Source organism: Salvelinus sp. IW2-2015, linkage group LG23, assembly GCF_002910315.2.
Source record: "Salvelinus sp. IW2-2015 linkage group LG23, ASM291031v2, whole genome shotgun sequence".
Lineage (NCBI taxonomy): Eukaryota > Metazoa > Chordata > Actinopteri > Salmoniformes > Salmonidae > Salvelinus > Salvelinus sp. IW2-2015.
This window is the reverse complement of record NC_036863.1, coordinates 7,562,847-7,629,263: the sequence shown is the minus strand read 5'-3', so window position 1 is coordinate 7,629,263 and position 66,417 is coordinate 7,562,847. Positions and strand designations below refer to the sequence as shown.

At 42.2% G+C, this 66,417-nt stretch overlaps 2 protein-coding genes across 3 annotated transcripts; both read left to right on the top strand.

Annotated features, from left to right (window-relative positions):
- The first annotated feature begins 5,957 nt into the window (after nt 1–5,957).
- On the top strand, nt 5,958–8,241 carry LOC111950802 (small nuclear ribonucleoprotein Sm D2). Its single transcript, XM_023968703.2, has 3 exons — nt 5,958–6,058; nt 6,511–6,690; nt 7,582–8,241. Coding segments are annotated over exons 1-3 (366 nt in total). The 5' UTR covers nt 5,958–6,056; the 3' UTR covers nt 7,766–8,241.
- A 7,206-nt stretch (nt 8,242–15,447) lies between these two features.
- On the top strand, nt 15,448–65,158 carry LOC111950390 (vasodilator-stimulated phosphoprotein). 2 transcript variants are annotated; one of them, XM_023967933.2, is made up of 13 exons: nt 15,448–15,738; nt 29,295–29,466; nt 35,008–35,188; nt 35,693–35,759; nt 47,794–48,112; nt 48,537–48,646; nt 48,820–48,868; nt 50,673–50,703; nt 54,837–54,879; nt 55,146–55,250; nt 60,128–60,197; nt 60,622–60,679; nt 62,705–65,158. In XM_023967933.2, the coding sequence occupies exons 1-13, from the start codon at nt 15,734–15,736 to the stop codon at nt 62,740–62,742; spliced, it is 1,248 nt and encodes a 415-aa protein (XP_023823701.1). In that variant the 5' UTR covers nt 15,448–15,733; the 3' UTR covers nt 62,743–65,158. The 2 variants fall into 2 exon arrangements, with proteins under 2 accessions (XP_023823701.1, XP_023823702.1); XM_023967934.2 differs by lacking the exon at nt 55,146–55,250 and having other exon boundaries at nt 15,451–15,738.
- Nucleotides 65,159–66,417: the final 1,259 nt, after the last annotated feature.

Below are 66,417 nucleotides of genomic sequence, written 5' to 3'. Positions count from 1 at the left end.
AATCTATGAAGACGGAATCTAAAACAAAAATCCAGAAAATCACATTGTATGATTTTTAAAGTAATTAATTTTCATTTTATTGCATGACATAAGTATTTGAAACATCAGAAAAGCAGAACTTAATATTTGGTACAGAAACCTTTGTTTGCAATTACAGAGATCATACGTTTCCTGTAGTTCTTGATAGGTTTGCACACACTGCAGCAGGGATTTTGGCCCACTCCTCCCTACAGATCTTCTCCAGATCCTTCAGGTTTCGGGGCTGTCGCTGGGCAATACGGAGTTTTCAGCTCCCTCCAAAGATTTTCTATTGGGTTCAGGTCGGAGACTGGCTAGGCCACTCCAGGACTTGAGATGCTTCTTACGGAGCCACTCCTTAGTTGCCATGGCTGTGTGCTTCGTGTCGTTGTCATGCTGGAAGACCCAGCCACGACCCATCTTCAATGCTCTTACTGAGGAAGGAGGTTTGTGGCCAAGATCTCGCGATACATGGCCCCATCCATCCTCCCCTCAATACGGTGCAGTCGTCCTGTCCCCTTTGCAGAAAAGCATCCCCAAAGAATGATGTTTCCACCTCCATGCTTCACGGTTGGGATGGTGTTCTTGGGGTTGTACTCATACTTCTTCTTCCTCCAAACACGGCGAGTGGAGTTAGACCAAAAAGCTCTATTTTTGTCTCATCAGACCACATGACCTTCTCCCATTCCTCCTCTGGATCATCCAGATGGTCATTGGCAAACTTCAGACAGGCCTGGACATCCACTGGCTTAAGCAGGGGACCTTGCGTGCGCTGCAGGATTTTAATCCATGACGGCGTAGTGTGTTACTAATGGTTTTTCTTGAGACTGTGGTCCCAGCTCTCTTCAGGTCATTGACAGGTCCTGCCGTGTAGTTCTGGGCTGATCCCTCACTCCTCATGATCATTGATGCCCCACGAGGTGAAATCTTGCATGGAGCCCCAGACCGAGGGTGATTGACCGTCATCTTGAACTTCTTCCATTTTCTAATAATTGCGCCAACAGTTGTTTCCTTCTCACCAAGCTGCTTGCCTATTGTCCTGTAGCCCATCCCAGCCTTGTGCAGGTCTACAATTTTATCCCTGATGTCCTTACACAGCTCTCTGGTCTTGCCATTGTGGAGAGGTTGGAATCTGTTTGATTGAGTGTGTGGACAGGTGCTTTTTATACAGGTAACGAGTTAAAACAGGTGCAGTTAATACAGGTAATGAGTGGGAGAACAGGAGGGTTCTTAAAGAAAAACTAACAGGTCTGTGAGAGCCGGAATTCTTACTGGTTGGTAGGTGATCAAATACTTATGTCATGCAATAAAATGAAAATTAATTATTTAAAAATCATACAATGTGATTTTCTGGATTTTTGTTTTAGATTCCGTCTCTCACAGTTGAAGTGTACCTATGATAAAAATTACAGACCTCTACATGCTTTGTAAGTAGAAAACTGCAAATATCGGTCTCTCATAGTTGAAGTGTACCTATGATAAAAAATTACAGACCTCTACATGCTTTGTAAGTAGGAAAACCTGCAAAATCGGCAGTGTATCAAATACTTGTTCTCCCCACTGTATATATCAACGAATTGGCGAGGGCACTAGAACACTCTGCAGCACCCGGCCTCATCCTACTAGAATCTGAAGTCAAATGTCTACTGTTTGCTGATGATCTGGTGCTTCTGTCACCAACAAAGGAGGGCCTACAGAAGCACCTAGATATTCTGCCCAGATTCTGTCAGACCTGGGCCCTGACAGTAAATCTCAATAAGACCAAAATAATGGTGTTCCAAAAAAGGTCCAGTCGCCAGGACCACAAATACAAATTCTATCTAAACACCGTTGCCCTAGAGCACACAAAAAACTCCACATACCTTGGCCTAAACATCAGCGCCACAGCTAACCATCTGAGAGACAAGGCAAGAAGGGCATTCTATGCCATCAAAAGGAACATAAAATTCGACATACCAATTAGGATCTGGCTAAAAATACTTGAATCAGTTACAGAACCCATTGCCCTTTATGGTTGTGAGGTGGTCCGCTCACAAACCAAGAACACACAAAATGGGACAAACACCAAATTGAGACTCTGCATGCAGAATTCTGCAAAAATATCCTCTGTGTACAACGTAAAACACCTAATAATGCATGCAGAGCAGAATTAGGCCAGTACCCGCTAATTATCAAATCCAGAAAAGAGACGTTAAATTCTACAACCACCTAAAAGGAAGCGGTTCCCAAACCTTCCATAACAAAGCCATCACCTACAGAGACATGAACCTGGAGAAGAGTCCCCTAAGCAAGCTGGTCCCGGGGCTCTGTTCACAAACACAAACAGACCCCACAGAGCCCCAGGGCAGCAACACAATTAGACCCAACCAAATCATGAGAAAACAAAAAGATAATTACTTGACACATTGGAAAGAGTTAACAAAAAAACGGAGCAAACTAGAACACTATTTGGCCCTAAACAGAGAGTACACAGTGGCAGAATAGCTGACCACGGTGAGTGACCCAAACTTAAGGAACGCTCTGTCTATGTACAGACAGTGAGCATAGTCTTGCTATTGAGAAAGGCCGCCATAGGCAGACCTGGCTCGCAAGAGAAGACAGGCCATGTGCACACTGCCCACCAAATGAGGTGGAAACTGAGCTGCACTTCCTAACGTCCTGCCAAATGTATGACCATATTAGAGACACAGATCCACAAAGAATTAGAAAACAAACCCGATTTTGATAAACTCCCATATCTACTGGGTGAAATACCACAGCGTGCCATCACAGCAGCAATATTTGTGGCCTGTTGCCACAAGAAAAAGGGCAACCAGTGAAGAACAAACACCATTGTAAATACAACCCATATTTATGTTTATTTATTTTCCCTTTTGTACTTTAACCATTTGCACATCATTACAACACTGTATATATACATAATATGACATTTATAATGTCTTTATTCTTTTGGAACTTCTGTGAGTGTAATATTTACTGTTCATTTTATTGTTCATTTCACTTTTGTATATTATCTATTTCACTTGTTTCCCATGCCAATAAAGCCCCTTGAATTGAATTGAGAGAGAGAGAGAAAAAAAAGTTAGTGAGAGAGAGAGAAACAGAACTCTGTTTGGCTCATTTCACTGGACTCTGAATGGCAAATACAGCTGCAGCAGCCAGACACGAAACCCCAACATGCAAATGCCATAGAGGTCAACAGAAAAACATCCCAATACCAGAGCAAGAGAATCCTTCACCTTAGAAAGGTTTTCAATTGTCTTCATAAACTGTCAGTAGCACGAATGGGGCTAAAGAAAAAGTGTAAGCCTCAGAGGTTGCTACAGTAAGGCAGGGGTGTCAAACTCATTCCATAGACAGCCGACTGTCTGCTGTTTTTTGTTTTTTCCTTTCAATTAAGCCTTAGACAACCAGATAAGGGGAGTTCCTTACTAATTAGTGACATTAATTAATCAATCAAGTACAAGGGAGGAGCGAAAACCCGCAGACACTCGTCCCTCCGTGTGATAAGTTCGACACGTGCTGTAAGCAGTGGTGGAAAAAGTACCTAAATTGTCATATTTGAGTAAAAGTAAAGATACCTTAATAGAAAATTACTCAAATAAAAGTGAAAGTCACCCAGTATAATTCTACTTGAGGAAAAGTCAAAAGTATTTGGTTTTAAATATACTTGAGTATCAAAAGTAAATGGAAGTGCTAAAATATACAGTAGTTACGTATCAAAAGTAAAAGTATAAATCATTTCAAATTCCTTATATTAAGCAAACCAGACGGCACGATTTTCTTGTTTTTTATTTACGGATAGCCAGGGGCACGCTCCAACACTCAGACATCATTTACAAACAAAGCATTTGTGTTTAGTGAGTCCACCAGAACATAGGCAGTAGGGATGACCAGGAATGTTTTCATGAAAAGTGTTTGAATTGGACAATTTTCATGCCAAAATGTAACGAGTACTTTGGGTGTCAAGGAAAATGTCAAAAGTACATTGTTTTCTTTAGGAATGTAGTGAAGTAAAAGTAAAAGTCGGCAAAAATATAAATCCTAATGTAAAGTACAAATACCAACAAAAACTACGTAAGTAGTACTTTGAAGTATTTTTTACTTAAGTACTTTACACCACTGACTGTAAGGTAAAGCTAAAAAGGGTTGGGGAGGTCCTGAGGGAGGTGGTGGGATGGTATTGTTGATATTGTTCTTTCCTTTGTCTTAAATCTCTGTTTGTGAGCATACAATTTATGAATATTCACAAAATAATCACACACAAAAAATATAACAAAGTGATTTCAAGAGCTGAGTCTCCCTCCCTATTCTTCAGACTTACTAAAGGGGAGAATCTATTGAAAGTATGTTGTTAGCTAATATACTGTATCTGCGATTAAGACCTGCATTTAAACTCGAGCATTCACAGATACAGAGGTTTGAAACATTCACATAATGGTCGTACAACAGTCATCATGCCTGACTTTATGTATATATGAGAAAATGCTCTATGTAGTTGAATATGTCATTCCTACAGGCTCCTGTAGACAGGTTTGACAGACATTCCACAGTGCACAGACGTAAATTCAACGTCAAATTTCTTTGACGTCAAATGTTTGATTGGACATTTCCGAAACTTCTTTACGTTGATGACTTCTTTCAAATCAAATCACTTTTCCACTTTGATTCAACATCATCAGAAGGAAAAATCTAGATTTGTTTTGTTAAAATGAAGGTGAAACAAAGTTGATTGAAAAAGTTTGCGGGGATGGCTGCCTCTTTCAGACAACCAGAAGACTGTTGACTGTACTGTGTCCTGATGTCCTCCAGAGCTGCGCTGTAACTGTATGCAAATGTATGATGCAGCATGCAAATCAGTAGGAGATCCACACCAAAGAGAGAGAGAGAGAGAGAGAGAGAGAGAAAGAGAGATATAAATCCACTGAAACTGATTGCTCTAAAATGCATTCTCTGATTTCAGAAAAATTTGAAAATGTTGCCATATTTCCTATTTCAATTCCATTATTAATCAATTAAATGATTAAACTTGTATGACACTTGTTTGACACTTTTGTGTGAGAACAAGCCTACTACTGCTACATAGCCTAAATCAGGCAGAGATCATGTGGAGTCACACAAAGCACTGCATTTGCACATGTCAGTAGATCGTCTTTTGTGTGTAAGATGTGTGGACCAAGTCGGTTTAAACTTATTGATGACGATGAAAGACATAAAAGACTCAAAGAACCAGCACAGATACGCAGATACTACACTAGGTCTTATTTGCATAGTTAAATTTGAGCTGACCAGTCTGAACACGAAGGAAAGAGAGGGCATGTTTGACTGTTAAATATCTGTGTCTGCGGTGTGAGCCACGCCCTTAGCTAATTATTTTAGTGAAAGGGATGAGAAAGAGAACTACATAGGTGACACCAGAGAGAGAGTGTGTGTGTGTGTGTGTGTGTGTGTGTGTGTGTGTGTGTGTGTGTGTGTGTGTGTGTGTGTGTGTGTGTGTGTGTGTGTGTTTGATAACACCGTTTCAAAAGACATGCCAAAGAATGATGGTGCCTATGTTGTCAACTTTGTATCTGTAAAGGTGTCTGTTAAGGTGTTTATTTTAAATAAGAGTTCACAATACTTCTTATATCTTGTTCAGTTAATCATGATTGGTCATAGGAATGGATTATCACAAGATGAGTAGTCACAATGACATGCAATTTTCAGTACAATGCTAACCATAGGGCAAGGAAGGGTGACTGCAAAAACGGTTATGCATTGTTGCTATTTTGAGATCAATACGATACAAAACCTGAATTGACATGTATATCTCAATCAATACCTGAAATATATTTGGGGAGAAATTAATTAATGAGCTGTAGTGTAGTAGCATTTATACTCCTTGCCAGTAGATGGCGCCACATTATGTCCATTGTTAGGACTGCAGAGCAGCCTTTAATTTACCCGGAAGTATTTGGTATTTTTCGCGCAACGTTTTCAGTCCGAAAGACAATTTTCTCCTCATTCATTCAGAACATAAATAACAACAATTCACAAACATGTAAGTTCAAAAGTGCAGTTGAGTATTAATTTAATGTATCAACTAAATGTGTTTGTTTTGCAGTGTGTGCTGGAATTTGGTTGTAATGAGCTTGCTCAAAGATTACTCTGAATCGTTCTGATACAGGCTAGCTAGCTAACGTTAGCGTGCTTGCATCTGAATTGCTCACGTTAGCTGCAAGTTATAGAGAGCTAGCTCGCTAACTATTGTTGATAGCTAAACAAAATAATGAATTAAGGTTTAACTTTATGTTACTCTTTCCCTTTGACCCCATCATTATGCAGGTTTTTGTTTAGTCTGTTTTTTCTACAATTGTTTATCGACTTTGGGTCCTTGAAAAGAGCTATATAAATCCCATGTTATTAATATTTTGCACATTTGAGTTACCTAACTAATACCTATAGCTAGGTTTTAGATTATGCGTTTTGATGCATGTTATTTGGTCTTTCTAGGAGTTTGCTGAATAAACCCAAGTCTGAGATGACTCCTGAAGAGTTGCAGAAACGAGAGGAGGAAGAATTCAACACTGGACCACTGTCTGTGCTCACCCAGTCCGTGAAAAGCAACACACAAGTCCTCGTCAACTGCCGCAACAACAAGAAGCTACTTGGACGAGTCAAAGCCTTCGACAGGTAATGAATTGAATGAATAACTGAAAATGGCAGAAAATAAACTACTTTTCCATCACCTTCCAAATCATGACCTCATGTCTTGTTTGGATTATTCTATTACTTGGTTCCCAAAACCCATTTCAATTAGCGTGTACACTGAACAAAAATATAAATGCAACATGTAAAGTGTTGGTGCCATGTTTCTTGGGCTAAAATTTAAAAAATCCCAGAAATGTTCAATCGCAACAAAAAGCGTATTTCTCTCAGATTTTGTGGACACGTTTGTTCAAGATAATCCATCCACCTGACAGGTGTGGCATATCAAGAAGCGGATTTAACATGCTCATTACATAGGTGCACCTTGTGCTGGGGACAAGGCCACTTTAGAATGTGCAGTTGTCATAACACAATGCCACAAATGTTTAAAGTTTTGGGGGAGCATGCAATTGGCATGCTGACTGCAGGAATTTCCACCAGAGCTGTTGCCAGATAATTGAATGTCAATTTCTCTACCATAAGCTGCCTCTAACGTCGTTTTAGAGAATTTGGCAGTATGTCCAACCAGCCTCACAACAGCAGACCACGTGTAACCATGCCAGCCCAGGACCTCCACATCTGGCTTCTTCAACTGTGGGATCGTTTGATGGGGGGTGCTGGGGAGTTTTTCTGTCTAATAAAGCCAATTTGTGTGGGAAAATTCATTCTGATTGGCTGGGTCTGGCTACCAAGTGGGTGGGCCTATGCCCTCAAAGGTCCACCCATGGCTGCACCCCTGCCCAGTCATGTGAAATCCTTAGATTAGGGCTTAATGAAGGAGCCCTAAAATAAAGGGCCTTTATATAAACTGTAACTAAATTGTTGCCTTTTATATTTTTGTTCAGTATAGGTTTACATTGTCTTCTCTCTATGTAGGCACTGCAACATGGTGTTGGAGAATGTGAAGGAGATGTGGACAGAGGTCCCGAAGAGTGGCAAGGGGAAAAAGAAGTCCAAGCCAGTGAACAAGGACCGGTACATCTCTAAGATGTTTCTGAGAGGGGACTCTGTCATTGTTGTGTTGAGGAACCCTCTTATCACTGGGACTGGGGGGAAGTAGACTGACATCTCACCCAAAGTCTGTACCACACTGGGTCGTATTAATTAGTACACACCCTCCCTCCCTGTTTTGGTCAGTTTTCTTCTGTTTGGTTTCTAGTGAATACTACCCTGCTTTTGCTGAGAAACTGCAAGAGCAGGGCCATGTTCATCAGGACACAATGTTGTGGAATGTTCAAGCCCCTTTTTAGAATGAGCAATCACATCAATCTAAAATGTTCCACAGCATTTGTCAAGTACATGAGATGGTTTTAGTCACTCGGTCATTTCAATCTGTTTGCTCTCCACAACAGGGCACAATGTTGTGGAACATTTAGATATAAATATACAATGTGGAACAAACATGCGTCTCTGACATCTAGAATAAGGATTCGCGTCAGCTCTATTCATTACATTTCTATATTAAACGTTCCACCGTGTTTGACTACTAAACGTGGCCCTGGGTCAGGTTCTGTAGGCATGACATGGATAAACTTTTTTAGTAGTACTGGTGGTATTTCTCGAACACTTTGTTTTCCATTTGAAGATATTTTATATTTCTGCTTACTGAATGCGGCTCAGAACTCGATTAATCATGGCAATTGGATCTCTGTCAGTAAGGCCCAAGTTTTCAAAAAGTGCTCTGCAACAGGACATCAACTAAATCAGAATTAGTTTCTTCCAACCTGTTCGAGCTGAGAGATTAGTTTGACCATATATGACCTTAAGTTGCACTTTTGAACATGACCCCTCTGTTTATGTTATGATTTAATATTGTTTGTTATGATGCCCACATCCAACACACATAATGGAGACAAATTAATATTCTTGGCAGATCTTGTCATAGTTTTTCAAACTGCTGAATTTTGTACTCAAAGCTCCAATCTGATATAGGCCTGTTTTATTATTGAGGCGGTGATAAAATTTCTACAAGGAACATATTGTTTTTTTCTCTTTGTTTAATATTTTAATAAACAAATGTTTTTGTTCTATATCTCTGAAAGCCATGCATTTAATGTAAATTAAGAAAACCTGCAAAACTGTAGCCCTCTTGTGTGGAAGTCGCTTGATGGCCATGCTAGAAAGGACAAAATGGTTAAGTACACAGTGTACAAAACATTAGGAACACCTGCTCTTTCCATTAGACTGACCAGGTGAAGGCTATGATCCCTTATTGAAGTAACCTGTTAAGTTCACTTCAATCAGTGTAAATGAAGGGGAGGATACGGGTTAAAGGATTTGTAAGCCTTGAGACATGGATTGTGTATGTGTGCCTTTGACCGGGTATGGTAGTAAGTTCCAGGTGCAATGGTTTGATTGAGTCAAGAACTGCAACACTCCTGTGTGTTTCACATTCAACAGTTTCCTGTGTGTATGACGGAGATATTGACAACTGTGGGAAGTACTGGAGTCAACATGGCCAGCATCCCTGTGGAACGCTTTCGACACCTTGTAGTCCATGCCCCAACGAATTGAGGCTGTTCTGAGGGCGAAGGGGGCTGCAACTCAATATTAGGAAGGTGTTCCTAATGTTTTGTACACTGTATAGAGTCTAAACTGTTAAAGTGGGGAATGTTTAAGGTTATTGGTTAACATCACATTTGTGGTAAAAGTAACACTTGGGTCCTTGCATAGCCAAGAAATGGATGAGCCTCAGCCTTGAGCTACAGTACAGCATGCAGGATGTGATATTTCAATGCCCTCTAGTGGTGGGCTAGTCTGCATGATTTCACTGAGGATTTGGGATTTCCTACTAATGTTAGGTTTGGTATACAGTACAGAAAAATAGACTAACAACACCACCACTCTTGTCAAGAGGGCGCAACAGCGTCTACTATCTAATGCGGCTGAATACATTCTGCAGGCCTCCCCGGTTCCTCCAAATGCACTACTACCGAGTTACCATCGAGAGTGTCCTGACAGGTTACATCACGGCCTGGTACGGGTTTGAATCCATCCAAGACAGCAAGGCCCTCCAGCGGGAGGCTAAGATGGCCCAGTACATCACTGGAACCGTGCTCCCACCCATCCAGGACATCTACTCAAAACGGTGACTGAGGAATGCTCGCAGCATCATCAAGGACCCCACACGCGAGCTGCTCTCTCCTTTACTGTCGGGCAGATGGTATCGGAGCATGAGGTCTGATACAAACAGGCTCAGAGTTTCTATCTACAGCCATCAGACTGCTGAACAATTGAAATGGACTGACTGCACCTTAGCACACATGCACTCATGAACACACACGTATACAGTTGAAGTCGGAAGTTTACATACACCTTAGCCAAATACATTTAAAGTCAGTTTTTCACAATTCCTGACATTTACTCCTAATTAAAATTCCCTGTCTTAGGTCAGTTAGGATCACCACTTTATTTTAAAAATGAAATCATTTATTTAATCATTTATTTAAGCTTTTATTTATTTTACCACATTCCCTGTGGGTCAGAAGTTTACATACATTCAATTAGTATTTGGTAGCATTGCCTTTAAATTGTTTAACTTGGGTCAAACGTTTTGGTTAGCCTTCCACAAGCTTCCCACAATAAGTTTTGTGAATTTTGGCCCATTCCCCCTGACAAAGCTGGTGTAACTGAGTCGGGTTGCCCACACATTTTCTATAGGATTGAGGTCAGGGCTTTGTGATGGCCACTCCAATACCTTGACTTTGTTGTCCTTAAGCCATTTTGCCACAACTTTGGAAGTATGCTTGGGGTCATTGTCCATTTGGAAGACCCATTTGCGACCAAGCTTTAACGTCCCAACTGATGTCGCTTCAATATATCTACATAATTTTCCTTCCTGGTGATGCCATCTATTTTGTGAAGTGCACCAGTCCCTCCTGCAGCAAAGCACCCCCACAACATGCTGCCACCCTCGTGCTTCACGGTTGGGATGGTGTTCTTCGGCTTGCAAGCTTCCCCCTTTTTCCTCCAAACATAACAATGTTCATTATGGCCAAACAGTTCTATTTTTGTTTCATCAGACCAGAGGACATTTCTCCAAAAAGTACGATCTTTGTCCCCATGTGCAGTTGCAAACCGTAGTCTGGCTTTTTTATGGCGGTTTTGGAGCAGTGGCTTCTTCCTTGCTGAGCGGCCTTTCAGGTTATGTCGATATAGGACTCGTTTTACTGTGGATATAGATACTTTTGTGCCTGTTTCCTCCAGCATCTTCACAAGGTCCTTTGCTGTTGTTCTGGGATTGATTTGCACTTTTCACACCAAAGTACRTWCATCTCCAGGACACAGAACACATCTCATATGACGGCTGCGTGGTACCATGGTGTTTATTCTTGCGTGGTCCCGTGGTGTTTATTCTTGCGTACTATTGTTTGTAGAGATGAATGTGGTACCTTCAGGCATTTGGAAATTGCTCGCAAGGATGAACCAGACTTGTGGAGATCTACAATTTTTTTTCTGAGGTCTTGGCTGATTTCTTTTGATTTTCTCATGATGTCAAACAAAGAGGCACTGAGTTTGAAGGGTGGCCTTAAAATACATCCACAGGTACACTACAATTGACTCAAATGATGTCAATTAGCCTATCAGAAGCTTCTAAAGCCATGACATCCTTTTATGGAATTTTCTAAGCTGTTTAAAGGCACAGTCAACTTAGTGTATGTAAACTTCTGACCCACTGGAATTGTGATACAGTGAGTTATAAGTGAAATAATCTGTCTGTAAACAATTGTTGGAAAAATGACTTGTGTCATGCACAAAGTAGATGTCCTTACCGACTTGCCAAGACTATAGTTTGTTAACAAGAAATTTGTGGAGTGGTTGAAAAGCGAGTTTTAATGACTCCAACCTAAGTGTATGTAAACTTCCGAATTCAACTGTATAGACATTCATTCTATACACACATCACAACTTCTGCTACAAGACTTATTATACTGCTCAATTTATACACTTGCCCCCAACCTTCCCCAATACAGGTGTAAATATTGGACCATAAATTGTGCATTCCTGTATTATAATAAATGCTAACATGTTTATTCTAATGTAATTTACTTTGTTTGTATTCTCATCTTTTATTGTTGCATTGTCGAGAAGGAACCTGCAAGTAGCATTTATTTGGACGATGTATACCATGTGTATCCTGTACATACAACTATGGAACCCTAACCTGTTCATCGGACGTGCTACCTATATGCCTTATAGAAATAGGACATGTTAATCACAAAACATAGCGTGACTGCAGAAAAGCTGTTGTTAATCTAGGGTGTCGACTGTGCTAACCAGAAGGTTGAGACAAGATGGAAAAATGCTGAATAACAAGAAAACAGGAACTGAGCAGTGTAGCCACCGACAACTTAGCTCACACTTCACAACAAACACTTCCGGATATCTGGATCCTGTGTGCTGTGAGGCTGGGACCAGCCTGGGCACCACCGATAGGCTAGCAAGTTTAAACCACGCTAAGCCTCTACTGTGACAGGCCAACTCTAAAGTTGGAACTACATCTGTCACAGTATAAAAGAAGATGTCTGTACTATTTCAGTCAGTTCTCTGCTTTACCCTGCGTGGTGATACAGTGAACCCGTATATACGAAAATTGCATTTACCATTTATCGCTTATGTTAAATAAAAATACTTAAAGTATATTCGGTGACTCTGAATCACATTTTATCCTGATACCAGATTCGATTGACGCAACCTTTAACACGGACCTGCTGTTTTCGACTCTCTACCGCTCCAGCTGTCTCTAACTCTGAATGCTTGGCTATGAAAAGCCAACTGACATTTACTCCTGAGGTGCTGACCTGTTGCACCCTCTACAACCACTGTGATTATTATTATTATTTGACCCTGCTGGTCATCTATGAACGTTCAAACGTTTTGGCCATATACTATTATAATCTCAACCCGACACAGCCAGAAGAGGACTGGCCACCCCTCAGAGCCTGGTTCCTCTTTAGGTTTCTTCCTAGGTTCTAGCCTTTCTAGGGAGTTTTTCCTAGCCACCGTGCTTCTACATCTGCATTGCTTGCTGTTTGGGGTTTTAGGCTGGGTTTCTGTATAGCACTTAGTGACATCGGCTGATGTTAAAAGGGCTTTATAAATACATTTGATTGATTGATTGGTTGAATACAATTTGAACTTCATTTTCCCATTTTTACCACGTCACTTTTTAGAATGTCAATATATAGCCTAATCATTGGACAAATGTAATTTCAGTAAGTATTTCCCGTTTTTGAAGTACCCATGCATAAATTACCCAATTTGTCAGTAAACAGGAAGTATTTTTTGTGTGAAGATGTCCGGGAAAGGATATGAAAGCCTCAAATTTCAAAACTCTGAAAACACTGTTGGTGCAATAGATTTGACATTTGCTGCAGAGCATAGCCATAGACATTTGTTGTTCTCGTTCGTGGCTACACAGTCTCCCATCTCTTTTCCCCATATGTGACTTCATTTCTGGCTTGTAAATTGTACTTTGATCTCATTCTCATTTAGGGCCAGTAAGTGCGCAATAGTGACAACTAAAATGCAAACTTCCCAATGGGAAATTGATCTCCATAGTATATTATGCAAACATAAGCATCCTTCTATTTTTATATTTTCATGTTGAGTAGTAATAGGCCTATCACTAACCCTGATCCTAGAGTGTGCATGCACGTATTGTTCCACCTCTAACCTGATTCAACAAGACCCTGACTATTTGAATCAGGTGTGTTTTAGTGCTGTGCTCTCCTAAAATTCTACAATGAAGAATGCATTCTCTACCTTAACAATTGTTTTAATTCCAAAAAACATGGCAAGCCATGGGTGAAAAGGCTTATTTAGGCCAGGGAAAGTCTATTTGAACCCAGTCTGTAATACCTACATGTTTCAACTAGACAACCATAGTCCCTGTGCCCAAGAATGCCAAGGTAACTTTCTAAATRATTATCACCCCGTAGCATGCACATTTGTAGTCATGAAATGCTTTGAAAGGCTGGTCATAGCTCACATCAACACCATCATTCCAGAAACCCTGGACCCACTCCAATTCACATACCGCCCCAACAGATCCACAGATGATGCAATCTCTATTGCACTCCACACCGCCCTTTCACACCTGGACTAAAGGAACACCTACAGTATGTGAGAATGCTGTTCACTGACTACAGCTTGGGATTTAACACCRTAGTGCCTTCTAAGCTCAGGACCCTGGGACTAAACACCTCCCTCTGCAACTGGTCCCTGGACTCTCTGACGAGCCACCCTAAGGTGGTGAAGGTAGGCAACAACACATCCACCACGCTGACCCTTAACATGGGGGCCCCTCAGGGGTGCGTGCTTAGTCCCCTCCTGTACTCCCTGTTCACCCACGATTGTGTGGCAGAGCACAACTCCAACATCATCATTAAGTTTGCCGACGACAAGACGGTGGTAGGCCGCTTGGTATGGCAACTGCTTGGCATCCGACCGTAAGGTGCTACAGATGGTAGTGCATATGGCACAGTACATACCTGGGGCCGAGCTCCCTGCCATCCAGGACCTCTAAACCAGGCGGTGTCAGAGGAAAGCCCTAAAAATTGTCAGACTCCAGCCACCGAAGTCATAGACTGTTCTCTCTGCGTTCTCTCTGCTACCGCACAGCAAGTGGTACCGGAACACCTAGTCTGGGACCAAAAGGCTCCTGAACAGCTTCTACCCCCAAGCCATAAGACTGCTGAACTGTAAATCAAATGTCTACCCTGATTATTTGCAGGACCCCCTTTTTATTTGCACTGACYTTCTTGCACTGGCTCTATGCACACTCACTGGACTCGACCCACACACTCACACATACTACACTGACACTCCAATACACACACACTATATATGCTCACACACCTTTAACACACATGCACATTTGCGCCACACACACACTCTTTCACATACGCTGCTGCTACTCTCTTTATTATCTATCCTGATTGCCTAGTCACTTTTACCACTACCTACATGCACATATTACCTTGAATACCTCAACTATCTTGTACCCTTGCACATTGACTCAGTACTAGGACTCCTGTATATCATCTCCTTATTGTTATTTTATTGTGTTAGAATTTTTGGCTGACTTTTCTTACTTTATAACTCTGCATTGTTGGGAAAGGAAGGCTCATAAGTAAACACGTCACGGTAAAGTCCACCTGTTGTATTCAGCGCATGTGACAAATACAACTTGATTTGAATAGGCTCAAATGAACAGCAGCAATGGGCTACGTGGATGGGCGTTCAGATCAACGCGAAATCTGGCGCCACGTGAAAGAAAATAGTTCCCCATTCAAATCGTAGCCCCTTTAGCATGATCCAAAAYTATCTCTGCCTCTGTTTCAGGAGTAAACTTCAGTAGTCGAATAGAAGCGGTGTGGCCTGAGGAGGGATGGTGATAGGATTTGACAAGCTTGCCCCACTACCCCATTCAGTCATCCATTGAAAGTAGTCCCCTTTGAATGAGGGGTGTACTCCGATTCTGTTGCAAAAGTTTCGTCTGTTGCAAAACGTTTTGCTACAGAAATCGTTTACTCCAAACTAAAAACCTTTTGCAACGAAAACGAGAGTTTCTATTGGATAAATTCAGGTAGGCCCGTCCCCGTTTAGGTCCATTTGCTCTGTTTGCTTCCGTTTGGTTGTTAAACGGTAAATGGTTTCCGTTGCGAGACGTAGGCCTAATGAATACACCCGGTGGTGCAATCATTATTCCAAAACGTTTTGCCACGGAAACTTTTTACTCCAAACGGAAATACCACGAGAGTTTCCATTGGACAAATGCATGTAAATCCCTCCCCGTTTCGTTCTGTTTGGTTCCTAGTGAATACACCCCTGGAAATTGTCCTGGTGTGTGCTGCTGTCTATTTCGCCCATTCGTGCACAGCCCGATTAGGGTGGCTAGATTGATACATGTGTGTATCACATTTTTACCATCGTTATATCTTATGTCTTCTATTTTTCATCACCGGCTTCTCATCGGAAACCAAACATCTAGCTTGGGAGAGAAGATTTGCAGTCTCGCCAAACAATGAGGTAAGGGCGTGGAAAATCTGATCTGTGCACTTGCCTGTTTTGTTTCGATATTCTATAATGTTACAATTTCGCGTTTGCAACCTTGATGTTAATTGTCATGATTMTTTTTTTTATATAAAGGAACACATTGTAGCCTAACAATGGTAGAATTTCGCGTGTCATTTATTTTTTCTTCTCAATGACAATTCTCAACAAAAGAGGCTACGAACATGATTTATGGTTAGGCTATGCACATGTGGGGCATAGCATTAGCAAATAGTGTGAATGTAGACTACCGGTGTTTTATACCTATCTGATAAAACATGACCATACTCAGGCTGCTGCAGATGTAGGCCAATTTATCATATTTAGACGACTGGTTATAGCCCGCCCCATACAGTGTAGCCTATCTCAAGGGAAAAATATTTGCAATGTCACATTTTCTCCAGTAGCCTAGATTATCTCTCTTTCAGCCTAGTTATGGTCCAAACGTAAGCTTCTTATTATACAAAATTCTGATTAAAAACAACTCGCTGTGGCACTTTGCTAACTCAACTTCTTGAAGATGTTGACACTGAGAAGACACTATGGCCTTGATAATAGGATGTAGGCCAGAGATCATCAACTAGCTCTTGATCATTCATGACTCTCCGTTCCATTACATTACACATATGAGTCATTGGACGAARGCATTTTCTTTAGGGGGGAGTTTTAAGAGTCGCGACGCTCGGTCTGAACATTAACACACATCGCTTGAGGTATAGTTTTGGAAGCATAAGGACCGTATCTTTCAATAAATCATTTTCGAAAACAAAAGGTTACCTTGATACACACCTTTTTATAGAGTCAGGTTTCCCACACTGCAATATTTTCATGTTTAAAGCGCTTGTTTACGGAAAACAGACGACTACCTGTGCAATTAGCTACCTGCATCCCTGAACTCCTGTGTGTAAACTGTGTAAATAGAATTGACTCCACAAACGTGTTGTCACTGAGAAATACTGTCGGCTGAAACTGTGTTAAAATCGGTWAAAACCGTGTACAGTAAGTGTGTCTTTTGCATTTGTGAAATTATTTTGATGTTATTTGAAAGTAGATGGATTTGTTTATATATCCGTACCACAATTGAGAATCGGTTCACGTTTAGATGGTGTATTTTGGCTGTTTTGGCTTCCTGAGAGCCAATTCGCCGCTTTAACAGAACATGTAATGTCCTTGAACTAAGAAGTATCGTTAGGCACATTTAGTCCAATATTGGGTTAATCATCAACTAGATTCAGCCGCAGGTAGATTTTTTTTCTTTTCTTGAGTGGATGGTCAGGGGCCAGAACATAATTACAAATAACTTGTACACTGCAAGAAGCCCAAACAAATATAATATTTGACTAAAACATAATCCTTTMAAACCTTGCTTACATTTGTATACAATCACCTTTGTCTCTCTGTTCTGCATGGGAATACTTTGGAACAGATTTCCTAAATTAAATTCACTTTGAACCAGGGAGGTCACTAGGGCCTGGCTTTCGAGGCTTTAGCCCAAAATAATTTTGGGTCAGCCCTGAATCTTTGGCGCTGCTGCTATGGTGTACATTTTTTTGATTGCGCCGCTTAGTTCATTGAGCTATGGTTCTGTGAAACTCCCAAATTCATCCAACCTTTATAATCTGCCACTTTTCAGAATGGTGCCATGTATAGCAAGATCACTTAATGATTCATTAGTATTCTACATAACAAACCGATTATAATAGCATGATAAGGTTCGGCTACTCTTATACTAAAAACACCATGTAATTTCTTGTTCTGAAATGTTGAATATGCTTTGATTGAAACAGAATACAGGTGGCTGTGTTAAACTCCATCTTCTCTAATATTCAATAAAACCGTAGTTAGGCTGATTAGCCTACATCATTCAAGAGGATCGAAATGCATATTTCCATGAAATTGATTGGGATCAAATGGTTGGCATACATGCAGCATGGATGTTTCACCTGTACAACTTGAAGAATAATCATTCAAGATTGACAGTGATCATTTATAATAAGGTGGGCCTAATTTTGTGTTTTAGGATTTAAAAAATATAACATTTTCATTGTGCCACGTGTGGACTTAGGCAATCATGCAATTTGGATGATGCATTGTATGTATATTCAAAAATGATTTTATTCAATGGGCTACATGTCGGGACCAACATTCATTCAGAAATGATGACGTAATAATAATAAATAATTGTGCTCTGGTAGGCTATCTAAACAAACAGCACTTCACCACTGGTTATAATAAATGTCAATAATAATAAATGTAAAACAATTGCCATGTGTGGTCAACTGATAATTCCAGCACTGTTTTGATTGGGACAGTATCATTGCACTACTTTGGGACAAGCATGGGAACTCTACTTGATAAATAAATCAATGTCAGATTTGTTTTCACTTCATTGCCGTTTGGATATTTGGTTAGAATTAGGCTGGGAAATCTTAGCTAAGTTGAGGTGAGTGATCATTAGTCAAACAATTATAAGCAATGCAGATCTTCTCTACACACACATTACGCCTATAGCTACTTAATGAGCTTCCCTGATTTCCTTTTCTGATGCATTTCAGTCACTTAGCCTACTTATGCAAATACACATTTTGACACTTTTCCCATACACTATTCAAGTCATTTGACATCTTTGTAGGCTAGGCTACTTGCTCATAGATAATTTAAAATATTATTGTAACAAGACAACCGACTAAATAACCTCCACATGGGGTTACTGACCACAATCCATTGAATTAATAATAATAAGTGTTGATTATTTGGCCTTGTGGAAAATTGCTGTAGATTGTGTTTTGTCACATTGCGAGCGCATAGCCCTACAGTCGGGAATCCCGCAATTGGGCAGCCCGCGTAGCAAATATCAAACATGCTGATTGTTGAGATGTGGCTGTCAGTGAACAGCAGGCAGCCGCTAAAAGGTCTTTTGCAATATTTCAAAATACAATTGCGGGAAAAAACTGTTTGGATATGTGAGTGCCAATGGAAAGTTGGTGGACTAATTTCCTCCTCATATTGTGTCCACTCTTTTTATAGGCCTATGCTATTGGTTGCACTTAAGAAATKGGTCATTCATTTTATTGATCTTAGTATGTCAGAGTAGCTTGTAATTTTGGTCATTTGTGTGGTATAAAAGATAATATTGTAATGTAAAATGATGTCAAATTGCAGGAAATTATTTTAGAAAAGGCTATTTTTTTCTGGGACCTGCAAACCAACCCCTCAGCCCCCGGTCTTCAGGACTGATCCACAAATGTTATGAAACTCTGGTGACGGCCCTGCTCGGAGCTGATTTGCTTTTATAAAAACATTTTTTAATTTTTTAGCTCTGAAAACTTGGGGTGACAAATAAAATCGACCGCAGGCCGCCCGTTGGGGTACCCTGATGTAGGCTATGATAACATCATAATGCAAGTGTGTAGGATTACTGCAGGGTATGTGCAATTGCTTTTCTTACACTTAAAGTATTTCTTCACAACGGGAGAGACAAAATGCATTTGCGTTGTTATACAGAAAGGAAATGGACGTGTCACTGTGCAGTGTGCACCTATCCAAGCCAGAGTGAGTGAGGTGAGTGTGTGTCTCCCCCATAAGGTTGGACCTCAGAGGTCAGGTCATCCTTTAGAGTTCATTACTATCCCAGCAGCTGTGGTGTAATGGTGTGAGCAGAGACCCTCTCTCAGCCAGCTATAGAGGATGAATGCAGAAGCCTAATCCCTGAGGTATCAGCGGAGAAGGCCCCAAAGCTCCCCACCAGAGTGGGAATCAGGTTCCATTAACACTCATCCTTGATTACATGACATCATGTGCAGACTAATGTCATAACCCCCAGGAAATGCTGCCAGTAAATGAAATTCAACCTGATGGACATGTCAATAGATAAAGTAGTGGATGGATGATAACTCTGTCTGAGAAGCAGGTATCTTGTGATAGGGACAGTTTCCTGGATACAGATGAAGCCTAGTCCAGGACTAAGCTTAAACAGCGTCCAGGAAACAGTCCCAAATGTCAGATTTAGTCAACCATCTATCTACTGATGTAAAGTTCGCATCTTCTGTTTTCAAGAGAGGGGAAGAAACCTAAAAGGAAGTACAAAGGGTGAAACAGAGGCTGAGAGAAGAACTCATGCTAATGTGTAAATGTTAAAGTTACGTTACTTACAATATAGTAAACTATCCCATATGACTCAAAGATCACTTTGCCATTTAATAAAGGCTTCATCAACTTGACTTAAGGGGATGTATGGAGAACAGACAGATGGGAAAAGATGAGGAACACAAGGCTGATTGTGAGAGATGTCAACACATTAACTTCACTTATAGCTGCAGAGTCTTTCAGTGTGTGGCTGTCAATGAGGTGACCGTGGTTAGTCACACACATTAAAAATAGCTGTCACTCATGCCTCTCCTCGGGACTGATGGCTCTCTCTCACCCGCACAGACACCTCTGCAGTACAACAGACACAGTCTCTCATGCCACTATACACTATTATGGACACACAAGCACACAAAGGGTGGGGGACATTTCTGTCAGAGTTGATACCACGTTTCCAGTTATTTCTGAAGTCACTAGCCAGGGCTTGAAGGTGTGAGGCGCTTGAATTCAGTCTTTCTATTTTTAAATACATCTTGGTTCTCTATTTCTGCCTATGTGTATGAGTGTCTCGGTGCCTTCGGTTTTTATGTTATTATAGTGATAGCCTTTATATTGGTAGCTTGCTAGGTGAAAAGACACTAGTCTATTACTCGCTATCCGTTATAGGTATATACAGAAAGCCTGTCTTTCTTGAATTGTAAAATAAAGTTGAAGGTGGAGCTGTGAGTGTTTGTATAATGTTCTATAGGTTGGAATATTCTGTGTCTGTCTGACTTCACTCTGAAAACAAATAAATACATACAGTCTGTGGCTGAAACACTGTCACACCCAGGCCACATTCATTGTTGTCCATAGGAGTTGGCTATACAGCACCAACAGACCAGTGACTTGGCTAGAGTGAGTCAGGGTGTGAGTTGGCTCATTCAATGCTAGCTATGGTTCCTTTTTTTGGGGTGAGCCTCAATACTCAGAAGTGGCTTAATCTCCTTGTCTCCTCTCCTTATTCTGCACCGATCTGAAAGTATTGAAGAGGAGTAAATGCAATATGATGGATGCTCTGCCAGGGTTGTGTTCAGTACGCCACGCAGCAGGAGACATTTAAAAAATGTTTTGCAATAGAAAACTCAAATGAGAACTTCTTATTGGATATATCCAGGTAGTCTATCTCTGTTTCAGTCTACTTTCTTCTGTTTAGTGCTTAAAAAACACAAACCAGGTATTTCTAATCCAGCTTTCTGAAATGCAGATGAAAGGAAGGAGCTACTGAAAGGAAACCTCTTTAAACTATTAGAAACGATCTTGGAAACCTCTACAAATGTATTATATCATGAGATCTTTGACTCACCCTTTTAGAGGAACGATGGTGGCCAGCTGGTTTCTGTTACCTCAGTGCTACAACTAATGACAACCATACACATCAATCATACTATTTTATGACACCTTTATATAACCCACCTTCTATATCCCCACTTGTAATATAAATATATATTTATTTGAAAGCAATTTTGGTGCATTGTATTAACTTTGGTTTATTACAAACTATAGTCTAGGGGAACCACTGTAGTTGTCAGTATCAAGGTTATTAGGTTACAATGGCTTTGTTCATTTCTATGGTCTATTGATGACGTTTATGACTAAAGTGCATGGAGATGGAATTTCCTTAGTCTAGAGGCAGGCATATGACTATCCGGTGTATGACATTGAACAAAACAACAACTCAATATTAGGAAGGTGTTCTTAATGTTTGGTTTACTCAGTGTGTTTGTTTTATATATTTAAGAGCTGATTATAAGAGCTGATGCTAATCCAGTGTGTTTGAAAGCATTCCCCAGTGAACAAGGCACTGGAGTGAAATGTCCCCTAGTAGGTACAGATCTAGGATCAGATCTGGACCTAACCTTAACCATCAGTGGGGAAAATGCAAAACTGACTCAAGATCAGCATCTAGGGCAACTTCACCCGAATGCTCACCCAGTGTGTTTGATAGCATTCATTCCCCTAGTGAGCAGGAAGTTGCAGTGGCACCAACACTGAATTTGTGTCTACACTCCACTCATCGCATGTCTCATTCTGTAGCCGCTCCATCAATTATTTTCACACCTCTACCACCATCTGGCAATGTCTGTCTGTCTCTGTCAACTAGTGTCTGACTGTGCGCACGTGAATGTGTACTTCCTGTCTAAGCTTAGACACGAAGACGAGAGCGTGTGAAAATGATGATAATATTATGACCTCTCAGTAGCATACAGCACATTTGGCCTTGGATATGTACTGAGCAGAATGCTAAATCTGTCAGTACTCGTAGATCAAGTCAACACTAGTTGAGTCAGGCTCTCTGATTTAGGGTCTTTGTATTTTAGGGTACATTGAGAGAACTGAAAGTAAGCCCTAAACACACTTGTCGCTATTCTTAGACACGTTCAATAACTTTAGTGGCTCTGCTATTGTATGTGGGTGTTTCAATTACCTGTGTGTCTTTGTTTGTGTGTCTCTGTCAGACTTTCTATGCAGCACTGGTGTGTGTGTGTAGTGTGTTTGTGTGTGACCTGTGTTTGCTGTCACTGCTGCAGGGCTGGACACACACACACAGTGTCCACAAGCACCATGGGTTCTGTAAACAAACTCAACCCCAGATACAGAACAACTCCTATAAACCGAGAGAGGTGGAGGGAGGGAGGGAGGGAGATGTGGGTGAAGACAGGGAAAATGGGTTGAGTTGAAAGGCACACACACACGTGAGGAACAGGAATTTGCACTGCCTTTAGGTAGACCTGAGCATCAAATACTGTTTTTAGTCTTCAACCCTTTCATATCTGACTGCATATTACAGTTGCATACTCTTGTCACCTTGTTCTTTTTCAGATAGCCTTTTAGGTTAAAGGGTGTCTCCGAAACAGTTATGCAGTCATGTCATGATTTTTCATTAAAGAACCTGCAGAATTTAGGTTGTCATAACTTTTTTTGTTTATCACTTTATTCAATCAAATGCGTGTCAGATAATGTAGCATAATAGATGGCAGAAAGTCTCTGCCTAATTGAGGTAGATTGAAATAAGATTAAATCCCACCACCTCGGAACATAATGCCTTGTGTGTGTGCCTGTGTGCATGCTTTTTGGGTGTTTTTTTGGGGGGGTGCATATCCTGGTGTGCATTTGACGTTTGCACCTTTGTGCCTGTGTGTTTACAGTGTGTATGCCTGTGTGTTTGCAGTGTGTATGTTTGCAGTGTGTGTGTTTACAGTGTGTATGCCTGTGTGTTTGCAGTGTGTGTGTTTACAGTGTGTATGCCTGTGTGTTTGCAGTATGTGTGTTTGCAGTGTGTATGCCTGTGTGCTTGCAGTGTGTTTGTTGTGTGTTTGCAGTGTGTTTGCAGTGTGTATGCCTGTGTGTATGCCTGTGTGTATGCCTGTGTGTTTCCAGTGTGTATGCCTGTGTGTTTACAGTGTGTATGTTTACAGTGTGTATGTTTACAGTGTGTATGTTTACAGTGTGTATGTTTACAGTGTGTATGTTTACAGTGTGTCGATGCTAGGCAAGCCAAGGGCACTGAGCCAGACCATATTAGGCAGCAGTTTGTGAGAGCAGGAAGTGTTCAGGGGTCGGATTCCCCGGGTCAGGAAGTCAGGGATTGTTTCACGTCTCACACTGCCGAGGAGGAGGAAGTAGCTGAGACTTTCTCACACGCGTTACTGTGGCGACGCCGCGTGTGACCTTGCATGGTAGCAGAGTCTGAGAAAGAGAATCCACAAAGGCACACTCTGAAAGAGATTATCCAATACATTTGTATACTTGTTATCCAGTAGTTGTTAGTAGAGGTCTTCGTGGACTATACCCGAAGATCCGATCTGGGACCCGAGCGGGTCCGGATCAAGAGTTCTAAATAATGTCACGGGTCGGACCTGATATGATTGTCACGGTTCTCGGGTATGTGTAATTTTAACTGACTTGTCCTGAAGGACCTGTACAGATACGTACGTGACTGATACAGTTGTGAGGGAGAGAGAGAAGTTGTATAATTGATGCTGCTGCTCTTGCTTTTCACGAGAGTGGCACGTGTAGCTTGTTGATGTTGGCCAATCATAAGTCATCAAAGCAGCAATAGGCTACAGTAATAGAGCATCAAGTTAGGAGATGCCTAATCAATGGAAAATTTAATTAAAAGTTAAAGTAGAACGATAGGCTACAATGAACAAGAGCCAACAGGTAGGCTGCTACTTAATATTCTGAATGGAGTTGTTGTTTGTAACTGTAGGACGAGAAACCGCATGCTGCTTCAATTAGTCTAGCTAGCTAGCATAACTAGCTTCTCCCGATTTTGATGCAGTCAAGACCGGTACTATGTAATCATATCGGATGACAAATAACCTAGCTACTGTATGGCAGCTATTAGTCTACTAAAGCGTGAGTCGGCTTGGTTGGTTGCTGTATCATCTCTCCTGCCGTCCTCCCTGCTCACCGTGTCACTCGCTCACACTCACAGTAGCCTACACACATAGCATGGCCCCTCACCTCTCTCTACCTCCTCTCCCTCAAGCTTTATCAGCTCCGGTTAATTAAGTTGCCTAAAAATTCAGCTGCTTCCCTCACTCAGATAGACCAGGTCTATACGGAATGGATTTAGTTGTTCTCGGGTCCGTTAGGAACGGGTTTCCTATATTTAATTTATGCATATTGGGTCCGGGTGGGAAAGCCCCAGGTACATTTGGGAACATGTCAACATTTTTGGACTAGAGGTCAAGGCCTCTAGTTCTTAGGGCTGGGACGATACCAGTATTGCGATATTCGTTTGTATCGTGGCAAGGAAACAAAACACAGAGGATTGAACTTATTTAGGAAAACCATTATGTTGTCATCCAGAGTCACGTATTTATTTCCCAAGCTATAGCACACCATATTTTACATACAGCAGGTTTTTAAAGGTCCATTGTATAAATATCGCGATACTGGTATTGTCCCGGGCATAGTAGTTCTCAAAGTAGTGCTCATGAGCCAAAAGTGGTCCCTGGAAATTGCCTACTCTCTCACATACACTACACACATATATATATCACACACACAGAAGTATCTGGACACCCCTTCAAAATAATAAATWAATAAAAATGTATTTCACCTTCATTTAACCAGGTAGGCCAGTTGAGAACAAGTTCTCATTTACAACTGCAACCTGTCCAAGATAAAGCAAAGCAGTGCGACTAAAACAACAACACAGACTTACACATGGGATAAACAAACGTACAGTCAATAACACAACAGAAATATCTATATACAGTGTGTGCAGATGTAGTAAGATTAGGGAGGTAAGGCAATAAATTGGCCATAGTGGTGAAATAATTACAATTTAGCATTAACACTGGAGTGATAGATGTGCAGATGATGATGTGCAAGTAGAGATACTGGGGAGCAAAAATAAATAACAATATGGGGATGAGGTAGTTGGGTGGGCTATTTACAGATGGGCTGTGTACAGGTGCAGTGAGCTGCTCTGACAGCTGATGCTTAAAGTTAGTGAGGGAGATATGAGTCTCCAGCTTCAGTGATTTTTGCAATTCTTTCCAGTCATTGGCAGCAGAGATGAGTGGATTCAGYTATTTCAGCCACACCAGTTGCTGACACGTGTATAAAATCGAGCGCACAGCCATGCAATCTTCATAGACAAACATTGGCAGTAGAATGGCTCGTACTGAAGAGCTCAGTGACTTTCAACGTGGCACCATCATAGAATAGCACCTTTTTGGGTTTGGGTTTGGCGGATGCCAGGAAAACGCTACCTGCCCCAATGCATAGTGCCAACTGTAAAGTTTGGTGGAGGAGGACTAATGGTCTGGGGCTGTTTTTCATGGTTCGGGCTAGATCCCTAAATTCCAGTGAAGGGAAATCTTAATGCTACAGCATACAATGACATTCTAGGTGATTCTTTGCTTCCAACTTTGTGTCAACAGTTTGGGGAAGGCACTTTCCTGTTTCAGCATGACAATGCCCCTGTGCACAAAGCTAGGTCCTTACAGAAATGGTTTGTCGAGATCCGTGTGGAAGAACTTGACCGGTCTGCACAGAGCCCTGACCTCAACTGAAGAGATGGCGCAGAAGAACATGGATGATGTTTTACATTCTCCCAACCAATTATGCTATTTTTTTAACTTATTGTGTGCATAATGTTGCTGCTACTGTCTCTTATGACTGAAAATAACTTCTGGACATCAGAAAAGCGATTTATGCACTGCGGACAGGAATACACTTTTTCCTTTTAATGAGTCCGACAAGAAGGATATCCTGCTTTCACTGGAACAGGCCCAGATGCACACCTTTTGCTTGAAGAAAAGACGCTGGAAAAGGGGACTCAGATCGAGGATCTTTCTTAGAATCCGGAGGCGAGCAAGTACTCCCAATGCCTTCCATTCTTCTTGCTAACATGCAATCATTGGAAAATAAAATTGATAACCTACTATTAAGATTATCCTACCAACGGGACATTAAAAACTGTAACATCTTATGTTTCACCGAGACGTGGCTAACGAAGAGACGGACAACATAGAGCTAGCAGGATTTTCCATGCACCGGCAGAACAGAGACGCTATCTCTGGTAAGACGAGGGGTGGGGGTCTGTCTTTTTGTCAATAACAGCTGGTGCTCGATGACTAATATTAAGGAAGTCTCAAGGTATTGCTTGCCTGAGGTAGAGTACCTTATGATAAGCTGAAGACCACATTATCTACCAAGAAAGTTCTCATCTGTATTATTCGTAGCCGTCTATTTACCACCACAAAACGAAGCTGGCACTAAGACCGCTCTCAAAAAACTCTATAAGACCATAAGCAAAGAATAAAATGCTCGCTCCTAGTGGCCAGGGACTTTAATGCAGGAAAACTTAAATCAGTTTTACCAATTTTCTATCAGCATGTTAAATGTGCAACCAAAGGGAAAACAACTCTGGACCACCTTTACTCCACACACAGATACATACAAAGTTCTCCCCCGCCTTCCATTTTTGACAAATCTGACCATAATTCTGTCCTCCTGAATCCTGCTTAAAAGCAAAAACTAAAGCAGGAAGTACCAGTGACTCGCTCAGTACGGAAGTGGTCAGATGACGCGGATGCTACAATACAGGACTGGTTTGCTAGCACAGACTGGAATATGTTCCGGGATTCTGGACTTCCTGACGGGCCGCCCCCAGGTAAGAGTAGGCAACTCCCACGCTGATCCTTAACACTGGGGCCCCTCAGGGGTGTGTACTTAGTCCCCTCCTGTATTCCCTGCTCACCCACGACTGCGTGGCCAAACACGACTCCAACACCATCATTAAGTTTGCTGATGACACAACAGTGGTAGGCCTAATCACAGACAACGATGAGACGGCCTATAGGGAGGGGTTCAGAGAACTGGCAGTGTGGTGCCAGGACAACAACCTCCCCTTCAGTGTGAGCAAGACAAAGGAGCTGATCGTGGACTACAGGCAAAGGCGGGCCGAACAGGCCCCTGTTAACATTGACGGGGCTGTAGTGGGTCGGGAGTTTAAGTTTCTTGGTGTCCACATCACCAACAAACTATCATGGTCCAAACATACCAAGACAGTCGTGAAGAGGGCACGACAAAACCTTTTCCACCTCAGCAGACTGAAAAGATTTGGCATGGGTCCCCAGATCCTCAAAAAGATATACAGCTGCGCCATCGAGAACATCCTGACCGGTTGCATCACCGCCTGGTATGGCAACTGCTCGGCATCTGACCGTAAGGCACTACAGAGGGTAGTGTGAATGGTCCAGTACATCACTGGGGCCAAGCTTCCTGCCATCCAGGACCTATATAATAGGTGGTGTCAGAGGAAAGCCCATAAAATTGTGAGACTCCAGTCACCCAAGTTATAGACTGTTTTCTCTGCTACCGCACGGCAAGCGGTACCGGAGTGCCAAGTCTAGGACCAAAAGGCTCCTCAACAGCTTCTACCCCCAAGCCATTAGACCGCTGAACAAATCATAAAAATCGTCACTGCTACTCGCTGTTTGTTTGTTACCTATGCATAGTCACTTCGCCCTCACCTACATGTACAGATTACCTCAACTAGCCGGTACCGGTGCCCCCTGTATATAGCCTCGTTATTCTTATCGTGTTACTTTTTATTATTACTTTTTATTTTAGCCTACTTGGTAAATATCTTCTTCTTGAACTGCACTGTTGGTTAAGGGCTTGCAAGTAAGTATTTCATGGTAAAGTCTACACTTCTTGTATTCGGCGCATGTGGCAAATAAAGTTTGATTTGATTGGAACTCCATCAAACACCTTTGGGATTAACGCCAACTGCGAGCCAGGCCTAATCGCCCAACATCAGTGCCTGACCTCACTAATGCTCTTGTGGCTGAATGGAAGCAATGTTGCAACATCTAGTGGAAAGCCTTCCCAGAAGAGTGGAGGCTGTTACAGCAGCAGGACCTCAAACTGGGGTGAAGGTTCACCTTCCAACAGGACAACGACCCTAAGGACACAGTCAAGACAACGCAGGAGTGGTTTCGGGACAAGTCTCTATTTCCTTGTGTCCCAGCCAGAGCCTGGACTTGAACCCGATCTAACATCTCTGGAGAGACCTGAAAATAGCTGTGCAGAATGGGAGTAACTCCCCAAATACAGGTGTGCAAAGCTTGTAGCGTCATACCCAAGAAGACTCGAGGCGGTATTCGCTGCCAAAGGTGCTTCAACAAGGTACTGAGTAAATAGCCTGAATACTTATGCATGTGTAATATTTCAGTTCTTTTTTTTTTATAAATTTGCACTCATTTCTAAAAAACAGTTTTTGCTTTGTCATTATGGGGTATTATGTGTAGATTGATAAGGAGTGTTTTTTGTTTTTAATCAATTTTAGAATAAGGCTGTAACGTAACAAAATGTGGAAAAAGTCAAGGGTTCTGCATACTTTCCAAATGCGATGTATGTGTAACATGTCATTGTTCTCTTCTCTCGCTGTGTTGCGTGTGCATCTTTCTAGCGGTCACTCAAATTGATAGGGGCCTGGCCCACGTGGGGGAAAATGTCGCAGCACAGCTTCCAGAAAAACAGTGCTAAAAAGTCGCTCGTGACCGTATCTGTTTACTGTAAAACATTGCTTCGTAAGCTCTTTTAGGCATCCTGAAGTTCCTCATCTTGCTCTTACTGCCATAAAGCAACATCGACAACAAAGCAATGTCCACAACAGTGAAGAAATGGGCTCTCTCATTATTTCCTTGTTGGAGATGACTGAATTAACTCCTTCCCTCTCTCTCCTCCATCTCTTTCTTCCCCTCCACACACTCCCTGTTTCTATCCCTCTTCATCTCTCCTCTTCCTTCATCTCTTTCTCTCTGCCACCATTTCCCTGTTTATCTCTCTCTCTCTGTCCCTCTTCTCTACCTGTCTATTCCTTTCCCTCTCTCCTCCATCTTTCTCTCTGCCCCCCCCCCCCCCTTTTTCTCTCTCAGTGAGTCCAGTATCTGCCAGGCGCGGGCCACGGTCATGCTGTACGATGATGCTAACAAGCGCTGGGTGCCAGCAGGCACAGGGGGCCAGGCCTTCAGCAGGGTCCAGATCTACCACAACCCCGTGGCCAACACATTCCGAGTGGTGGGACGCAAGATTCAGGCCGACCAGCAGGTAACTAGTGTACACACACACACACACCATGAACAGAGAAATTCCTAGGAGGCACTGTCAGATATTCGATTGAGCAAAAAAGCTGTTTTGTTTTACATTTTTTTAAGCTTTCACGTCTTTCATCAAGTATTTCTGTCTGACTTCTCACTAATCAAACTACTGCGCACAGATGTCAATTCAACATCTTTTCCACGTTGGTTCAACATCATTTCATTGAAATTATGTGGAAACAACGTTGATTCAACCAGTGGATGCCCAAGATCAAACACATTTTACTGTATATACTGTATATACACAGTGCCTTCAGAAAGTATTAACACCCCTTGACTTTTTCCACATTTTGTTGTGTTACAGCCTGAATTTATAATGGATTATATTGAGATTTTTTTTGTCACTACGCGTAATACCCCATAATGTCAAAGTGGAATTATGTTTTTCAAKTTTTTTACAAATTAATTTAAAATGAAAATCTGTGATGTCTTGAATCAATAAGTATTCAACCCCTTTGTTATGGCAAGTCAAAATAAGTTCAGGAGTAAAAATTTGCTTAACAAATCACATAAGTTACATGGACTCTGTCTGCAATAATTTGTTTTTAACATAATTTGGAAATGACTACCTCATCTCTGTACCACACATACAATCATCTGTAAGGTCCCTCAGTCAAGCAGAGAATTACAAGCATTAATTCAACCACAAAGATCAGGGAGGTCTTCCAATGCCTAACAAATAAGGGCACTGAATATCCCTTTGAGCATTGAGTTATTAATTGCACTTTGGGTGGTGGTATCAATACACCCAGTCACTACAAAGATACAGGCTTCCTTCCTAACTCACTTGCCGGAGAGGAAGGAAACGGCTCAGGGATTTCACCATGAGGCCAATGGTGACTTTAAAACAGTTACAGAGTTTAATGGCTGTGATAGGAGGAAACTGAAGGTGGACCAACAAAATTGTAGTTATGCCACAATAGTTGCCTAATTGACAGAGTGAAAAGAAGGAAGCCTGTACAAAATAAAAATATTCCAAAACATGCATCCTGTTTGCAACTAAAGCAAAGCACTTTTTGTCCTGAATGCGAAGTGTTATATTTGGGGCAAATTCAATACAACACTTTATTCAGTACCACTCTCCATATTTTCAAGCATAGTGGTGGCTGCATCATGTTTTGGGTGTGCTTGTAATCGTTAAGGACTGGGGAGTTTTTCAGGTTAAAAAAGTAACAGAATGGAGCTGAGCACAGGCAAAATCCTAGTCGGCAAGCCTAGTTCAGTCTGCTTTCCACCAGAGACTGGGAGATGATTTCACCATTCAGCAGGACAATAACCTAAAACACAAGGCCAAGTCTACACTGGAGTTGCTTACCAAGAAGACAGTGAATGTTCCTGAGTGACCTGGTTACAGTTTTGACTTAAATCTGCTTGAAAATCTATGGCAATACCTGAAAATGGTTGTCTAGCAATTTTCAACAACAAATCTGACAGAGCTTGAATAATTTGGAAAAGAATAATGGGCAAATGTTGCACAATCCAGGTGTGAAAAGCTGTTAGACTTACCCAGAAAGACACAGCTGTAATCGCTGCAAAAGTTGATAATAACATGTATTGACTCAGGGTGTTGAATATATTCATGTTTTTTTWATGAATGTTTTACAAATGTTTGAATTTTTCTTGCACTTTGACATTAGAGTATTTTGTGTAGATCATTGACAAAGAATGACAATTAAATCAATTTTAATCCCACTTTGTAACACAACAAAATTTAGAAAAAGTCCAGGGGTCAGAATACTTTCTGAAAGCACAAAGCACTGTGTGTGTATATATATATATACACATTTACAGTACCAGTCAAAGTTTGGACCCCTACTAATTCAAGAGTTTTTCTTTATTTTTACTATTTTCTACATTGTAGAATAATAGTGAAGACAAAAACTATGAAATAACACATACGGAATCATGTAGTAACCAAAAAAGTGTTAAACAAATACTTTAGATTCTTCAAAATAGCCACACTTTGCCTTGATGACAGCTTTGCACACTCTTGGCATTCTCTCAACTAGCTTCACCTAGAATGCTTTTCCAACTGTCTTGAAGGYGTTCCCACATATGCTGAGCACTTGCCGGCTGCTTTTCCTTCACTCTGCGGCACACAATTGCCCCAGCGTTGTCCGGGTTTGGCCGATGTAGGCCGTCATTGTAAATAAGATTTTTCTTCTTAAAAAAAAATTAAGATCATCTCAAACCATCTCAATTGGGTTGAGGTCAGGTGATTGTGGAGGCCAGGTGATCTAATGCAGCATTCCATCGCTCTCCTTCTTGGTCAAATAGCCCTTACACAGCCTGGAGGTGTGATTTGGGTCATTGTCCTGTTGAAAAACTAATGATAGTCCCACTAAGCACAAACCAGATGGGATGGCGTATCGCTGCAGAATGCTGTGGTAGCCATTTTGGTTAAGTGTGCCTTTAATTCTAAATCAATCACAGACAGTGTCACCAGCAAAGCACCCCCACACCATAACAACAACACCTCCATGCTTCACGGTSGGAACCACAAATGCGGAGATCACTACTCTGCGTCACAAAGACAAGGTGGTTGGACAGATTTCCACCGGTCTAATATCCATTGCTCTTGTTTCTTGACCCAAGCAAGTCTTTTCTTCTTATTGGTGTCCTTTAGTAGTGGTTTATTTGCAGCAATTCGACCATGAAGGCCTGGTTCACGCAGTCTCCTCTGAACAGTTGATGTTGAGATGTGTCTGTTACTTGAACTCTGAAGCATTTATTTGGGTTGCAATTACTGACGCTGGTAACTCTAATGAACTTATCCTCTGCAACAGAGGTAACTCTGGGTCTTTCCTGTGGCAGTCCTCATGAGAGCCAGTTTCATCATAGCGCTTGATGGTTTTTGCGACTGCACTTGAATTGACTGACCTTTATGTCTATAAAGTAATGATGGACTGTCATTTCTCTTTGCTTATTTGAGCTGTTCTTGCCATAATATGGACTTGGTCTTTTACCAAATATGGCTATCTTCTGTATACCGCCGATATCTTGTCACAACACCACTGATTGGCTCATTTTAAGAAGGAAAGAAATTCCACAAATTAACTTAACAGCTGTTAATTGAAATGCATTCCAGGTCATGAAGCTGGTTGAGAGAATGCCAAGAGTGCGCAAAGCTTTCGTCAAGGCAAAGTGTGGCTGCTTTGACGAACCTCAAATATAAAATATTTTGATTGGTGACTACATGATTCCATATGTGTTATTTCATAGTTTTGATGTCTTCTCTATTATTCTACAATGTAGAAGAGTGAAAGTAAAGAAACACGCTTGAATGAGTAGGTGTGTCCAAACTTTTGACTGGTACTGTACATAAATATGAACACATACACGAGACAACAATGCGGTGCTTGGAGGGTAACATTTTCCCTACTGGTCTGGAACCTCTTTGGACAGTCTAACTGACTGACTTGAACATTATTAGACAGACTGATCTGTAAATCTTGTGAGTGTTGCTATAACACCATATGGGAACCAGTCCCCTTGGCACTTCCTTGCCCTGTCACACTCAGAGATTTGTAGTTAGGCTTTGTCATTTGTCTGTCTGCTGCAGACCGTGAACATGCAGCCATCAGCCTCTCTGCTCCTTGAGGTTAGGGTCATTAGTATAGTTTGGGTTGTATATGTCAGCTGTCTTCCTCTTTCTCTCTGGCTTCCCTATCTCACTTCTGTTTACTGTGTGTCACTACATCTGCTCTCGCGCTAACACCTTCCTCTCACACTAGGGTAGTGGAGAACCCACACTAAGACGAAAGAGACCTAGTGTAGCCTAGCCTAACTAGAACCAACTTTTAGTTTAGCTTATCCTAGCCTAGCATCTTAGCACAGTCTACAAAAGCTCTATTGCWTTGGAAAGGGCAATGGAAGGGTCCACACTACTAGTATCACAAGTGACTAGAGAGACTTAGCCTAGCATATTAGCACAGTTTAACATATTAACACAGTTTCACTAAAAGCTCTGTTTTCAAATGCACCTCCGCTTCACTGATTCCACAGATGGGGCCATGCAGGTCACCCGTGATACAAGTCAGTATTCAACGTCCATCCATGTCTGAGGACGTTGGGAGATGATGTGGAAACTGGACACTAGGGGAAACAGTGAGCACTGTTACCTTCAATTAGTGTTGTGTATGGGTATAAGCATCTGCCTCTGGTTCAAAAGGTTGCATGTTCAAATCCAGTGATAGAAAGTTATTTTTCAAATATTTATTCTAAGCATACTCTAAACCTTTCAGAGTTAATGGCTAACCTTAAGAATTTTGCAGCAATTACAGCTGCAAGTCTCTAAGCTTGGCACATCCTACCACTGGGATTTTTGCCCATTCTTTAAGGTAAAACTTCTCCAGCTCCTTCAAGTTGGAAGGGTTCCGTTGGTGTACAGCAATCTTTAAGTCATACCACAGATTATCAATTGGATTGAGGTCTGGGCTTTGACTAGGTCATTCCAAGACATTTAAATGTTTCCCCTTAAACCACTTGAGTGTTGCTTTAGCAGTATGCTTAGGGTCATTGTCCTGCTGGAAGTTGAACCTCCATCCCAGCTTAAATCTCTGGAAGAATGAAACAGGTTTCCCTCAAGAATTTCCCTGTATTTAGCGCCATCCATCATTCCTTCAGTTCTTACCAGTTTCCCAGTCCCTGCCGATGGAAAAACATCCCCACAGCATGATGCTGCCACCACCATGCTTCACTGTRTGGATGGTGTTCTCGGAGTGATGAGAGGCGTTTGGTTTGCGCCAGACATAGTGTTTTCCTTGATGGCCAAAAAGCAAAATTTTAGTCTCATCTAACCAGAGAACCTTYTTCCATATGTTTGGGGAATCTCCCACATAATTATCCACAACTTTGTCCCTGACCTGTTTGGAGAGCTCCTTGTGCTTCATGGTGCTGCTTGCTTAGTGGTGTTGCAGACTCTGGGGCCTTTCAGAACAGGTGTGTGTGTATATATACTGAGATCATGTGACACTTAGATTGCACACAGGTGGACTTTATTTAACTAATTACRTGACTTCTGAAGGTAATTGGTTGCACCAGATCTTATTTAGGGGCTTCATAGCAAAGGGAGTGAATACATACGCATGCACCACTTTCTGTTTAGAATTTTTTCGAATTTTTTGAAACAAGTTTTATTTATTTTTTATTTATTTTTACTCCACAAATTTTGACTATTTTGTGGATGTCCATTACAAGAAATCCAAATAAAAATCAATTTAAATTACAGGTTGTAATGCAACAAAATAGGAAAAATGCCAAGGGGGATGAATAATTTTGCAAGGCACTGACTGAAGCACTAGTTGAGCATGAAGGGATACAAGGATTAAACAATTTTGAAATACAAGGTACAAATACAATCTAGGTTCTCTCTCCAGTGTTTACTTACCTACACATGATATATTCCATACACACATTCTCTCAGTGAACGCATACTCTTATTCCACTCATAGTTTCTCATTGTCTTTTACTTCCTGCCTGACACTCCCAGGTGGTGATCAACTGTCCAATCGTCAAGGGGCTGAAGTACAATCAGGCCACAACCAACTTCCACCAGTGGCGGGACGCCCGGCAAGTGTGGGGGCTGAACTTCGGCAGCAAGGAGGACGCCACCCTCTTTGCCAATGGCATGATGCACGCCCTGGAGGTGCTGAGTGCTCTCGGCGACTCGGGTATGAACCATAATATAGGACAAAAATATAATGCATACCAAAAATATATATCGAAAAATAAATGAACGTGAAACGCATTTTGTTTATTCACTGTGAATTTTAAATAAATTGAATGGAAGGTCGCTCGCCTGTTATTTTTTTCTTGCTGCAATCAGTGATCTGGAATCCGCAGTAGGGGAAACGGCACCACTGTCCACCTCACCACCATTGTTATTTTTTGGGGGGTTTTTGTCGAAGCGGAGGTGAGGAGCGTCGCGCAACGTGATATATATATTTTTTACAGTGATGTCAGAGGGGTAAAGCAGTATTTGTTGTCTGCGGCCACTTCTTCTAATATCGCAAACGAACGTGGCTGTTTCACCATTAAGGATTCCAGCCTTTACCTAACACCATTGGATAGATTTTGTCAGAAAGGGAGAAGGGAAAGATGCATTTTTTAAGTATTTTAACAGGACCGCTAAAATACACATTACTCACTCACTCGTTGTCTGTTTCTATCCTCAGGATACTCCTCTCTCCCTCGCCCTGTCCAGAATGGACCCTCCCCAGAGGAGCTGGAGCAGCAGAGGAGGTACCGTTCACATGATTTTAGGGTTTCTTCAGGTGCTGAGTAGTACAGCACCAAAGATAAGTTCTCTTTAGCTCCTGGTTAATAATGTTCCTGTTGCATACCAACTTACCCACATCTTCATATTGGTTGTGCACAATTATTAGTAAAACACACTCTCTACCTTACAATTTCAAACATTTTGTATGTCTAAAACACCCTGGGCCTCCCGAGTGGAGCAGCGGTCTAAGGCACTGCATTGCAGACCCATGAGGCGGCACACAATGGGCCCAGCGTCGTCCGGGTTAGGGGAGGGTTTGGCTGGCTGAGATGTCCTTGTCCCATCGCGTTTTAGCGACTCCTTGTGTTTGCCAGGTGCATGCATGCTAACTTCGGTCACCAGCTGTACGGTGTTTCCTCCGACACATTGGTGGAGATGGCTTCCTGGTTAAGCGAGCAATGTGTCAAGGAGCAGTGTGGCTTGGTGAGGTCGTGTTTCGGAGGCCATGTAGCGAAATGCTTGTGTTTCTAGCTCCAACAGTGCAGTAATATCTAACAACTAACATCTAACAATTTCACAACAATACACACAAATCTAAGTAAAGGAATGGAATTAAGAATATATACACTACCGTTCAAGTTTGGGGTCACTTAGAAATGTCCTTGTTTTCCATGAAAACATACATGAAGTTAGTTGCAAAATGAATAGGAAATATAGTCAAAACCGTTAAATTATAAATACTGATTGTCTCCTTCAAACTTCACTTTCATCAAAGAATCCTCCATTTGCAGCAATTACAGCCTTGCAGACCTTTGGCATTGTAGTTGTCAATTTGTTGAGGTAATCTGAAGAGATTTCACCCTATGCTTCCTGATGCACCTCCCACAAATTGGATTGGCTTGATGGGCACTTCTTACGTACCATACGGTCAAGCTGCTTCCACAACAACTCAATAGGGTTGAGATCCGGTGACTGTGCTGGCCACTCCATTATAGACCAGAATACCAGCTGACTGCTTCTACCCTAAATAGTTATTGCAGAGTTTGGAGCTATGCTTTGGGTCATTGTCCTGTTGTAGGAGGAAATTGGCTCCAATTAAGCGCCGTCCACAGGGTATGGCATGGCATTGCAAAATGGAGTGATAGCCTTCCTTCTTCAAGATCCCTTTTACCCTGTACAAATCTCCCACTTTACCACCACCAAAGCAGCCCAGACCATCACATTGCCTCCACCATGCTAGACAGATTGCGTCAAGCACTCCTCTAGCATCTTTTCATTATTTTTGCGTCTCACGAATGTTGTTCATTGTGATCCGAACAACTCAAACTTAGATTTGTCTGGCCATAACACTTTTACAATCTTGCTCTGTCCAGTGTCTGTGTTCTTTTGTCCATCTTAATCTTTTATTTTTATTGGCCAGTCTGAGATATGGCTTTTTCTTTGCAACTCTGCCTAGAAGGCCAACATCCTGCAGTCGCCTCTTCACTGTTGATGTTGAGACTGGTGTTTTGTGGGTACTATTTAATAAAGCTTCCAGTTGAGGACTTGTGAGGCATCTGTTTCTCAAACTAGACACTCTAATGTGCTTGTCCTTGCTCCTTGCTCAGTTGTTCACTGGGGCCTCCCACTCTTTCTATTCTGGTTAGAGCCAGTTTGCCCTGTTCTGTGAAGGGAGTAGTACACAGCGTTGTACAAGATCTTCAGTTTCTTGGCAATTTCTCGCATGGAATAGCCTTCATTTCTCAGAACAAGAAAAGACTGACGAGTTTCAGAAGAAAGTTCTTTGTTTCCGGCCATTTTGAGCCTGTAATCGTACCCATAAATGCTGAATCTCCAGATACTCAACTAGTCTAAAGAAGGACAGTTTTATTGCTTCTTTAATTAACACAACCGTTTTCAGCTGTGCTAACATAATTGCAAAGGGGTTTTCTAATGATCAATTAGCTTAACTTKGATTAGCTAACACCACATGACATTGGAACACAGGTTGCTGATGGTTGCTGATAATGGGCCTCTGTACGCCAATGTAGATAAATATCTGTCCGGGAAGAAGGGTGGGAGTGTATGTTTCATGATTAACTACTCATGGTGTGAATGTGATAACATACAGAAACTCAAGTCCTTTTGATCACCCAACCTAGAATACCACACAATGAAATTCGGACCGAATTACCTCCCTATACAGCTGTGTATATTCCCCCCTCAAGCTGATACCACGACGAACCTCAAAGAACTTCACTTGACTTTATACAAACTGGAAACCACATATCCTGAGGGCGCATTTATTGTAACTGGGGATTTTAACTAAGCAAATTTGAGGAAAACGCTACCGAAGTTCTATCGACATATTGACTGCAGTACTCGCACTGCTAAAACACAACCACTGCTACTCCAACTTCCGGGATGCCCTTAAGGGCCTCCCCCGCCATCCCTTCGGCAAATCTGATCACGACCCCATTTTGCTCCTCCTTCCCATAGGCAGACACTCAAACCGGAAGTACCTGTGCTAAGTACAATTCAATGCTGGTCTAACCAATCGGAATCCACGCTTCAAGATTGTTTTGATCACACGGACTGCTGTTTCCAGCTACAATAGTCATTTACAACATTAACAATGTCTACACTCTTTCTGATCAATTTGATGTTATTTTAAAGAACAAAACATCTTGTTTTTGAAAGAAAAGCAGGACATTTCTAATTGACCCCACACGGTTGTGCAAATTTATGGACGAGCAATGTCAGAGCGGCATAGACTAAGATACAGTAGAATAGAATACAGTATATACATATGAGATGAGTAATGCAAAATATGTAAACATTATTAAAGTCCATTTCAAGTCGTCGTATATATGCAGCAGCCTCTAATGTGCTAGTGATGGCTATTTAGCAGTCTGATGGCTTAGATAAAAGCTGTTTTTCAGTCCTCTCGGCCAGCTTTGATGCACCAGTACTGACCTCGCCTTCTGGATGATACTGCCCGACAGGATGCTCTCAATTGTGCATCTGTAAAAGTTTGAGGGTTTTACGTGCCAAGCCAAATTTCTTCAGCCTCCTGAGGTTGAAGAGGCGCTGTTGTGCCTTCTTCATCACACTGTCTGTGTGGGTGGCCCATTTCAGTTTGTCAGTGATGAGTACGCCAAAGAACTTGAAGCTTTCCACCTTCTCCACTGCTGTCCATCGTGTGGATAGGGGGTGCTCCTCTGTTTCCTGAAGTCCACGATCATCGCCTTTGTTTTGTTGATGTTGAGTGGAGTTGTTTTTCCTGGACCACCACTCCGAGCCCTCCCCTCCTCCCTGTAGGCTGTCTCATCGTTGTTGGTAATCAAGCCTACTACTGTTGTGTCGTCTGCAAACTTGATTGAGTTGGAGGCGTGCGTGGCCACGCAGTCATGGGTGAACAGGGAGTACAGGAGGGGCCTGAGCACGCACCCTTGTGGGGCCCCAGTGTTGAGGATCAGTAAGGTGGTGTTTGTTTCCTACCTTCACCACATGGGGGTTTGCCCAAGTCCAGGACCCAGTTGCACAGGTGGGGTTCAGACCCAGGGCCTCGAGCTTAATGATGAGCTTGGAGGGTACTACTATGGTGTTGAATGCTGAGCTATAGTCAATGAACATCGTTCTTACATACAGTTGAAGTCAGAAGTTTACATACACTTAGGTTGGAGTCATTAAAACTCGTTTTTCAACACTCCACAAATTTCTTGTTAACAAACTATAGTTTTGGCAAGTCGGTTAGGACATCTACTTTGTGCATGACACAAGTCATTTTCCAACAATTGTTTACAGACAGATTATTTCACTTATAATTCACTGTATCACAATTCCAGTGGGTCAGAAGTTTACATACACTAAATTGACTGTGCCTTTAAAACAGCTTGGAAAATTCCTGAAAATTATGTCATGGCTTTAGAAGCTTCTGATAGGCTAATTGACATCATTTGAAGTCATTGGAGGTGTACCTGTGGATGTATTTCAAGGCCTACTTTCAAACTCAATGCCTCTTTGCTTGACATCATGGGAATATCAAAGAAATCAGCCAAGACCTGAGAAAGAAAATTGTAGACCTCCACAAGTCTGGTTCATCCTTGGGAGCAATTTCCAAACGCCTGAAGGTACCACGTTCATCTGTACAAACAATAGTACGCAAGTTAAACACATGGGCCTACGCAGCTGTCATACACTCAGGAAGGAGACGCGTTCTGTCTCCTAAGAGATGTACGTACTTTGGTGTGAAAAGTGCAAATCAATCCAGACAACAGCAGGACCTTGTGAAGATGCTGGGAAAACAGGTACAAAAGTATCTATATCCAGAGTAAAACAAGTCCTATATTGACATAATTGAAATGCCGCTCAGCCAAGGAAGAAGCCACTGCTCCAAAACCGCCATTAAAAGCCAGACTACAGTTTGCAACTGCACATGGGGACAAAGATTGTACTTTTTGGAGAAATGTCCTCTAATCTGATGAAACAAATAGAACTGTTTGGCCATAATGACCATCGTTATGTTTGGAGGAAAAAGGGGGACGCTTGCAAGCCGAAGAACCACATCCCAACCGTAATGCACGGGGGTGGCAGCATCATGTTGTGGGGTGCTTTGCTGCAGGAGAGGCTGGTGCACTTCACAACTTAGATGGCATCATGAGGATGGAAAATTATGTGGATATATTGAAGCAACATCTCAAGACATCAGTCAGGAAGTTAAAGCTTGGTCACAAATGGGTCTTCCAAATGGACACTGACCCCAAGCATACTTCCAAAGTTGTGGCAAAATGGCTTAAGGACAACAAAGTCAAGGTATTGGAGTGGCCATCACAAAGCCATGACCTCAATCCTATAGAAAATATGTTGGCAGAACTGAAAAGGTGTGTGTGTGTGAGCAAGGAGGCCTACAAACCTGACTCAGTTACACCAGCTCTGTCAGGAGGAATGGGCCAAAATTCACCCAACTTATTGTGGGAAGCTTGTGGAAGGCTACCTGAAACATTTGATTCCAGTTAAACAATTTAAAGGCAATGCTACCAAATACTTGTTGAGTGTATGTAAACTTCTGACCCACTGGGAATGTGATGAAAGAAATAAAAGATGAAATAAATCATTCTCTCTACTATTATTCTGACATTTCACATTCTAAAAATGAAGTGGTGATCCTACCTGACCTAAGGCAGGGAATTTTTACTAGGATTAAATGTCAGGAATTGTGAAAAACTGAGTTTAAATGTATTTGGCTAAGGTGTATGTAATCTTCCGACTTCAACTATAGGTAATCCTCTTGTCCAGATGGGATAGGGCAGTGTGCAGTGCGATGGCGATTGCATCGTCTGTGGATCTGTTGGGGTGGTAAGTAAATTGAAGTGGGTCTAGGGTGTCCGGTAAGGTAGAGGTGATATGATCCTTGACTCTTCTCTTAAAGCAGTTCATGATGACAGAAGTGAGTGCTATAGATAGTCATTTAGTTCAGTTACCTTTGTTTTCTTGGGTACAGGTACAATGGTGGCCATCTTGAATTGGCCCAGCGTAATCCGTGTTTGGCCGGGGTCAGCCGGAATTGTAAATAAGAATTTGTTCTTACTGACTTGCCTAGTTAAATAAAGGTTACACACACACACACACTGACCAAAAAGTTATTTTGGTGGCATTTACGTATGTCCCCATTACCAATAAAACATAATCAAAACCAATTTCTTTAACTYGCTGTGCTGTTTTGTTGTTCATTTGTTCAGTCGTTTCATGCTCAACCAGGATTTCATCATACATGTCAAGCAGTGAAGTTTCAGCTCTGTGTGTCCGTGGCCTCTCTTCCTCATTGCGCACTGTTACTGTATCCGTTTCCATCTTGTCCAGCTGTTTATGTAACATTTCACGGTGACCCTGTTTCTTGTCTGCATCGAAGTAGCGGTCGTTTTACTGAGCATCAAGCATGGTGGTGAAACAGTATAGAGGCTCAGAGAGAATGCCATGACTCGCTTGTTCACAGCTTCTAGTAGAGTACTTTTGCAAGTTTTCCTTGTCGACTCTCTGCTGTCGSACTCAGCATGCTCATGGGGCTGACATCGTTGGTCCAAATGTCAGTCGTGAAGCTAATAGCAGTGACGCCCCTAGCAAGTGTGTTTCAATAATACTGTGTTACTACGGTAGGGCATCTGAGAAATATACTTGGTAAATATACTTGGTAGTGTGCATATACTTGGTAGTGTGTACCAATGCTCGATCATTCGGTGAAAGCCAACATCATCCACGACAGAGAACATTGCATATGGCCTTTTTGTTATCTTCCTTTGAAACTTCAAAATAGATCCACACCGCAGACTTTGGGGGCTAGGTTAGGAATACTGTGTTACACGTGTAGCGCTGTATTTTTTGTGGCGTCATTACATCATCTACCTAATTATATAAACTCGCAAAATAAGAAACGTCTTGACACTGTCAACTGCGTTTATTTTCAGCAAATTTCAGTAATTGTATGAACATAACAAGATTCAACAACTGAGACATAAACTGAACAAGTTTCACAGACATGTGACTAACAGAAATGGAATAATGTGTACCTGAACAAAGGGAGATCCGGGCTCTTCGCTGGCCATGGCAGAACACTGAGACATTCCTGTCTTACAGAAAATCTCACACAGAATGAGCAGTATGGCTGGTGACATTGTCATGCTGGAGCCTCATGTCAGGATGAGCCTGCAGGAAGGGTACCACATGGAGGGAGGAGGATGTCTTCCCTGTAACGCACAGCGTTGAGATTGCCTGCAATGACGACAAGCTCAGTCCGATGATGCTGTGACACACCGCCCCAGACCATGACAGACCCTCCACCTCCAAATCGATCCCGCTCCAGAGTACAGGCTTCGGTGTCACGCTTATTCCTTCGACGATAAACACGAATTCGACCATCACCCCTCGTGAGACAAAACCGAGACTCATCAGTGAAGAGCACTTTTTGCCAGTCCTGTCTGGTCCAGCAACGGTGGGTTTGTGCCCATAGGCGACGTTGTTGCTGGTGATATCTGGTGAGGACCTGCTTTACAACAGGCCTACAAGCCCTCAGTCCAGCTTCTCTCAGCCTATTGCGGACAGTCTGAGCACTGAGGGATTGTGCGTTCCTGGTGTAACTCGGGCAGTTGTTGTTGCCATCCTGTACCTGTCCCGCAGGTGTGACGTTCGAATATACCAATCCTGTGCAGGTGTAGTTACACGTGGTCTGCCACTGGGAGGACAATCAACTGTCCGTCCTGTCTCCCTGTAGCGCTGTCTTAGGCGTCTCACAGTACGGACATTGCAATGTATTGCCGTGGCCACATCTGCAGTCCTCATGCCTCCTTGCAGCATGCCTAAGGCACATTCACGCAGATGAGCAGGGAGTCTTGGCATCTTTCTTTTGGTGTTTTTCAGAGTCAGTAGAAAGGCCTCTTTAGTGTCCTAAGTTTTCATAACTGTGACGTTAATTGCTTCCCGTCTGTAAGCGGTTAGGGTCTTATCAACCGTTCCACAGGTGCATGTTTATTAATTGTTTGTGGTTCATTGAACAAGCATGGGAAACAGTGTTTAAACCCTTTACAATGAAGATTTGTGAAGTTGTTTGGATTTTTACGAATTATCTTTGAAAGACAGGGTCCTGAAAAAGGGACGTTTCTTTTTTTGCTGAGTTTAGGTATACACGTCAGCTTTAACATCGGTTTTTCACATCGGCATTAAACTAGACATCAGGCCGATGTTGTCATTTTTAGCTAATATCGTCCGATTCCAATATACTTACCGATATATCGTGCATCCCTACTCACAACCATTTTAAATTTGTCTGCATTCCCACTGCATTTGCACAACTAAACAATTGACTTGAGTTTCAGTTTTTTACTTTCACACACTGTCCATATGCGTTCCACGGGGGTTGCGCTTTGTCATCACTGAAGGTATAGTGTTGAAGCCATTTTAAAATGTGTTCGAAACCTGTCTCTACAGTACATTCGGAAAGTATGTTACACTACAGCCTTATTCTAAAATGTATTAAATTGTTTTTTTTCCCCTCATCAATCTACACACTACCCCATAATGACAAAGCAAAAACAGGTTTTTAGAAATGTTTGCATTTTTTTTTTTTTACTCATATCACATATAGTACCAGTCAAAGGTTTGGACAGACCTACTCATTCAAGGGTTTTTCTTTATTTTTACTGTTTTCTACAATGTAGAATAATAGTTAAGACATCAACAATATGAAATAACACATGGAATCATGTAGTAACCACAAATTTGTTTACATCCCTGTTACTGAGCATTTCTCCTTTGCCAAAATAATCCATCAACCTGACAGGTATGGCATATCAAGAAGCTGATTTAAACAGCATACTCATTACACAGGTGCACCTTGTGCTGGAGACAAAAGGCTCCAGCAGTTTTGTCACACAACACAATGCCACAGATGTCTCAAGGTTTGCGGGAGCGTGCAATTCGCATACTGTCTACAGGAATATCCACCAGAGCTGTTGTCAGAGTATTGAATCTTAACTTCTGTACTATAAGCCACCTCCAATGTTGTTTTAGGGAATTTGACTGTACGTCCAAACAGCCTCACAGCCGYAGACCACGTTTATGGCGTCAAGTGGGCGAGCTGTTTGCTAACGTCAATGTTGTGAACAGAGTGCCCCATGGTGGCGGTGGGGTTATGGTATGGGCATGCATAAGCTACAGACAACGAACACAATTGCCTTTTATCCATGGCAATTTCAATGCACAGAGATACTGTGACGAGATCCTGAGGCCTATTGTTTGCCAATCATCCGCCACCATCACCTCATGTTTCAGCATGATAATGCACGTCCCCATGTCGCAAGGATCTGTACACAATTCCTGGAAGCTGAAAATGTCCCAGTTCTTCCATGGCCTGCATACTCACTAGACATAAGTCCATGCTAGGTAAAGCTCCGCCTTATCTCAGTTCACTGGTCACGATAACAACACCCACCCGTAGCACGCGCTCCAGCAGGTGTATCTCACTGATCATCCCAAAAGCCAACCCCTCTTTTGGCCGCCTTTCCTTCCAGTTCTCTGCTGCCAGTGACTGGAACGAATTGCAAAAATCGCTGAAKTTGGAGACTTTTATTTCCCTCACCAACTTTAAACATCTGCTATCTGAGCAGCTAACCGATCGCTGCAGCTGTACATAGTCCATCTGTAAACAGCCCACCCAATTTACCTACCTCATCCCCTTACTGTTTTTATTTATTTACTTTTCTGCTCTTTTGCACACCAGTATCTCTACTTGCTCATGATCATCTGATGATTTATCACTCCAGTGTTAATCTGCAAAATTGTAATTATTCGTTCCTATGGCCTATTTATTGCCTACCTCATGCCTTTTGCATACAATGTATATAGACTCATTTAGTTTTTTTCCCTACTGTGTTATTGACTTGTTTATTGTTTACTCCATGTGTAACTGTGTTGTTGTCTGTTCACACTGCTATGCTTTATCTTGGCCAGGTCGCAGTTATAAATGAGAACTTGTTCTCAACTAGCCTACCTGGTTAAATAAAGGTGAAATAAATTTTAAAAAACATGTCACCCATTGAGCATGTTTGGGATGTTCTGGTTCGACGTGTACAACCGCGTGTTCCAGTTCCCGCCAACATCCAGCAATTTCGCACAGCCATTGAAGAGGAGTGGGACAACATTCCACAGGCCACAGAGTTGATCAGGCTGTTGACTATGTGAAGGAGATGTGTCTCGCTGCATGAGGCAAATGGTGGTCACACCAGATACTGCCTTGTTTTCTGATCCATGACCCTACTTATTTTTTCCCACTAGAGCGAGATGAGCCAAGTAGCGTTTCGCTTTCGGAGCATATACTGGACGCTCTGGCCGAGGAGTAGGGTTGATCCGATTCAAGTGTTCTGACCTCACAACGGCAGTCAAGCTAACTGGCTAACGTTGGCTAGCTTGCTAGCTACTTCCAGACACAAATGAGAGAACACCTCATTCTGACCATGTAACTCAGCGTAGCAGAGCTGGTTAGGCTGTTTTCATGTTATCTACAGCGTTGGTGACTGTAACTGTGCTGCTGGCAACAATTTAATTACTCTTGTTTTTGCCGACGTTTACTGACACTGGCCATATTCAAATATTCAACGGGTGTTTAGCGTTCGTAAATCCATCAGTAATTCTGCGCTCTGGCACACTCAGACAAGAGTGCTCTGAAATCGGAGTAGATAGCCAGAATTAACAATGTCCATTGAGAACTCACAAGGACTATACCCCCTTAGAATAACGTGAATAATCAAATCAATAAACGTTGGGTAGTTAGTTAGCATATACTGCCTGGCAAGTTTGCTTTATTAGTAGCCAACTAACGTTGGTTAGGACGGTAACTAGAGCATGGGCGCTGGGTACTTACTGTAATGCTATGCGGTTCGTAAGGATAGCGTAGCTAACAAATTGTCAGGCAACCTAACGTGTAACTTAACTTATTTGAAAAGTCATTACTTTCTTACATTGCTCAACATTTTCTTAACATTTGTCATAATTAGGTAAAGGATTTCGGCTGCATATTTTTCGCCATTTTCATCAAATCTGAAAACTTTGTGAAGCCAAGCCCATTATCTGAAGAATTGCATTATGGGCCCTAAAAGCACGGAAATAGTGTCCACTGCTTGTATACTTTGTATTTTGGTGAATTTAGTATGACATCCTGGAACTTTTGGCATTTACGTCACAAATAGTACTGTTAGTGCGGTTAGTAGGAGTATTCAAAAAAACGTTATCTATATTTTTTTTATAAATGAAAATGTAGTCTAAAGCTTTTTCAAATAGCACACATATACTCAGTATATGGATGAAGATTAGGCCTACTACTCCCATATTCTTAAAATACGTATTTTACATGCATCAGCCTAAATTTCTAATTCTCCTGATAGGTTGATAACTCATTGGGGGTGGGAATAAAGATTCTAGACAATAGCTTCAGCTGTCTTGTATCAACAGAAGATCAGGTTTATTTTTGTGGGTTTTTCGTTTCAGTGAAGCTTATTTTAGCATGCTGGTGCATGTAATCTCCCTTTAGCACTGGTTTTCTTAAGTATACTAACACGGTGCTCCATGACAAGCTCTGTGTCTCCGTTGCAATTCGCCTATTATGACTGTCACTGACATCTAACCCTGACACCAATGCAGTCCGGTTCTGTGTGGCTCAGTTGGTAGAGCATGGGCGCTGGGTTCAATTTCCTAATGTTAGTGGCTTTGTATAAAAGTGTCTGCTAAATGGCATTCATTACTCTGACCTACCATACTGTATACACACTCTAATCTACAGTACCACACACTAACCTACAGTGCCACGCGGACTATTTACATGAACACCCCCCCCCCCCCCTTTATTTTTACACTGCTGCTACTCGCTGTTTATTATAGTCACTTTTTACCCCAGCCTACATGTACAAACTAACCTGTACCCCCGCACATTGACTCGGTACCGGTACCCCCTGTATATAGCCTCGTTATTGTTATGTAATTTTATTGTGTTACTTTAAAAAATGTACATTTTATTTAGTAAATATTTTCTTAAATCTATTTCTTGAACTGCATTGTTGGTTAAGGACATTTCACAGTATGGTCTTCACCTGTTGTATTCGGTGCGTGTGACAAATATAATTTGATTTAAAACACTCTAATCTACAGTCCCACACACTAAGTTATAATGGTGATCTTACATTGTACATGGGTGGTATGGTGTGTAGATGATGCGAAGAAAATGTGTAGATAATATGCAATCATGAGTCTTTCATTTTTTGTGTATGCGTGTACACACCTTTGTGTGTGCCTATTTATACAGATGTAGGATCTTAATTTGATAACCCTGTTGCAGGAGAACTTTCTTTAGTTACATTTTGAAATTTCAGGCTTTATTTTCGCATACGAAAAATGTACGTAATCATTCGCATTTCCTGTTGCTGCTGGATTTTTGTCCTGCTGTAGCAAACTGGCTCAAATTAAAAGATCCTACATCTCTATGTGTGTGAACATTAACCRATAGAAAGAACTCTGTCTGTGTCTCTCCCCTCGTAGAATGGAGCTGCAGAGGCAGGAGCAGCAGGAGAGAGAAAGACAGGCCGCAGCCATCCCTCCTACAGCCCCACCCGCCCCGCATGCCCCTCCCTCAGCCCCCGGTGGACCCCCACCTCCCCCAGGCCCGCCACCACCCCCAGGCCCCCCACCTGCTGGCCCYCCACCCCCACCTGGCCCCCCACCACCCCCTGGGTCCGGGGCCCCACCTGCCCCACCTCTGCCAGGAGGAGCAGGAGGAGGGGGGGATGGAGAGGGTCTCGGTGGTCCCGGTGGACTAGCTGCTGCCCTGGCAGGAGCCAAACTACGCAAATCCGCGAAGGTGAGACCAGTGTCAGACGTTTTCCAGGTAGTCTTCATTGCAGTCATGCTGTGCATATGACCAGATCTGACGAGGCCTAGAGAAGTATTTAACGTCTCAAGAACCACGGCAATATCATATAGAAAATCTGAATTGTGCAGGCATCGCACCTTCAAAAAAGACCTGGAACGCATCTCTTTTACTCCATATTCCATTGTTGATGCATGTTGAAAATTCAGTGAGTCGAACACCTTTCAAATGCATCTTTCCTTCCACCCTTTTCTTGAGGTAATCCCTGGTCTTTAAGTGAGTGGATATACTGTAGGTGAAGACATGGTTTCCACCTTTCTCAAATCTTACTGTCAGATTAGTGATTTCTTCAAGGAAGGTAGGAACGATGGGTGCATTTTTTAAATATTGAAACAGAGCCTGTCTCTCTCTGTAGGAGGATAGTGGTGCGGCGGCACTTCCTACATCGGGAGGAGGAGGAGGAGGAGGAGGAGGTGGTGGGGGAGGAAATCTGATGGGGGAGATGAGTGCCATTCTGGCCCGACGGTGAGCCACTGCCTCAGTCTTCGTTAAATGTGGGGCTGGATTAAATGTGGGGCTGGATGAATGTGTGTGATGTGTTAACGTTGTGTGTGTGTGACGTTTACGATCATATGACTGTGCGTGTGTGTGATTGCTGAGGCTTAGAACTCGTCTTCATTGTGTGTCTTTGTATGCAGGAAGAAAATGTCAGATAATCCAGGCGCAAAGAAGGATGAGCCCAGCAATGTAAGTCTCCTGTCAATGATCTTTGTAGGGACAACAATCATCCCTTCATAAATCCTGAAAGAGATTCTCCGGTAATTGCGTACTATGTCACGWATGAGTACCACGTTATTACTCTCTGTTTCTGCTGTGTCAACTGAGCCTTTGGGCCAGCCCTGTAACTTCATTGGATTACGTTGGGCAGACCTCTTGCTAGCTGTCACTCAAATGCAAGTGGCTGAAGTTCATAGGCTGGAACTCGAATTGCTAGGGGGCTGGCCCACGTGGGGGGAAATGGAATGAAAATGGCCCGGCACAGCTTCAACAAAAGTCTCTTTCAAACTAGGGATTTCGTGGCTAATTGAGGTAAACAAAAATTCTGCTCATAGATTATATATGTATGAACTAGACATTGGAAGAGAAGGAGACCCGCACAGCGTCAAGCATTTTTTTAAATCCAAAACTGAGGCTAGAATGCAAACTAGACCTTGACACATCCAGCCCAAAGCGGGAGGTTTAAAAAACGTAGGCTAATGCGATTAGCATAGGGTTGTAAGTAACAAGAAAATTTCCCAGGACATAGACATATCTGATATGGGCAGAAAGCTTAAATTCTTGTTAATCTAACTGCACTGTTCAATTTACAGTAGCTATTACAGTGAAAGAATAACATGCTATTGTTTGAGAAGAGTGCACAATTTTGAACATAAAACGTTATTAATAAACAAATTAGGCACATTTGGGCAGTCTTGACACAAAAGTTTGAACAGAAATGCAATGGTTCATTGAATCAGTCTAAAACATTGCATATACACTGCTGCCACAATCTAAATTGYACCTGGGCTGGAATAATACATTATAGCCTTTACAAAAAAATACAAAMGTTTTTWGTTTTTTTTCGTATTATCTTTTACCAGATCAATTGTGTTATATTCTCCTACATTCCTTTAATATTTCCACACATTTAAAAGTGTTTCCTTTCAAATGGTACCAATAATATGCATATCCTTGCTTCAGGGCCTGAGCTACAGGCAGTTAGATTTGGGTATGTCATTTTAGGTCAAAAATCATTTTAAAAAGGGGTGGATCCTTAAGAGGTTTTAAGCAGTGGTAAAAAAAGTACCCAATTGCCATACCCTAGTAAAAGTAAAGATACCTTAATAAAAAATAACTCAAGTAAGTTACCCAGTAAAATTCTACTTCAGTAAAAGTCTAAAAGTAGCTGGTTTAAAATATACTTAAGTATCAAAAGTAAATGTAATTACTAAAATATGCTTAAGTATAAAGTATAAATTATAAGTATAAAGTATAAATCATTTCAAATTCCTTATATTAAGCAAACCAGACGGCACCATTTTCTTAACTTAAAAAARAAGAAGATTTTTTACGGATAGCCAAAGGCACACTCCAACATTCAGACATAATTTACAAACGAAGCATGTGTGTTTAGTGAGTTGGACCAGATCAGAGGCAGTAGGGATGACCAGGGATGTTCTGTTGATAAGTGCGTGAATTGGACCTTTTTCCTGTCCTACTAAGCATTCAAAATATAACGAGTACTTTTGGGTGTCAAGAAAGTATACTTTTTACTCCATACATTTTCCTTAAGGAAATGAGTGAAGTAAAGTAGTCAAATATATATAAATAGTAAAGTACAGATACCCCAAAAAATACTTTAGTACTTTAAAGTATTTTTACTTAATTACTTTACACCACTGCTTTTACGAATGTGTGTGTGTAAGCTGCAAGTCAAGTCACACTATGGTTAAAAACATTTGTGCATAGTAAAGGGATGACACAATGTCATTTTGTTTCTCTGTGCTTTTAGGAAGACTCCTCAAAGTCMTCAGGCCAAGGTGGTGAGTAGATCCACTGAAGTCTTCAGTCCATTCTTTTTGTGTTTGACTCAGCATGTACCTGGGAGCTGTTCCAGAAAGCAGGATCAATGAGTTGGCCCGCTAACTGTTTCAAAAATGTGTTGGCTGAATACATACATACATACATACATACATACATACATACATACATACATACATACAGTTGGAGTAGGAAGTTTACATACACTTAGGTTGTAGTCATTAAAACTCGTTTTTCAACCACTCCACAAATTTCTTTTTAACAAACTATAGTTTTGGCAAGTCGGTTAGGACATCTACTTTGTGCATGACACAAGTAATTTTTCCAACAATTGTTTACAGACAGTTATAATTCACTGTAATTATTTTGTACATAATGTTTCTGCAACCGTATCTTACGGCAAAAAAGAGCTTCTGGATATCAGGACAGCGATCACTCACCTCGGATTAGACAAAGATTTTTCTTCAACCAACAAGACGCACAAGACATTCTCCAAACACAAAGTGAAGCACAGCCCCGAGCTTCCCAGTGACACGAGCCTACCAGACGAGCTAAATTACTTCTATGCTCGCTTCAAGGCAAGCAACACTGAGGCATGCATGAGAGCRTCAGCTGTTCCGGACGACTGTGTGATCACGCTCTCCGTAGCCAATGTGAGTAAGACCTTTAAACAGGTCAACATACACAAGGCTGCGGGGCCAGACGGATTACCAGGACGTGTGCTCCGAGCATGTGCTGACCAACTGGCAAGTGTCTTCACTGACATTTTCAACATGTCCCTGAGTCTGTAATACCAACATGTTTCATGCAAACCACCATAGTCCCTGTGCCCAAGAACACAAAGGCAACCTGCCTAAATGACTACAGACCCGTAGCAGTCATGTCCGTAGCCATGACGTGCTTTGAAAGGTTGGTAATGGCTCACACCAACACCATTATCCCAGAAACCCAAGACCCACTCCAATTTGCATACTGCCCAAACAGATCCACCGATGATGCAATCTCTATTGCACTCCACACTGCCCTTTCCCCCCACCTGGACAGAAGGAACACTTATATGAGAATGCTGTTCATTGACTACAGCTCAGCGTTCAACACCATAGTACCCTCAAAGCTCATCACTAAGCTAAGGATCCTGGGACTAAACACCTCCCTCTGCAACTGGATCCTGGAGTTCCTGACGAGCCGCCCCCAGGTGGTGAGGGTAGGTAGCACACATCTGCCACGCTGATCCTCAACACTGGAGCTCCCCAGGGGTGCGTGCTCAGTCCCCTCCTGTACTCCCTGTTCACCCACGACTGCATGGCCAGGCATGACTCCAACACCATCATTAAGTTTGCAGACGACACAACAGTGGTAGGCCTAATCACCGACAACGACGAGACAGCCTATAGGGAGGAAGTCGGAGACCTGGCCGGGTGGTGCCAGAATAACAACCTATCCCTCAATTTAACCAAGACTAAGAAGATTATTGTGGACTACAGGAAAAGGAGGGCTGAGCACGCCCCCATTCTCATCGACGGGGCTGTAGTGGAGCAGATTGAGAGCTTCAAGTTCCTTGGTGTCCACATCAACAACAAACTAGAATTGTCCAAACACACCAAGACAGTCGTGAAGCGGGCACGACAAAGCCTATTCCCCCTCAGGAAACTAAAAAGATTTGGCATAGGTCCTGAGATCCTCAAAAGGTTCTACAGCTGCAACATCGAGAGCATCCTGACTGGTTGCATCACTGCCTGGTTCGGCAATTGCTCGGCCTCTGACCGCAAGGCACTACAGAGGGWAGTGCGTACGGCCCAGTACATCACTGGGGCTAAGCTGCCTGCCATCCAGGACCTCTACACCAGGCGGTGTCAGAGGAAGGCCCTCAAAATTGTCAAAGACCCCAGACACCCCAGTCATAGACTGTTCTCTCTACTACCGCATGGCAAGCGGTACCAGAGTGCCAAGTCTAGGACAAAAAGGCTTCTCAACAGTTTTTACCCCCAAGCCATAAGACTCCTGAACAGGTAATCAAATGGCTAACCGGGCTATCTGCATTGTGTCCCACCCACCACCCATTCTTGTACGCTACTGCTACTCTCTGTTCATCATATATGCATAGTCACTTTAACCATATCTACATGTACATACTACCTCAATCAGCCTGACTAACCGGTGTCTGTATGTAGCCTCGCTACTTTTATAGCCTCGCTACTGTATATAGCCTGTCTTTTTACTGTTGTTTTATTTCTTTACCTACCTATTGTTCACCTAATACCTTTTTTTGCACTATTGGTTAAGCCTGTAAGTAAGCATTTCACTGTAAGGTGAATGATGACAATGATGACAATTGCGCAAAGCAAATAATCAAGACGGAACTTTTTATTGCAGGTTTGCATACCCATTCTTGCCTTAGCATTTATTGGTATTTATCATAACTTTGAAGAAGTTGAATACGACACCTGTTGTATTCAGCGCACGTGACAAATAAACTTTGATTTGATGAATTGTGAAAAACTGAGTTTAAATGTATTTGGCTAAGGTGTATGTAAACTTCAGATATATATATATATATATTCTTCTCACAAATGACAATCACGTTTTTAAAATAGCATCATGTTTTTAATATATATAGACATGAAATTAGCATGGTATAATTGACTCGACAACCAGCAACCCATATCCAAGTTTAGCTTTCTAAATTAATTGGAAAATCAAAAGAGATACAGTATTTTACTGCTTATCAAAGTTAGCTGGTTAACCTAATAATGGTCCTGTTTTCTGTAACACGCCACTGATCTTAAAATGATGTACAGTGCATTCGGAAAGTATTCAGACCCCTTCACTTTTTCCACATTTTGTTTCGTTGCAGCCTTATTCTAAAATGTATTAATTTATTTTTATTCCTCATCAATCTACACACTACCCCATAATGACAAAAAGAAAACAGGTTTTTTTTTATTTTTATTTTTTAATGTATTAAAATTTTTAAAAACAGATACCTTATTTACATAAGTATTCAGACCCTTTGCTATGAGACTCGAAATTGAGCTCAGGTGCTCCTGTTTTCATTGATCATCCTTGATGTTTCTACAACTTGATTGGAGTCCACCTGTGGTAGATTCAATTGATTGGACATGATTTGGAAAGGCACACACCTGTCTGAATGCCAAGCATCACGTCTGGAGGAAACGTAGCACCGTCCCTACGGTGAAGCRTGGCGGTGGCAGCATCATGCTGTGGGGATGTTTTTCCGCGGCAGGGACTGGGAGATTAATCAGAATCGAGGAAAAGATGAATGGAGCAAAGTACAGAGAGATCCTTGATGAAAACATGCTCCAGAGCGCTCAGGACCTCAGATTGGGGTGAAGGTTTACCTTCCAACAGGACAACGACCCTAAGCACACAGCCAAGACAACGCAGGAGTGGCTTTGGGACAAGTCTCTGAGTGGCCCAGCCAGARMCCGGACTTGAACACGATCGAACATCTCTGGAGAGACCTGAAAATGGCTGTGCAGCAACGCTCCCCATCCAACATGACCGCTTGAGAAGAATGGGACCAACTCCCCAAATACAGGTGTGCCAAGCTTGTAGCGTCATACACCAGAAGACGCAAGGCTGTAATCGCTACCAAAGGTGCTTCTAGAAAGTACTGAGTAAAGGGTCTGAATACTTATGTAAATGTTTCTTTTTTGTTTTTGTAGTAATACATTTGCAAAAAATCTAATCTGTTTTTGCTTTGTCATTACTATTTTGTGTAGATTTGAGGGGGAAAAACTGTTTAATTCATTTTAGAATAAGGCTGTAATGTAACAAAATGTGGAAGAAGTGAAGGGGTCTGAATACATTGCGAATGCACTGGAAGTCTTATGTTTGTACACATTTAACTTCCTGGGTCGTATTCATTAGGTACCAAATTAAAGAAAACACACCAAAACGGGGAGGGACTACCTAAACCTCGTTTTCCCTTTTCTTTTGCTACAGTGTGCACTAATGAATACAACCCAGATCTCTTTGCCTCATATGAATGATCTATCCTTTGTCTGACTTGATCTGTGAAGCACTGGTTGGCCTTTTTATTGAATAAAATATAATATAGCTCATAAACATAATATAGATTTTGATGTTTCATGATCTACTTTTGCCATGACAGACACCCTCAGGAGACCGTGGGAGAAATCCGCCACCATGCCAAGGTAGGGAATTCACCCGTCTGTTGAATGTCCACACAATAAACACCAACACGCTGTCTMTCATACCTGTGGTGCAGGAAATTACAGTCCCCCCCAGTTTATTAATTCACTACAATAACTGTTTTTATGTTTACTATGGAGAGACAAAACTGGGTGGGCACAAATTCCATCTGTGACCCCAGTGGAGCCGGCCCTGCCCCTCCATCCCATCTTTCTGGCACTGTAAAGAGAGAGTGTGTTTGAGAGAAAATCTTGCATGTCTCAAACAGGACTAACTCAACCACCAAGACCCAGGTGCAGGAGAGCAGCCCAAGCCCCACCACCTCTGTCCTTCCTCCCGTTCCCCCTTCTCCATCCTCTAACCCAGTGTCCAGGTACCCCCTATTTACCCTCCCCCCCCCCATCCTTTTCCCTTATGCCGGGACTTCCACGTCTGTCTGCAGCTATGCTACAGTCTCACTAGTAGTGCTGAGCGCTTTTTGAAGTCGATTTGGATTCGAATATGAAAAGATTATCACAGTTTTCRATTTTTTTATTTAATTTAATGCACTATGCATTATTTTGGTTGCAAATCTGGGTAGTCATTTGATTAGGTGTTCAGGAGTCTTATGGCTTGGGGGGTAGAAGCTGTTTAGAAGCCTCTTGGACCTAGACTTGGCCCTCCGGTACCGCTTGCCGTGCGGTAGCAGAGAGGAACAGTCTATGACTAGGGTGGCTGGAGTCTGACAATTTTTAGGGCCTTCCTCTGACACCGCCTGGTATAGAGGTCCTGGATGGCAGGAAGCTTGGCCCCAGTGATGTACTGGGCTGTTCACACTCTGTAGTGCCTTGTGGTCRGAGGCCGAGCAGTTGCCATACCAGGCAGTGATGCAATCAGCCAGGATGCTCTTGATGGTGCAGCTGTAGAACCTTTTGAAGATCTGAGGACCCATGCCAAATCTTTTCAGTCTCCTGAGGGGAAATAGGTTTTGTCGTTCCCTCTTCACGACTGTCTTGGTGTGCTTGGACCATGTTAGTTTGTTGGTGATGTGGACACCAAAGGAACTTCCTGCTCCACCGCAACCCCTTCGATGAGAATGGGGGCGTGCTCGGTCCTCTTTTTCCTGTAGTCCACAATCATCTCCTTTGTCTTGATCACGTTGAGGGAGAGGGTGTTGTCCTGCCACCACACGGCCAGGTCTCTGACCGCCCTATAGGCTGTCTCGTTGTTGTCGATGCTCAGGCCTACCACTGTTGTCATCGGCAAACTTAATGATGGTGTTGGAGTCGTGCCTGGCCGTGCTGTCATGAGTGAACAGGGAGTACAGGAGGAGACTGAGCACGCACCCCTGTGTTGAGGATCAGCGTTGCGGATGTGTTGTTACCTACCCTTACCACCGTCAGGAAGTCCAGGATCCAGTTGCAGAGGGAGGTGTTTAGTCCCAGGGTCCTTAGCTTATTGAGGAGCTTTGAGGGCGCTATGGTGTTGAACGCTGAGCTGTAGTCAATGAATAGCATTCTCACATAGGTGTTCCTTTTGTCTAGGTGGGAAAGGGTAGTGTGGTGTGCAATAGAGATTGCATCATCTGTGGATCTRTTAGGGCGGAATGCAAATTGGAGTGGGTCTAGGGTTTGTGGGATAATGGTGTTGATGTGAGCCATGACAATCCTTTCGAAGCACTTCATGGCTACAGACATGAGTGCTATGGGTCGGTAGTCGTTTAGGCAGGTTACCTTAGTGTTCTTGGGCAAAGGCACTATGGTGGTCTGCCTAAGACATGTTGGTATTACAGACTCGGACAGGGAGAGATTGAAAATGTCAGTGAAGACACTTGCCAGTTGGTCAGCGCATACTCGCAGTACGCGTCCTGGTAATCTGTCTGGCCCTGCGGCCTTGTGAATGAACGAACTCACTCTTCTGCCAGTCCGTGGTGAGTAATCGCAGTCCTGATGTCTAGAAGTTATTTTCGGTCATAAGAGACGATAGCAGCAACATTATGTGCAAAATAAGTAAAAGAATAAGTTACAAACAAAAAAACACAATCAGTTGGGGGCACGTAAAACGTCTACCTTCTTCTCCGGCGCCATCTATCAATCAATTAGATCGTGTATTTCCCGGCTCGTGAAGCAAATGCTTTCTATCCCTCTCAATCTCGCGTTCTCTCAGTCTCTGTGGATTGCTCCGTACAGACCAGACAAGTTTAAGCATGCACACAATGAATTAWGGTCATTGCAGTTAATTGCCACGTTTTCAAAGCTAAACTATGTAGAATATTGACCTGTTGGAAACTACAACTCTACTATCTCGCAAGTGTTCAGGCTTGATATAATTTATCTCTAGAGAAACTCTGCATTGAGCTCACAGAAAAAAAATGTACAAAATGGAATTCAAACAATTGAACCAAAGTCCGTCAACTAAACTCAGCAAAAAAATAAACATCCTCTCACTGTCAACTGCGTTTATTTTCAGCAAACTTAACATGTGTAAATATTTGTATGAACATAACAAGATTCAACAACTGAGACATGAACAATCAGAAATGGAATAATCTGTCCCTGAACAAAGGGGGGGTCAAAATCAAAAGTAACAGTCAGTATCTGGTGTGGCCACCAGCTGCATTAAGTACTGCAGTGCATCTCCTCCTCATGGACTGCACCAGATTTACCAGTTCTTGCTGTGAGATGTTACACCACTCTTCCACCAAGGCACCTGAAAGTTCCCGGACATTTCTGGGGGGGAATGGCCCTAGCCCTCACCCTCCGATCCAAAAGGTCCCAGACGTGCTCAATGGGATTGAGATCCGGGCTCTTCGCTGGCCATGGCAGAACACTGACATTCCTGTCTTGCAGGAAATCACACACGGAACAAGGAGTATGGTTGGTGGCATTGTCATGCTGGAGGGTCATGTCAGGATGAGCCTGCAGAAAGGGTACCACATGAGAGAGGAGAATGTCTTCCCTGTAATGCACAGCTTTGAGATTGCCTGCAATGACAACAAGCTCAGTCCGATGATGCTGTGACAAACCGCCCCAGACCATGATGGACCCTCCACCTCCAAATCGATTCCGTTCCAGAGTACAGGCCTCGGTGTAATGCTCATTCCTTCGACGATAAACGCAAATCCGACCATCACCCCTGGTGAGACAAAACCGAGACTCATCAGTGAAGAGCACTTTTTGCCAGTCCTGTCTGGTCCAGCAACGGTGGGTTTGTGCCTATAGGCGACGTTGTTGCCGGTGATGTCTGGTGAGGACCTGCCTTACAACAGGCCTACAAGCCCTCAGTCCAGCCTCTCTCAGCCTATTGCGGACAGTCTGAGCACTGGTGGAGGGATTGTGCGTTCCTGGTGTAACTCGGGCAGTTATTGTTGCCATCCTGTACCTGACCCGCAGGTGTGATGTTTGGATGTACCGATCCTGTGCAGGTGTTGTTACACATGGTCTGCCACTTCGAGGACGATCAGATGTCCGTCCTGTCTCCCTGTAGCGCTGTCTTAGGCATCTCACAGTACGGACGTTGCAATTTATTGCCCTGGCCACATCTGCATGCCTCCTTGCAGCATGCCTAAGGCACATTCACGCAGATGAGCAGGGACCCTGGGTCAGTAGAAAGGCCTCTTTAGTGTCCTAAGTTTTCATAATTGTGACCTTAATTGCCTACCGTCTGTAAGCTGTTAGTGTCTTAATGAACATGCACCTGTGGAACGGTCGTTAATTGTTTATGGTTCATTGAACAAGCAAGGGAAACAGTGTTTAAACCCTTTACAATGAAGATTTGTGAAGTTGTTTGGATTTTTATGAATTATCTTTGAAAGACAGGGTCCTGAAAAAGGGACGTTTCTTTTTTTGCTGAGTTTAGTTGTTTAATAACACAAAATGTTGGTTTATCGCTCAGCATTACTCACTAGGTGTAGGGTGAAGTTCCCCTAGCACTGATCTTGGGTAATTTTCCCCACTCATGGTTAAGTTTAGGATTGGGGGTGGGAAGCTGATCCTAGATCTGTACTTAGGAGAAGTTTCATCCTGGAGTGAACTGACAACAGCGCTGTGTGGCCTCTTGTGCCATGTGCGGCTTGTTGTGCCAAGTGATTAAGCAACACAATGCTGTGTATAGCTGTGAACTTTGCACATCTTTGTTTTTGCCATAGCACTAACACACCTGATTCTAATCAAATGCTTGATGATGATTGATTGGTTGAATCAAGTAACACACTTGATTCAACCAATTGGTGTTAGGGGRAAATATATGCATAAATGACCAGTGAAATTGGGAAACTGCTTTAGGGCCTAGCAATCCTCAAGGTCTGGCCACGTCTTTGGTACTCTCTGTTTTTGTCTTTTCGGTCTTGCTGAGATTTTAAAACGTGTCACAGGAAAAGCGCAAGAGATTGTTTCAGTAAATTGTATTTTTTGCTGCCGCCTTGCTTTGAGCCTGCTGTGTGTGTCTTTACTGTCTTCTGACTAAGAGTTTCTGTCCAGCTTCTGCTAATGACAGTAACCTAGTCCAGGGCACGGCCCAGAAACAACCCTCTATACACACTAGGCACTGGTATAGATTTGAAAGGATTGGATATTTATAAGCAATATGGGGAAAATTCCACCTAGCCTATCAGAGGGCAAGGTGGTGGAACTACCATATTACTTATACTTATCCAGTTTTTTTCAGATCTACGTCAAGTGCCAAAGGGTTAGGGTATGTTTCTGGACTGGGGTTTCACTCAAGTCACCACTTGAGTAAAACAATTCTCTCTCCCTCAGATGTGGAAACAAAACTGATTAACTCAAGGCCAGTGGCTATGATGAAATTCAATCTGGTGTACTAGTGCTTGGTTGGAACAAACCATTGCAACTAATGTAGGCAAATTTGACCCATTCAGTGAAATGGTTTCAACCTCCAATACTAAAAATAATACACTGACCATTGAAAGTACTTAAGTTTCTATGTTGGTACAACAGTCTGCAGCTTTCCGTGGCGCTTCTGCTGTTAACACGGTGACAAGATGGCTGGTCCGTGGCTCCTGTCAAGATCACCATTTGTTGCCATGGCAGCACAACAACCCGCCACTGTTGCCCGAACTGAGCTTCCATATCCTTGGGGTTTGTTGTTGCCCTCCCTCTCTCTGCCCATCTCTCCATTCACTCTCTTTCTCTCTCCCTCCCTCCTCTCTCTCTCCATTCACTCCTTTTTTCATTCTCCCTCTCCTCACGCCTTTCTCTCTCTCTGTATCTCTCTCTATCTCTGTATCTCTCTCTCTCGCTGTATCTCTCTCAGGATGAAGGCAGTGAACAGCACCACGGACAGCACAGGCAGTGAAGACACAGAGATGGAAAGAATCAAACAGGTGAGCTCCACCATTACCTGTTCATGTTGTTTAAAGGATTATTGGTATGTAGGCTAGAGATAACAGGGTGGCCATTGCTCCCCTACTGATGGTGTCAGATGAGGATGACTATTGGCATCATCCAGGCTGAATCACATCCAGCCGTGATTGGGAGTCCCATAGGATGGCGCACAATTGTCCCAGCATTGTCCGGGTTTGGCCAGGGTAGGCCGTCATTGTAAATAAGAATTTGTTCTTAGCTGACTTGCCTAGTTAAATAAAGGTTAAATTAAAAATAAATTTAAATTGTCAGTTAACACTTTCATTTTTTGTATTTGTGGGAAAGCAGGTGTTCTTGGTTTCAGAATATATGCTTAATTGATTGGCGATGATCAGAATGATAATGACTGTGATGATGATGAAGAAGATGATTTTGTGTGTTTAGGACATCCTTGAGGAAGTGAGAAAAGAGCTCCATAAAGTGAAGGATGAAATAATCTGTGGTGAGTTCCTGATTTGTCCATCCATTTCAAGGAGCACTCCCTAGCTTGTATTTTTGTATGTCTTTAGCAGTACAGTCAATAAGAATCACAATACAATGTTGCTCCAGCCGCAGTAGTATATTCATATGCCTCTAACACAGTGGAGGCTGCTGAGGGGAGGACGGCTCATAATAATGACTGGAACGGAATATATGGAATGGCATCAAACGCTTTGAACCCATGTGTTTGTTGTATTTCATAACATTMCACTTATTCCACTCAAGCCATTACCATGATCCCRTCCTGCCCAATTAAGGTGCCACCACCCTCCTGTGCTCTAACACTACATACAGTGCATTCGGGAAAGTATTCAGACCGCTTAACTATTTCCACATTTTGTTACTTAACAGGATTATGGATTAATTTTTTTTATTATAATCAATCTACACACAATACCCCATAATGACAAAGTGAAAACAGGTTTTTAGAAATGTTTGCAAATGTGTTAAAAATAAAGAACAAATACCTTATTTGCATAAGTATTCAGACCCTTTGCTATGAGACTTGAAATTGAGCTCAGGTACATCCTGTTTCCATTGATCATCTTTGAGATGTTTCTACAACTTGATTGGAGTCCACCTGTGGTAAATTCAATTGATTGGACATGATTTAGAGAGGCACACACCTGTCTATATAAGGTCCCACAGTTGACAGTGCATGTCAGAGCAAAAACCAAGCCATGAGGTTGAAGGAAATGTCCATAGAGCTCCGTGACAGGATTGTGTCGAGGCACAGATCTGGGGAAGGGTATCAAAAAATGTCTGCAGCATTGAGGGTCCCTTAAATGTAAGCGCTTTGAAACCACCAAGACTCTTACTTGATCTGGCCGCCCAGCCAAACTGAGCAATCTGGGGAGAAGGGCCTTGGTCAGGGAGGTGACCAAGAACCCGATGGTCACTCTGACAGAGCTCCAGAGTTCCTCTGTGGAAATGGGAAAACCGTCCAGAAGGTCAACCATCTATGCAGCACTCCATCAATCAGGCCTTTATGGTAGTGGCCAGATGGAAGCCACTCCTTAGTAAAAGGCACATGAAAACCGTCTTGGAGTTTGCCAAAAGGCACCTAATGACTCTCAGACCACGAGAAACAAGTTTCTCTGGTCTGATAAAACCCGAATGCCAAGCGTCACATCTGAAGGAAACCTGGCACAATCCCTACGGTGAAGCATGGTGATGGCAGCATCATGCTGTGGGGGATGTTTTTCAGCGGCAGGGACTGGGAGACTAGTCAGGATCGAGGGAAAGATGAACAGAGTAAAATACAGAGAGATCCTTGATGAAAACCTGTTCCAGAGCGCTCAGGACTTCAGACTGTGGCGAAGGTTAATYTTCCAACAGGACAACAACCCTAAGCACACAGCCAAGACAACGCAGGAGTGGCTTCGGGACACGTCTCTGAAAGTCCTTGCGTGGCCCAGCCAGAGCACGGACTTGAACACGATCAAACATCTCTGGAGAGACCTGACAATAGCTGTGCAGCGACGCTCCCCATCCAACCTGACAGAGCTTGAGAGGATCTGCAGAGAAAAATGAGAGAAACTCCCCAAATACAACTGTGCCAAGCTTGTAGCGTCATACCCAAGAAGACTCAAGGCTGTATTCGCTGCCAAAGGTGCTTCAACAAAGTACTGAGTAAAGGGTCTGAATACTTATGTAAATGTGATATTTCTGTTTTTTATTTTTTATAAATATGCTGGGGGGAAAATGTACTGTTTGTGCTTTGTCATTATGGGCATTGTGTGTAGGTTGATGAGGGGGAAACKATTTAATCCCTTTTAGAATAAGACTAATGTAACAAAATGTGGGAAAAGCCAAAGGGTCTGAATACTTTAAAACTACTTCTCTTTGTTTTATATTATTCTCTCAATTCACATATTACAAATCATATATTTGGACTTTTTATATAATGACTCATTCATAAGACAATGTGTAAGGAATTTTGGTGCCTTTCTCTTTCTCATGAATTCCCTTCCTCTTTCTCTTTCAGCATTTATCCAGGAGCTACAAAAGAGAGGACCAGTATAGTCTCTCAACATACAGCCACTGAGGGGGGGGTGGAAGGGAGAGATAGCCATATGGAGGGGTGGATGGCTCATATATTTCCTTCAATGTTACACACACATACCTATACATTTAGGACTGTACCAATCGGCAGTCTTCCAAACTTTTTGGGGGGCTGTTTTTCTTGTTTGTCTTATGGTTTCAAGAGCTCTGCTGTGCTGTGCTTCTCTCTCGCTCCACCATCATTGTCTACCTTACTCTACTCTACTCTCTCCCTGCCTCCCAAGTCAACGCCCATATCTTACCTGGATATATCTGGCCTTACTTTTCACTAGTGCAGAGCAAGGTTTGGCTCAGTTCAAATTGAAGGCAGTCAACTGAAATTCCAATTCAATTATTGAAAAAAGGGCATCTAATTTCAATCACTTCTCAATAAACTGAAAAGAAGAAGCTATTTATGTCAAAAGTTTTACACATTTTGGATTTTAAATTCACTTTCTGAATTTACTGACTTCAATTCGAATTGAGCCCAAACATGMTGCAGAGAATTCAGGGAATAGTGTCAACCACACCATCGAAACACAGTACATTGTCAACAGTCGCACATTTCAAAGTCTCACACCAACCTATCTGTGGGGAAACGGTTCAGCTGCAGCGGTTGACCTCACGGTGGAGCTGTGAAACAGGAGAATCGGATCCGAGGGCCTGCCTTTTTCTGTAGTCTCTGTATAACCCAGGAACAGTCGGGGAACTACAAATTCCAGCTTGCAACAATAAGAGAGATCTGGTTAAATATATGTATGTCTGTCTACTATACCTAATAGGAGTAGGGTGAAGTTGTTCCTAGACCCTGATCTTGGGTCAGTTTTGCATTTTCTCCACTTATGGTTAAGTTTGGGGGACAGGAAGCTAATCCTAGAACTGTACTTAAGGAAACTTCAACCACCTTATACTGCCACCTTATACTGTAATAGTGAACGGGTTGCCAACTCCTCTGAGCTCTTGCTACACCTCACATCAATTGGTTTTTTGTTTTTCAAACTCAGGGATTAGAGGAAGCATAGGACCGTCTGCAACAGGTCCTATACTAGTCACCATGCCCACTTCTCCTTAGCATTTAGCACAGAGGACTGCAGCAGACCACCTATGGATAACAAACAGGTCCAATCCTAAATCAACCCCTATCCCCTACAACCTTTGCCTCCCTTTTTCACTAGTGGGGTTGTGAGAAGATTGGATTTGTGTAAGCAATATGGCATCCAACCAATCAGAGAGCATGTTGAAACTATTACCATATTACTTATGTCTATCTTATCCTTTCAGATCTCCACAAGTGCATAGGGTCAGGGGTCGATTTTGGTATACGGTGACAATTCTCACCTAGTCACAGAAACAGAATGATTAGAATGGGCATTATCCTCTAAAAGCAATTAGCTATTGCCGATAGGATCTTAGATTATTTTAATTGTATCTATTTAAGAATGAAGAATGAATTCTTAAGCACTCCAATGTCTGTGACATTTCCGAGCTCCCTGTGCAGCACATCCAACAGGTTGCCAACCATATCCATTTCCCAATGATATGGGGAACCATGCCTGTTCTGTCCATTCTTTTTCTACACTCCTAAAACTGCCTACTCTTCWAGTAACCGCATAAGAAAAGGGGAGAGAGGGGAGAGGAGGAGAGCAGGTAGGGGACTGTACCTGGTATGATTCTGCTGCAGTGCAGGTAACTGCTACATATCACTGTGCGACAGGGACTCTTACTCGACTTTGTATGTTCTTATAAAGATACTTAATACCCATTATGTTAGCTGCCTCTGTGGCCTCGTCCGATAGAGATGCCAATCTTTGCTAATGCAAATCTGCCTCACCTCTTGAGCACTCTTACAATCCTATAGTTTAAGCTAAAAAAAAATGTAGTACTTAAAAAAATCCTTATGGTTTTCTATTTCCATTGGAAATTCTGTGGTAATGAAAATAGAAGYCCACTGGGCAAAAACTGGTTGAATCAACGTTGTTTCCATGTCATTTCAACAACAACAAAATCTATGTGAGGAGGTTGAGTCAACATGGAATACTGATTGGATTTGCAAAAAAATCATGATCTTAAGGGAATTATCTTTTTCTTTCACCCAACTTTTTGTCTAAATCCAATGACATGGTGACATTTGTTTATTTCACGTTGAATTCACATTAGTTGACAACTCAACCAAATGTAAATCAAAACTAAACATTGAAATTAAGTCTGTTCCCAGTGGGAGGAATCTTTTGATTTATTTTTAGATACATTATAATTGTTATTTTGGATTTATTGAAGGTGATTTTCTATTATTAGAGTGAAGGATTTTTACACTGAAATGTTGTGTGAGAGAAAATGCTGTAAAGACACTGGATTGGAGATGCCTTTCTGGTCAAATACAGCTGCTTCTTGAATCAAACTGTGGTTCGTCTCATCTGTTGGTTTGGGGTGGGGGGAGAGACCATAAGGGAAGTATTTAACATTAAGCGTCATGGCATCATCGGGGGAAAATCTAAACTAAAGATCATTACTACTTGATATAATATAAGGTGTAGCATATTGAGAAATGGCTGGAGCTTAAGTAAATGAATGTAACAAACAATATTCTACAGACCCTATTGATCTAGCACTCGAGTCTATATGTGGTGTTATTTGTTGGATGAATGTGGTCTAAATACCCAGCAGTCCTTTCTAGTCCACACATTTCATTGGTCCCAATGCAATACACTGTAGGTCTATAAATTACATATTGTCTTTATAGAGAAAAAAAAGCTATGCCAATGTAAAAGTGTGGTTGGTAATACTTAGCAGGGTCTGTAGACTTATTATATGGTGTCATTTAATGGGACTCTAATACGGAGTGTTGCTGGCCTTTTACTGTGGTCAAATAKCTTAAAATGGGGTGCCTGAAMCCTTTGGTACAAATATAGCACTGTACAGGAAAAATGTTTGGTCTGTGAGAGGTCTTTGTGCATGGAGGAACAGTCACGTATGCTTTAAAAAAAAGAAAAATTGAGAATAATGTAGGTAAACAAAGAATAAACCAATATCATGATATGCCTTGCTCATATCAAATGGAATCGATATATCAAATTATCGATATTGGTGCCAACCACCACTATATCACTTCATAATTTAGCATATAGCTTCATTTCATCAGTCTGCTATATCGTTCAAGCTTAAAACCTTAACTTCTTTCAACTAAGTAATTTCCTCCGGTAACTCATGTAAAACATGCCATGCCATTGTGAGAAAGGATATGCACATTGCCCTCTCATAAGACTACTTTAGAGAACAGGCGCACATAAACACCACAACTGAAGTTCTCAGCGGTGCAAATAGGCCTCCCATGAGAACTTTTTCCAAATACCTTGTTTCTGAATGGACCCTCTCCCATTCGTCACGAGTTAACATAACACACTATTATTTGGAGTACGCCTAAACCCTCAAAGTTGCGTCATCTGGCAAAACACATTTCAGTGTATCCTTGCTTATGTCAACCTTTTCCAGTTAACTGAATCAGATGAGCAGCATTTTTCATAGAGCTTATGATTTCCTCATCTGATAAACCTCTACCCCAACTTTCTGTCTTTAAGTGGTAGTATTCATTCCCAATATCTTGGGTGTCTGAGATTTGATTGAGCTGCACCACTGACACTCCATCATATGAACTATTGG

Bases quoted from the DNA above. Each gene is read 5' to 3' on its own strand.
- LOC111950802 (XM_023968703.2), top strand. The intron at 6,691-7,581 runs GTAATGAATTGA...CTCTCTATGTAG, and splicing joins CGAGTCAAAGCCTTCGACAG to GCACTGCAACATGGTGTTGG.